Source organism: Glycine max, chromosome 18 (genome assembly GCF_000004515.6).
Source record: "Glycine max cultivar Williams 82 chromosome 18, Glycine_max_v4.0, whole genome shotgun sequence".
Taxonomy (NCBI): Eukaryota; Viridiplantae; Streptophyta; class Magnoliopsida; order Fabales; family Fabaceae; genus Glycine; species Glycine max.
The window spans coordinates 56445579-56517667 of NC_038254.2; the positions used below are offsets into that span (position 1 = coordinate 56445579).

The 72089-nt window shown below is 31.3% G+C and overlaps 9 protein-coding genes, 1 long non-coding RNA gene, 1 other non-coding gene and 1 pseudogene across 12 annotated transcripts in view; 6 read left to right on the forward strand and 6 right to left on the reverse strand.

Annotated features, from left to right (window-relative positions):
- Positions 1-7625: 7625 nt before the first annotated feature.
- On the reverse strand, positions 7626-8225 carry LOC100804662 (uncharacterized). Its single transcript, XM_006602935.4, has one exon. It carries the CDS (start codon positions 8045-8047, stop codon positions 7913-7915), a length of 135 nt encoding a protein of 44 aa, XP_006602998.3. The 5' UTR covers positions 8048-8225; the 3' UTR covers positions 7626-7912.
- A 5311-nt stretch (positions 8226-13536) lies between these two features.
- AOC6 (allene oxide cyclase 4, chloroplastic-like) lies at positions 13537-15115 on the forward strand. Its single transcript, NM_001253104.2, is given in 3 exon segments — positions 13537-13815; positions 13940-14061; positions 14508-15115. Coding segments are annotated over 3 exon segments (768 nt in total). The 5' UTR covers positions 13537-13571; the 3' UTR covers positions 14910-15115.
- A 4214-nt stretch (positions 15116-19329) lies between these two features.
- Positions 19330-20219, forward strand: LOC121174051 (uncharacterized). Its single transcript, XR_005889760.1, has 2 exons — positions 19330-19676; positions 19801-20219. It is a non-coding gene; the product is annotated as an uncharacterized lncRNA (long non-coding RNA).
- On the forward strand, positions 19389-19564 carry MIR4415A (microRNA MIR4415a). Its single transcript, NR_048763.1, has one exon. It is a non-coding gene; the product is annotated as a microRNA MIR4415a (primary transcript).
- Positions 20220-26285: 6066 nt separating the features above from the next.
- LOC100786993 (uncharacterized) lies at positions 26286-31173 on the forward strand. Its single transcript, XM_003551751.5, has 5 exons — positions 26286-26912; positions 27003-27047; positions 27166-27447; positions 27550-27716; positions 30565-31173. The coding sequence occupies exons 1-5, from the start codon at positions 26690-26692 to the stop codon at positions 30760-30762; spliced, it is 915 nt and encodes a 304-aa protein (XP_003551799.1). The 5' UTR covers positions 26286-26689; the 3' UTR covers positions 30763-31173.
- Positions 31174-32376: 1203 nt separating this feature from the next.
- On the forward strand, positions 32377-34128 carry LOC100500695 (uncharacterized). Its single transcript, NM_001251182.2, is given in 3 exon segments — positions 32377-32520; positions 32974-33050; positions 33658-34128. Coding segments are annotated over 3 exon segments (324 nt in total). The 5' UTR covers positions 32377-32419; the 3' UTR covers positions 33804-34128.
- Positions 34129-36019: 1891 nt separating this feature from the next.
- Positions 36020-37998, reverse strand: LOC100806260 (60S ribosomal protein L30). Its single transcript, XM_003552594.5, has 5 exons — positions 37863-37998; positions 37621-37726; positions 37134-37235; positions 36299-36367; positions 36020-36211 (listed from the first exon to the last, which is right to left on the reverse strand). Exons 1-5 carry the CDS (start codon positions 37881-37883, stop codon positions 36171-36173), a joined length of 339 nt encoding a protein of 112 aa, XP_003552642.1. The 5' UTR covers positions 37884-37998; the 3' UTR covers positions 36020-36170.
- Positions 37999-39153: 1155 nt separating this feature from the next.
- Positions 39154-42114, forward strand: LOC100806790 (N-alpha-acetyltransferase MAK3). The gene is made up of 4 exons (XM_003552595.5): positions 39154-39432; positions 39533-39653; positions 39910-39965; positions 41708-42114. The coding sequence occupies exons 1-4, from the start codon at positions 39244-39246 to the stop codon at positions 41933-41935; spliced, it is 594 nt and encodes a 197-aa protein (XP_003552643.1). The 5' UTR covers positions 39154-39243; the 3' UTR covers positions 41936-42114.
- Positions 42115-44325: 2211 nt separating this feature from the next.
- On the reverse strand, positions 44326-48028 carry LOC100500531 (AP2-EREBP transcription factor). Its single transcript, NM_001352772.1, has 2 exons — positions 47714-48028; positions 44326-44938 (listed from the first exon to the last, which is right to left on the reverse strand). The coding sequence occupies exons 1-2, from the start codon at positions 47859-47861 to the stop codon at positions 44358-44360; spliced, it is 729 nt and encodes a 242-aa protein (NP_001339701.1). The 5' UTR covers positions 47862-48028; the 3' UTR covers positions 44326-44357.
- A 6713-nt stretch (positions 48029-54741) lies between these two features.
- On the reverse strand, positions 54742-56952 carry LOC121173981 (protein MEI2-like 4; annotated as a pseudogene).
- Positions 56953-60919: 3967 nt separating this feature from the next.
- Positions 60920-66953, reverse strand: LOC102663522 (probable disease resistance protein At5g47250). 2 transcript variants are annotated; one of them, XM_014770739.3, is made up of 5 exons: positions 66548-66953; positions 66201-66442; positions 64834-65622; positions 64427-64504; positions 60920-63714 (listed from the first exon to the last, which is right to left on the reverse strand). In XM_014770739.3, exons 2-5 carry the CDS (start codon positions 66430-66432, stop codon positions 61049-61051), a joined length of 3765 nt encoding a protein of 1254 aa, XP_014626225.1. In that variant the 5' UTR covers positions 66433-66442; positions 66548-66953; the 3' UTR covers positions 60920-61048. The 2 variants fall into 2 exon arrangements, with proteins under 2 accessions (XP_014626225.1, XP_006603001.1); XM_006602938.4 differs by having other exon boundaries at positions 64834-65619; positions 66548-66910.
- Positions 66954-71472: 4519 nt separating this feature from the next.
- LOC121174048 (probable disease resistance protein At4g27220) overlaps positions 71473-72089 on the reverse strand; it is a 7036-nt gene continuing 6419 nt past the window's right edge. The window contains exon 4 of the mRNA XM_041012212.1: positions 71473-72089. This exon is cut by the window's right edge and continues 2186 nt beyond it. Coding sequence (XP_040868146.1) covers positions 71613-72089 — 477 coding nt within the window. The 3' untranslated portion in view covers positions 71473-71612.

The window sequence follows — 72089 nt, forward strand, 5'->3', positions numbered from 1 at the left end:
TTTTATTATAGAAAATTATTCATCAACACTCAATATGCTCATAAACATCCACTGAGAAAGAGCATTTTTTTCGTATTGATGTATACGGTTTTTCCATTCCTGCAATTCTACTATAAATAATATGATTTGACATAAAGCAAGATGTGTGTTTGTTAGGTATTTAATATAGACAATATTGCAGTAGTGCTTGTGAAAAGACAAGCCAAAATTATCACAATATCAAAATGATTAATAAGGATATGTATTTGCTTTAAATTGTTTACAATTATTAATTGTTGATTTATTGAATATGAACTAATTATTTTTAAAATAAAGTAAAATTATTTTTTCAAAAAAAAAGTGATCTTAAAATTATTTTTTATATTACTTATATCATGACAAAATTTGTGCTTAAAAATGTGTTTTTCTATTCTAGTGATGTTCATCTTCATGGGGAAAGTACCACTTATTAAAAATAATGTTTATTAGTGCTGTGAAAAGTACTATTTAATGTTAATAATGCTCATTATTGCTGCAAAAAGTTGCTCTTCTATGTCAATATTATTATTGCTACTGAAAAAAAGTATTTTTCTATGTCGACGTATTTGCTATTGCTAGAAAAGGTACTAATGAATGCCAATAAGTTCATTGTTGCCATGAAAAATTATCTTTTTACACCAATAATGTTGTTGTCGTTGGAAAAAAATATTGCTTGATACTAACAACACATTTGTAGTAACATTTATCACGCACTGCCCAGACTCTGTTATATATGCTGTTATGGTTTGATGGTATTTAAAGATCTTCTAATTATTATGATTTTGTCTTACTTTTCGTCACTAGCCAAACTGCAAATCTCTTTCATACAACTTTTGAGGTGAAGATATTGACTTTTGATGATGGAACGATGAGAGACAACATGGAAGCGAACCATGTATAAAGGTCACTGCCATCTGGTAAGCAATGATGATGATTATCTTTCTTCTTCTTCTTTTTTACTTAACTAAAAATACTTTATTCCATACTCATTTTTAGTTCAATTTTTATTAAAAGTATAAGTAAACCCTTATATGAATAAGAATTCATTTTAAAAAAAAGGATGATACATGTATTAAATAAGAAATATAAAATTATTTTAAACACTTGGACGAGCTAATATTTCTCTTTGAAACAATTAATACGGTTTAATTTAAAAACGGCACACATACAAGAAAAGTTAAGCTATATGATAATTTGATAGTTTACTAGTGATTAACTGTCGCTGTATTCGGTTTCTGCTTAATAAAATGTTACATAAGTTAAAATCAGTGTGATCAAATTGTATTTTCGATTTTTAATTATATTATAATTATTGGGAAATACCAAAGTCTTGGATCGACTATTTCAATCTTTGGAGTGCAGCTTATATATCTGTTAGGCAACTTCTCTTAATGTCAATTGATTTTAAGATGAAATCTAACATGATATCAGAGCAGGCTCTGATCGGAGACCTCGTCTTTGCTTCCCCAACAAGTGCTAGGTGTGAAGGGGGAGTATTGGGATCCGGCTTCCTCAAGTGTGAGCATCGACTGAGCTTAATAAAACGGAGGTTGATGATCAATCTACTAAATTAACGTCCCTACACCTTGATATGCACTTGTGAGACCCAAAACAAGTTGAACGACGAGACAGCTCTTCGACAGACATTTTCTATTTCAAGAGTGATGGAGATATGGTTCCTTATATTGGAAACCGCAAGAGACGAATGTAAAGAACTCTTATTGTCTGTCATGACGGTGAGAAGAAGAAGAAATAAGAGATGGAGGGAAGGTAAGGTAAGGGAAGTGATTTGAGAGAGATAAAGTAAGAGAATATATTTGAGAGAGACAGCGAGCTAAAAGGCTCACAGGGGTTTGAAAAGTTCAGCCCATGTCACGTATTGAACATTTTCCATCTCAAGAATGATTGAGACATGATTCTTGATGTTGGAGACATCAAGAACAGTGTGAAAGATAGAGTTTGAGTGAGACATGGTGATGGAGAAGAAAAAGAAAGGGGCTGAAGGTGCTAGGGCCTGTGTGCAAAAGTCAAAGGAAGGCGTTAGGGCTCTCACATTATCCATTCTAAGATGGTATCAGAACAAGTTCTGATCACGCTTTCGCTAGCCCTCGCTTGTGATGACAAGCACCCACCATTTGTTGTTCAAGCATCAAGTCCAAGAAGTGCTTGGCGTGAGGGGGTGTGTTGGAAATAATTCAAGTTCCACATCGGCTAACAATATAACCTTATAAGTGAGAGATAACTCTCACCCCTTGAACTAGTTTTTGAAGTTGAGTTAGACTTAAACTCACCTTCTAAGATGGTATCAAGCCCAATAAGTGTTGGGCGTGAAAGAGGTGTATTGAGAAATATCTAAGTCTCACATAGGCTGCCTCAACCCTTGGAGTGCAGCTTATATATCTGTTGGATAACTTCACTTAATGTCAATTGATTTTAAGATGAAATCTAACAATAATATTATAATATAGATTAATTAGTTAATTAAGACATTGTTTGGCTAGTGACCAAAAGTAAGACAAAAATCATAATAATTAGAAGATCTTTAAATACCATCAAACCATAACAGCATATATAACTGAGTCTGCCCAGTGCGTGATAAATTAGAAGGAAAATTATTGATGGATACTTTGGTTAATCTACATATATAAGAAGAGATGAAAAGATACAAGAGAAAAAAAAAATTGGGGTGAGTAAGCATGTGGATTTGGGGTGCATGTGTGCATCATAAAGCTGTCACTTTGACCAATGAAACTTTTTGCCACCAGTTAACTGAATCATGAGGTCCCTCTGTTCATTGCGCCCTAAATCAGTTCAAGATTTTTCTTTCTCTTTTACAGATATAGTATTTTTAATTTTAATTTTTATTTTTAATATGAATAATTAATTATAATTAAAAATATATAATTTATTAAATTGTAGATGTACATATACTAGTAATTATTTTTTTAAAAAATATTTTTTCTTCAAAGAGTATATAAAATAAAGCAAAGAGTGAGAGAAATTTAATACTGTTTGAAATCTGACCATCTCTGATACTACACACTGTCTTACACCGATATTTTAACAACAAATTCAATAAATGTCAGTATAGTATTAGGTGTATTGAATTTTTTTTGGAAAGAAAGTGTATGCAGTGTTAGGTGTGTAATGGTCCTTTTGGGAAAGGGAGAGTACACGAGTTGTTTATTTCAAAGAATAAATTAGATGCATGCAAACTCTACTTTTTAGTTATAACTAATAAAATATATGTAATTCCGTCAATTATTTTTTAAAATTATTTTTAAATTAATTAAAAATTTTAATAATTTAAGAAAAAATATTTAAGAATTTGAATAACATAATTCATTTAGGAAATCTTTTAAATGATTGACCAATTCAAATAATATATATATATATTTAATGCATATAGGAATTTTAGAAAAATAATTAATCTATTTATAAGAGGATGACTGCAAGAGAATTGTGTTTGAACTTTGATGCTATATCTATATGAATTCTTTGCTCCCCCTCTAGAGTCTTGTCGCATTACATGCTTAATAAAGTTGGAAGAATGCTGATAAAAAAGAAGTTGGAAGAACGGGAGTTTTTTTTATTATAGAAAATTATTCATCAACACTCAATTTGCTCATAAACATCTACTGAGAAAGAGAGCATTTTTTACGTATTGATGTATGCGGTTTTTCCATTCCTGCAATTCTAATATAAATAATATGATTTGACATAAAACAAGATATGTGTTTGTTAGGTATTTAAAAACATAAATATTTATATATCATCGTTTATTTTGGCATAGAGCCGGAGACTATAGACAAGATTGGAGTGCTTGTGAAAAGACAAGCCAAAATTATCACAATATCAAAATGATTAATAAGGATACGTATTTGTTTTAAATTGTTTACAATAATTAATTTTTGATTTATTGATTATGAATTAATTATTTTTAAAAATGAAGTAAAATTATTATTATTTTTTTAAAAGTGATCTTAAAATTATTTTTTATAAACAAAATAGAAATACGTTAAAAGTATATGTAAATATCTTTTATGAATTATATATATATTGACAATTAAATTATTAGTAAAGATAGATATTTCACAGTGACATTTGATTGTCATTAGAATAAGGTTTTCTTTTGTTAACAAGGTCAATTTTATAGGGAAAAAATATACTTATATCATGACAAAATTTGTGCTACAAAAAGTGTTTTTCTATTATATAGCAGAAAGTACCTCATTAACAATAATGTTTATTATCAACAATAATGTTTATTATGGCTGTAAAAAATACTATTTAATGCTAATAATGTTCATTGTTGCTACAAAAAGTTGCTTTTCTATGGCAATGTTGTTGTTGCCACTGAAAAAAGTATTTTTCTTTGTCGACCTATTTGTTTTTGCTAGAAAAAGTACTAATGAATGCCAATAACGTTCATTGTTGTTGCCAAAAATTATTTTTTTTTTATACCAATAATGTTGTTGTGGTTGGGAAAAATATTACTTGATGCTAACAACATTTATATTCACATTTACGTGACCTCAAACATAAAGTTTTTCGGGTAACCATTTTATAAATATTTTAAAAATAAAAAAATAGTTATTTTCGTAAAATGATCTATTTTCAAATACACATTCGGATAAAAAAATAATTCTCAAATACACATTAACATTATTAAGCTCTAACTATCTAATGTATAAAAAAAAGACACGATGATAAAAAAAACTCTCACGTTAAATTTATTTTTTCTATTTTTTTATTGTGACAATGGTAAAAAGTATATTCATTAATATTGTTGATAATTAATTTTTATTGGAGAACTAATGATCTTTAGTTCTCTCAACTTAATACCACTTACACTATACATTAATTTCTCAGGTTATGAAAATTCATTTAAAAATTGATTTTTTACGATAAATATTTTTGATATATATAAATTTCATAATCAAAATCTTAAATCACAGATTTAAAAAATATGATTATTTTTCAACTATACAATTCATAACCAAAAAAGTCACATTGCATATGTTGCATTTATTTATTTTATTTGGACAGGAATTGATGGACATGCAACATATATACATAATCTGACTAGACTTAGAGAACAAGTATATTCATACAGAAACATCTATTCAGAAAAGAGACACCAAGTCCGCACAACGGTGCACAAAAAGAATGAACCTCAAATGCTGAAGATATTCTGTCATTACCCTTTCGGCCACTAACAGCAAATATATAAAATGTCTGAAATCTGAAGAGCTAACCATGTTGGTAAATACTCCATTAGATCCAAACATTCGATGGAAGTCTATAGTATACTACGTAGAAATTCTATGAATCAGTCACTTCATATAGTTTATTCGCTATGAGTCTAAAAGAATAGAAAAAGAAGTTTTAAATTTCTTATATAATCGAGCTAGCTTAATTAGTTAAATGGAAAGTTTTCAAAGTGGCATAAAGAAAGAATACAATATCGACCTAGGAGCTCACTGATTCCATGTTTTGCACATTCAACAAGAATTTTGAGGGTGAAAGATATTTTTAATATATATTAAAAAAATTGATACTACAACTCTCGATAGTATAATTATTTTTAATAAAACTAAATCTATTAATATAGGCATTAAAAATTTATATCAATAAATAATATATCATATTAATAATTATTTTATTATATAAAAAAAGAATATTTTGTATCTGTAGTCAAGAACTCCTACCGAAGCAAAATTGGTCTCAGGGAAAGCCAATTAATGGAAAAAAAGACGAAGGAAAAACGCTGCCACTAAACTGCGAGTTCAGCTCAATATCTATCAAGCATATATATGAAATTACGTGCATTGTTTTTTACATTAGTTAAATGTATAATTGATGTAAAAAATATCACATTTTATATCGATTATATATATATTGATGTAAATATAATTGATATAAAAAACATCACATTTATATCATAACTAATGTAAATATTCAGAACTCACATATAAGTCAAGAAATGACACATTTTAATTTTGTGAGCACAAAAAATATATTAAAAATTTTGCAGAAATCTTGGACTTCAATTTTTTAAGCCTAAATTAAATATAGACTTTTTGGTCCAGCTCATTATAACTCGGGACCTGTATTGGGATGGATACCTAGTTTTGCCACCTATTCTTGTGAGTAGGTGGTCTTCTTTTCTAATTCTAATGGGAGTAGAAAAATATGATAGATCTTATACAAACCCATCACTATAAATGAAAGTAAAAACAGCAATAATGGATCATCTGTGTGTATATATAGGCGAGTAACATAACCCTTTAAACACACCATAACACAGTAATACTTTGATAAATTGATTGCTTAGGCTCCCAAAGTTTGAACTACGTAGTTAACGACTATTTTTTTTTTCTCATGCCACAGACACAAACGTTCTCTATGTTTGAATAGTGTCAAATAGGAATATTAATATTAGAGCTTAGTTCATATCCGTTTCTTTTTCTAAATTTTCACACACACATATATAGCAGCTGGTCCTTAGGAATAATTCATACTATACATTTCTTAAGTTCTCACAATTGTCTCAATTATTGTTGTCAAGGGATCCAAAAGAGATTAACAATAGAGCCTACAAGTAAATGATGCAGCGGTAAGGAAGACAAAATTTGCACTGGTAAAAAGTGTGGAAATAACAGTTAGTGTGTCTGGAATAGCATCTTTTTTGCCATGTTAATGCAGAAGTTAGTATTGTTACGCATAGAATGTACATTTTGTTTACTGTTTGGTCGTGTTCAAACACTTACAGTAACAACATCTAGTGTGTGTTTGAATATTACCAAAATCGCGATGAATTCAACAAAATCATATAGAATACATGAATTTTTTGAAGCATCTATAAGTAATTTCAAAGACACCGTATTTTTAAAATCGAATTTGCTTGATTCACCTAACCGTCAGTCCAAACATACCATTAGAAGAACCTACCGAAACAAAACTATTCAGAAGGAATTTGAAAGAAAAAAAAAATGCAATGAGAAAGTCTTATGAAATAGTGACTCAGAGGAGACAAATCAAGAAGTGGATAAAACGGTAAAAAAAAACAAATCATGCCTAAAGCAACCATGAGAAAAATGGAAATAAGGGTCATATCATCGGGCGCACCCACATGTGATGCACAAACTCTTCTTCACAATGCAATATAATGTAACTTTGAGTTGACAAGACCTCAACAAATAGAGCCTACGTAAAAGACACAACACACTCATGAGCTTATAAGCACCCATTTGTGTCCTTCTTTTGTAGGTATATAAATATAGGTCTTATGCATCCTCGCTTTTCATTTTTAACTTTTTACCTTGACCTTTAAAGGCAACATTCTCCTCCATCTAATCGAGAAAACCTTCAATTATTTAGTGTTCTTTTTTTAATCACTACAAGATGAAAACCTTGAAACTTACTAAAAACTGTAGAAACACCTTATTGTCATTAGCTTATTCTCAATGGTTTTTGTAGCGTACCAAATCATACAAAATAAACAAAATATGCCAATTAGAATTAATTTTTTCAAACTAATTAAAGATCAGTTCTAGCTTGATTCAGAATCAAAAGAAACAAATCGATCTATACCAAGTGCAGAATAGAAACTGAAAATTTTGATTCAATACTTTCACCAATTAGCTTTTTGCACGTAGAGAACATACATTTTTTAGGCATGATATGAAGGAAAATTGTCTCTAACGTTACTTGCTCTGCTATTTACCTAGTGAATAATAATAATAAAGAGCTAACAAAACATTTATCCTTTTTTCTGCGTGCTTGAACTTTGATCCTTGGCTATGGCTTTGAGGACTCTAGAGTGTGCTGATCCACGATATGATGAGCCGCAAAGAAGAACGTTAAACAATGCTTGTTGTTGAGAATGATTCTAGTCATGCCAACAGAGAAGCATGACTACACATCTTCTGATTATGTATAGTCTTCCTTTTTGCTCTTTGAGGTACCCTCCAAGCCTTCTGCATAAAAGTTTCTTCTTTGAACCTCTCATGGAATCTTTGCTCATCTTTGAGTCTATGCTCCTTCCTTTCTTTGTTAACAACTTACACTTTGTAGTGTACAGAGACAGTGTGTGTGTTGAAACTTGAAACCCTTGAAGCAATGATACAAATGGGGCTCCAAAGGGCTTCTTATAGAGCGAAATGTGTGGTCCAAGGTTCCTAAAGAAAATGTCTATAGGACCCCCCAATTCAGATTTCATGCTCCCATTCTCTCTCTCTCTCTCTCTCTGCACCAACATTTATGTGGCATCAACCACCAAGATAAGTGGTCGGCCATTGAATTAAGCAAAATTAACAAATAATAGTAATGTTTAGGTGATGCTAAGTAAAAAGCCAATGTTATCTTAGATTTTTGAGCTTTCCATTCCATGGTTTCGCGATAATAATAAGAACCTCATAATTAGGCCTAGAAACAATATTGAAGTTTCCTTGTCATGTCGTTTTGACTATATTCTCCAATTATTTGTGACACCTATATCCGTGTGAAATTTCCCTCTTCAAAATTTAATCAATGAATCATTTGAAAGAACTTCTAACTTATTTGAATACATTCTAACTTATAATTAAGTTTATAATGATTTGTGACCTTTATTATTTCTATGTTTGAGCTTATAGTTTTTTTTTTTTAACACGGGTAAAATATGTTGCATGTACACATGATTTTAAAAAAATAGTGTTATACAACATTAATATTATGGATTAAAGTATTTTGAGTCACCGCAATACAATTATAACTGTAATTGTGATCATATTTTTATGCAATTATTTATAATAAATAGGTTTTTTTTACTTATCCTAATTAATGTACCCTATAGTAATGGTCTAGAGCTAATTTAATTTGGTATTTACCCATGTTCCTGTTCGTTCAAAACTAACAGATGTGCCTCCTTCTTCAGTTCTTCTATATATCTTACACTAGATCGTCCGAAAACTGTAATGGCAGGCTAATAGTCAAAGTTAGGCATGTGATTTCAAATTTGGGATATAAAGACAAGGGTGTGTCAGAGAAGGTTATCTTGAAGGACATTAGAGTATAAATGTAAAATGGCTGTGGCTCCACGAGTTATGGCCTAATGTGCTTAATCGTGTGGCAATGAGCAAGATTCTCTCACTGTCTCTGTAAGTTAGTCCACAAATGTAGTAAAAAATCAAAGATATTTAATGACTCCTTTATTTTTATTTATATTTTTATCCACTACCGTGTACTACACTTTTTTCTTTCTTTCTTCCGTGCCTTAGCCTATAAGTTTGAAGCCGAAAAATGTATGTAATAAAAGCTAGAAAATTAATACTGCTAGCTGAATCTGAAATTAATCCGAGAGACTTCTTCAAACCCGAGCAATTGTTACATTTTTAGGGTTTCGTCTTAATTTAACAACAATCATAATCCCACATGTTGTGTCTTGTGCTTCACCCATATCACTTAGAATTGCAGCTGCCGCTTATCTATTTTATTTTATTTCTTTTCTCTTTGGAAACATAAAGAAAAGTTTGGTCGTGCTCCATTAGGCCCTTAAGCCGTGGCATCATCGGAACACTATATTTTCCTTCAACTCATGAACTTCTCTTACCTGATGACATGCAAGATGCAAAATGTCAAATTTAATGATCTTTTCTTCCTCTTTATATACGATAAAAAATAAGTTCATGTTTAAAACAGCTTATCCTTTTAGGGGGAAAAGAGTAAAGAAATTTAAAGGCATAATAAGATAGTTTATCCTTATGAAAACTTGGATCTTTTATATTTATTTATCCTCGGTCACGTTAAAAAAAGTCAAGGATACAAAATCATTGAAAAATAGAAGAAACCAAAGAAAAAGAAGATGTTGAAAATTGTAATGTAAGGTTGGTATGTATTCACGAGCATGGACGTGATTTTAAAATGTGATTTTCATGCTGAAGAATTGATCCATATACTGTGTTAGCTCTACCCCAAGGTGTGGGAAGAAGGGTCTAACCATAAGGGACATGGGAACTTTAAATATGTCTAGAAGGCCTTTGTCTGAAGCATGTTCCTTTCGGGCTTTCGTCTAAGAATATCTTAATGGACCAAAACGCAAAGCTGTAACGCACTAAGAAGACATGCCAACACGTGAAATGCTCGTGAGTGGGCATGGTTACTGCCTTTGATACTGTAGACAAAACCTTGATTTTTTGCTTGGCGTTCACAAATTTGTAACTCTCTTGTCCACTTCATGTTTCTATAAAATCCTAATTGTCCATTAACATTCCGAAATTCTTTTCTAGGTAAAATAATAAAAACAAATGAATAGCTGATCTTGTAAATTTCTTGGTTTAATCAAAGATTATGCACATATAACCATATATCTCATTGGTAAGGTTCAGTGTACTTGGTTTCCTTGATTACATACAAGACAATGTACAAAAAGAATGCTAGCTAGCAATTTGATTTAAATATGGCTTTGGAGAGCTTACTGAATTATCTGTTATTACGGTGAATCCTTCTCATACCTTTGATTAAGATTAAGAATCTTAATAGCATTTAGCCATTCAACACAACAACATATGGAACTCGGAGTTAGGTTTTTTTACTTTTTTATATATAACATCTCATTTGATTTCTTTATTTTTTTTAATTTCAATATACATTGTATTGTGTCATATCATATCATATTCATTTTCTATGAAATATTTGCAAAAAAATGCTTTTAAATTTGACTTAAGAGAGCATTCTTATAAAAATGGGATAATTACATGTTTTCTTTTGAAATTAATAATAATTACACTTATACCATTTCCTTGACTACAAAAATAGAATTTCCTTACTTATTTTAGTATTTTAAGGATATTGTGTGTATAATCTTTAAATTCAAATAAGAAATGTATCTATAATTTTTTTGATTCTGATGTATCTATGATTTTTTAAACAAATAACATGATAGTTTGAGAAAATTATATAAATAAGAGAAAATAGATGTAACTTTTCGACTAGAAAGATATAAATTTAATTAGTATTAATATCTAGAGAGGTTACTGCAAGTAGCCTATAAAAACTTTTATATTCATTAAAAATTTAAAATTCGCCAATCCAAGTGATATCATTGGTTGCAATTCTACGTTCACCGATATGACATTTCTATTGATGTTTCTACTTTCTACAACTGTCTAGGTTCAAATTCGTAGTTTATTTATACCGAGTGTCATATATAACATGGGAAATTATCTACATTAATAATAAAATTAATGAATTCGTAAATTCATTTTAGAGTATGTAGAATATTAACGCAGTTACCTTATGACCCAAAGATGGTCTCAATTAGCTGACAAGAAAAAAGCCCAAAGGGAAAGAGAGATACTGTTAGACCAAGTTTTTGTAGTGGATATTGGGTCAATCTATTTGAACTTCCCTTTCGGGCATTGCTAGTGCACCAGCCAAATTGCTGTACACCCAGTAATTTCACAATTTTTCCATTTTACTCTTTTATAAATACGGATAAACCCATCCGTTTGAGGCCCAATCCATAAGTTTTTTTTTTTGTTTTTATTCAAAAATATGTTTTATAAATTAATTTAAAATTAATGGTCCAAATAGAAGTCAAACCTATAACTTTTAAGTTATTTACACAATACTTAATTAATTGAGCTAATAGCTCAATTATGTTATGAAATAAATAATATTGTTATATATAACACTAAAAATTTCTAATGTATATTTAATATACATGTAAATTTAAATAATAATTTTTGTGACAATTAATTTTGATATAACTAATATGAATTATTTAATCTATATATTTTTTATAAATAAAAAAATATTTACTATTAAAAAAATTAATTTACTAATTTAAAAAAAAAACACTCACGAATCACATAATCTGTATGAGTTTAACTCATACGGATTACGTAATTCGTATGATTCATACGGATCACGTAATCAATATGACTCATATGAATTACATAATCCATATGAAGTTTATGGATTAGATAATCCGTATGAGGCTTATGGATTAGCTTATTCATATTCCTTTTACAGAAGGATAAAACGGGAAAATCGTAAAATTATTGGGTGTACCAGTAATTTTGCTGGGTTCACGTAGCAATGCCCTACCCTTTTTAGTTTAATTGGAACTTGGCGCTATTTGATTAGGTCCAGCACGAGATGCCCATTTTTTCGTTCTCATGTATCTTCCTTAACTAGTGGATAGAGCATACCAATTTTGTGAAGTAACAAGTAGATCCTATATATGCCAGTGATGGACTCGTTCTAAGTAGCTAATGGGTACTCATTCATATTTGATTCTTGGGTTGCATAGTCCTCGTTCGTTTACATTTCAGTTGTATTTGCAAGAAACACGGCTACAATTACAAGTTATTGGTCCATTCTTAAAAGAATATAGAAAAAAAAAAAACTTTGATGATCTACAATTGTAAAGTGAAGTCTCACAACATTGAGTAAAAGTAAAAAAGTTAAACATCATATAAATGAGAAGACCCATAAACTTGAGTTTTAAAATTTTGAGTTAAAGTATGATATCAAGTTTTTTTATGTGGTTGCGGATGACTCATACTTGTCAACGAGTTAGCAATCTAAAGTCAGTTAATATCTTAAGGAAACACTTAAATATAACTTATATTAATGAATAGGAAAGTAAATTCGAATAAGCTTACTTTCATTGTTTGTTGTACTCAACGACGATAGAAACGTAAGTAACAAAGGCATATTGGCACGAAGAAAACTTTTTTCTTTTTTTAATAAGTTGCACCAAGAAACTTTGACACAGTGGAAGTCTATCTAAAACTATTGTAATAAAAAATACACACGAAAAAATGAATAAAAATACAAATAAGAAAAATAAGTAGAAGTCTAGAAGAATGAGAAGAGTAATAATCCTCCAACATTCTTCTCAGGTCAAGTCCTTAATTCAAGTGGGATTTTCCCTGTACAACGCCACTCACGCTAGACATAACCATCTTCCTCAAAAAGTACTGTTTTATTCCTTCATGCCCATTCTTCAAAATGTGCTCCACACTAGTTGATGCAAAGCTGACGCATGCAGCATGCATTGTCCAATTCTAAATTGCAATAGAACAGAACATGATTAAAACAGAGAATAAAAATCTGGACAAAAGTAAAAGAAACAAAATAAAATAAAATACTAGTATATTGTAGAACACAAGCTCATAGGCCTACATAAAAAGGTTCTGTTCATGAACACATTAACTAATTAATTTTAGTACCTTAAATTATAATTTCCCCTTCCAAAACCAAGTGTCACTCTGATTTCCAACAAAAGAAAATGAGGCACTATTCTTGAGACCGTCCACTATCCCTCTAGCCATTATTGAACATTTGACCTTCTCAAACGTGTGTCTTTCCCATTGTCACATTTCTCACCATGTGATTCACACCTCTCTTCCACCGTCCACTCGTTAACCCAGTAATCTCCATTTGTCTTTCCCATATGATATATATATCACCTTTGCCTTCAACACATCCCACATAACATAACCTCTTGTTTTGTCATCTAAGAAAACCTAGTGAGAGTAAGCACACATTGATCAGCAACAATGGCAGCCTACTCAAGCCATGCTTTGAAAACCATCCCTTTTTCTTCCTTTGTGAAGCCTGTCAGTACCAAACCAACATCATTCTTCACACCTTCACCTACCAAACCTTTCTTACCCTTCACCTCACCAAACCACTCTCTCACCAAAAATCTCAAGCTGAACTCCACTTTGCCACACTTTTGCTTGTCTTCAGTTCCCAAGAAATCTTTCACTTGTAGAAGCCAGGCTGAGCCTGTTGACTCAGGTAGACATACCCAATTTTCAATTTTTTTTTTGCTTCACTTTTTTCTTTTGGCTGAATGAAAGTGGGTTTGGCTTGATCTTGCGTTGACCCTTTTGTTTTATTTTTTTGCTTCATTAATTTGTAGAAAAAGTCCAAGAACTGAGTGTGTATGAGATCAACGAGCGTGACCGTGGAAGCCCCGTTTATCTTCGATTGAGCTATAAAAGTGTCAATTCCCTTGGTGATTTAGTCCCCTTTAGCAACAAGGTAACTTTCTTCCGTTCTTGGACAAAATTTAGATATAATTTCATAAGTATTTCTAGTATTGATCTCCAATGAATATTGGAAATTTAACTAGATAATCTATATTGAACTTTAACGCAAAGTTTCATTATGCAAATTAATAAAGTGTAACTTCAATTCTAATTAGATAACAACAATAAAATCCTCAGAAAAACTGTACATATGTTTTATCCTTCAATGTTTTGCTGCATTTGAACGCATTTACTTTTGTTATGGTAATTTTATTTTAAAATTATAATATTCTGAATTTTACGTTTATGTTGAATTATTTGTTGTTTTGTATTATGTTCAAACCTTAACTTTATTAGCTGTAAAGGGTACATATTTGCTGTTGTTAAATTGTTATGATTCGAATGATGTAGTTGCAAATGTTCAATTTTGCATGTAATTGTTGGTTTGATACTATGCAGTTGTACACTGGAGATTTGCAAAAGCGCATTGGGATAACATCTGGTATCTGTATTTTGATCCAAAACAAAGCTGAAAAGAAAGGGGACAGGTATGAAGCAATCTTCAGCTTCTACTTTGGAGACTATGGTCACATAGCAGTGCAGGGACCTTACCTGACCTATGAGGACACATATTTGGCTGTGACTGGTGGGTCTGGCATATTTGAGGGTGTTAAAGGTCAAGTGAAGCTGCGTCAGATTGTGTATCCTTTCAAGATTTTGTACACATTTTATCTAAAGGGTATCAAGGATTTGCCTCAGGAGCTTCTTGTCAAGACTGTTGAGCCAATTCCATCTGTTGAACCTTCCCCTGCTGCTAAGGCCCTTGAGCCCAATGCTACCATTGCTGGCTTCACCGACTAATTCATCAACTTTTTTTGTATTTGCTTTGGCCTTTGTAGTAGTATGATTTAAGTTACTGAATAATAATAACAAGTGGGGACTATGATGGGTTTTGTAGTGGTGGAGTTTCTATTTAACGAAAAGCTTGACATTATTCAGTTAGTGGTGTTTAAGCAAATATAATGAATAAGGAAAGGAAGTATAATTATGTTTGCCATCATTTCATTATATTTTCGAATTGTGGTTGTGTTTGTATAATTATATAATAATATCATTTGTTGTATATTTTATAAACACGTGCCTTTTAAGCCGACGCCTATGGTTGGTTTTTTTATGGATATCATCATATTAACTTTTCATTTTTAAGTTTGATTAGTTGTACGATGTGGCATACTTTTTAATTATTAAAAAAGTTAGTTATTTTATGAGATTGATGTAGAGAGCAAATATTTTAATCCCAGGGTTGTTATTTTTGTGAGTGAGAAGACATATATCATCTTATATATAAATTAATATTTTTAATATTATTAACTGTTTACATCATGGTTTAATTAGCACAAATAATTAAAATAAAAATTTGAATATATAACAACTCAAACAAATAAAAAAATTATTAGGAATTCAAAATAAAATTTGATATCAGACAAACCTTGAATATGTCAGTTTATTTTTTTAATTTGTCCTATTAAAAAAATGGGTTCGTTGTTCTGACCATTGTGGAGTTCGCTATTGAATCTCAATTTGGGAGAAAATTACAAATTTACTCTTTGAAATTGTAATGGTTAGTTAAAAAAAAAATTAAAAGCAAAATATTATTAAAATAGAGTACCAGATGTACCCTATCACAGAAATACAAAAACGATGACAGTAGCAAATTTCTGCCACAATCCCCACCCTGTAACACAACAAGCTAACATAAAAACAAATGTAATAGACCAAATACAAATAGAGAAGCATAAATGCCTTCCTAGCATGTATCCAATATTCCATCGCAAACCTTTATTTTTATTAGACTTGAAAACTTAAGCCACAACAAGTGCATATATCAGATTGTCCTATATGCTTCATCATTGCTCAAGAGCTGATTTGCTTCATATATATTCCATAAACCAGCATACGTAAATTGATAAATACCTTCAGCCATGAAAGCAGAGAATTGTCGTTTTCTGCTATATGTTGATAAAATCACAAATCATACCTTCTTGGGAACCACCTTAAAAAGCCTCATCATCTGTTGTTCCAAACAACACTCCACGTCCCCTCCCCCAAACAGGCAATTGGATTCAGCATCCAATCTGACCGTGCATAACCCATCCTGAAATTAAAAAAGTAATAAAATGTCCCAGAAATTAAATATAATTAATCTATTTAATCTCTTATCTTTGTTTTGGAGGCCCTTTAACTCTATTACATTTGAATTTAGTGTAACCATTATTAGTTTATGTTTTTTAGAACAAAGAAAACAAAAAGCAACAAACAAACAGGATTAATACGAATTTGATTCTTGTATGCTGTAATTTTATAATGTACCATGTCTTAAATGCTTTTTTTTATACAGCAAATCATAGCTTGCAATATTGTAAGTGCCTTGCTTACAAAGTACTTGTTGTCAAACTTCTAACGAAACTGGATGTTTTTACTCGTTTAATGGTACCCGGAGGTAACCAAAAGAGCTAACCTGTTCATGTATTTTGGAAGGTTTTGATTATATATTATTTGTTTACTTCAACAAGCAATTAAATGTCAAATTTGTAACAGTTAACACTAAGAACAAGTTTATAGGTGTTCTTGCTAAGTTTTGGGTTTGTCTGTTTAGGGACGTTTCATTAGTTTGTCTTAGAGTATCAAACTAGAAACTCTATTTTTGACTTATCATTTCATTGGCTAGTAGTCCTTTTTTTTTAATGAATGAGTTTGACTATGTCAGTTTCTTGCTTGAGGCAATGATCCTTTGTACTATGTGTTCAAGCTCTCGCTGCTCAGTTTGTTTTATGTTATTCACGTTGCTTATGCTGTGGGGAGCATGTATATATTACCAGGGTTAGATATATACAATGCCTTGCTTTCTTCATAGTTACTATGGAGAGAAATTAAAAATGGTTGCTATATGCCATGACATGAGTTATGAATGATTAAGAGAATAGTTCCCATTGGTTGAACTAAGACTGGAAGGGATATCTTATATTTGAAAGGGATTTGAGAAAGTCTCTTCTTTTCCATGACTTTATTCTTTCAAACAGGATTATTTGTTTGTGCTTCTTAAACAGTCAGTCTAAAGCATTATCTTCCTGCTGGGTTGAATCTTAGTGCTGATTTCTAAATATTTGACATATTCGGCATAATAAAAATATGTGTGCTCTATGTACTTATTTTGGACAATTTAGTTTGTAAAGAATACTTTAAAATTCTCCTATACATCTTTCTACTAATCTTTTTACTTGTCGAATAAAATTTTGAATGTTTCTACATGCTGTGGCACTAAAATTATGTAGTCTTATATAATTTTGTCTGCCATTGACAACTGGAATAGTTATGTAGGGCACTAAAATAGGATGATTAATAGTGGTCCTAACAGGTAGAAAAATAATGAAGTATAAGTTGGATATTTTAATTAGGGTTTTAGGTATCCAGGAAGAAAAGGAGGAAACTAGGATTAGTAGTGGCCAGCGGCTTGAAATGTCTGAGAATTCTTGTATTAGGCTTTTGTCAATAAAACATAGCAGTATGTATCATTATTCTTCTCTCATCTTTCTCTACCCTCTTTGGTTCTGGGTACCGGTTCCAACAAGGATGCAATGTTACTTGTCCACAAATGATTTGTATTAACTCCTTGTCTTCTCGATTGCTTTGTTCTATTAGATAAGTAGGGCCTTATACATTTTTTTATGCATTAAGTCTTTGGGGAAATGCTTAGTTAATACTACTAATTTGTAATGATTGTCTGCAATTTTGTATTTCTGGATGTTTTGGATGCATATTGCATGATCAGATATGATTTTCAAGATTTTGCATGATCAAACAAGATTTTCAACGAGTTCATGTTCTTGTTTGATTATCTTCAAAAGGAATGTGAAAGGGCTAGCCTATTTAGTGTTTGAAGATTTTGATTTTATTATCTGTGTACATTAATAAACCATCCAATTTCTAATCTCCAAAAGACAGCACAGTAAAATAATTGGGCATAACAAATGTTTCTCTTATCTTAGGTCAGCCATCTTGTATGGGTTTTAGGTAGTAGTATAATTTAAATAACAAATAAAGTAGCACAGTATATAATAATTTGTTATTACTGAAAGTAATGAATATCAAACACATATTGCACGTAATGATAAGACAGATAAGTGTGCAACTCTTCCAAAAATGCAGTTCATTTTGCGTAATCCTGATCAAGGAATATATACGTGACTAAACAATTGGCAAGGAATGATGTCAAATACTTTTCTTAAATTTAGACGATGGGGGTTCAAAGATTCCCAAAGCAGCTTAATTGAGCAAAGTAAAAACTACCCAGTTTGCAGCCATGGTGTATGAAGATTCTTGTTGAGGGTGAGGGGTATTCTATGGTATGGTTAAAAATCGTCACAGATTATAAATTCATAATTCAACATTAAGGATACTTTGTGATGTTCAAAAGTTATCACAAATTAGTATGATTGTTGGTTGCAACTAACAGAGTCAATGATAGAGGTTTATCATGACACATTTTCAAAAATGAAAAACCAAAAGTCAGCTTTTTCAAGAGGGACTAAAAACGAGTCACGATACATTTAAAGAATGGATTGCTTTTTGATTATTTCCACCATCCCACCTAATAAATCATTAAGATCTGTTTTTAAGAAAATTTTAAGTATTTGCAGGTTTCCTTCCCGTCACTTCTTGATTAATGGTTAGGTCTGTATTCCATCATAAAATCTTTCTCATATCTAAACGTTAATATTTTTTAAAAATATTGATTTGTATTTTCGTGAATTAATATTCTCAGTTTTTATTGATTCATAACTACTAATTTGTTTATGTTATAAATTGATTCATATATAATTTAGAGAGACTAAAAATATGTTTAACCATTTTTAAAAAAGACAAACCTTAATCAATATAGGTAGCATTAAAAAATTTATTAAGAAAAGGAGTATTCTGACGATAACCTATTATTTTGATTAGAATAATTTATACATTATTATTCTAATTATTTTAGCCCCTTCAAATTAATTTTTGAAGCTCAGCAGCGACTGATTAGTAGAACAATTGATTTGATGTAGTACAGGATTCCAGTACATGAAGCCAGTACAACCTCAACGGGTTGTGTGGGTGTTGTTTTTTGTTAAGCAAAACGGTACTACCAATCAACGCAGCTTGGTGTACTACATCGAGTGCATTTTCCACAATAGTCAAATATCAATCAATGTATAATAAATAATAATATATTGCATGTAACAGATCTACCAATCCCAGCCAATATAATGGTTGCATCTCATTGAGGCAAGTCATGAATCCCCTAGTTGGCTGCAGCAAGTTGTGATGAGAATCAATGGCAAGCAGTGACACCAAGAAAAAAAAATCCCATTATAAACATTTTTTCCCCTCAATCTTCTTCTCATAGTATATCATTAGGCTAACTGGTGTTGAAGGATATAAATCCACAACTGCCATTGATTCTCATCACAACATGGTCCAGTCTACCCGGGAACCCACATTGGTACTGTTTTGATACATCCTCTTTCCTTAAGCCTAAGAACAAAACTCAAATGAAGTGAATTAAACAATGCAGAGGACTTGGGGTTGAAACAGGTTTGTTTTTTTTGTTTTTATGGATAAATGTTAATTGTTAATTTTTGTTAAGTGGGATTCAAACTCTCCATCTATTATTCACCCTTTAACACCAAGTCAAACTTGTATCTCCATATTGAACTAGGTACTGCTTTCATTCTCCTTTGTATATCAGAAGTTGCTGCCTGGCTTGGCTCAAACAAAAAAAGAAGAGCAAACTCGGCACCAAAGAATAACTTTTGCAGTTCATACATTTGGTTGACTTACAAGTATTTGGTGTAATTCTCATTTTTGTTGTTGTTGTGTTGTGTTAGGAAGGTCAGAGAAATTGCATTGCAGGAATCACTGAAAGAGCAAGTTAGAAATGTTTGCTGGTGTTATGTGAGGGTGAATGTCCTTTGATATGAAAGCCGTGTGAGAGAGTGATTGTTTTTACTTACTAATTCAAAAGCATAAATGTGAAATTTTTTACAATACTGTTTCATGCTCTGCTTCTCCCCTGTTTTCATCTGCTTTGTTTTTCAAGAGAAAGGAATATATCTAGATTCCAGTGTCCCACAGTTAGCCATAGCTCATATCATATGGCATGTTTTTGTTTGTATTAATGGCTAGAGTTACATTTCTTTATCTTCATGAACGGTTTTAATGGGGGCAGGGCATATATTAGTAGTGTAACTGCTCATATATTATATGACATGAAATCCCTCTACCAAAATATGCTCTCTCCATGCAACAAGTTTATGTTTTTTCACTCTCACCCACCCCCTTTTGTAATCCCTCTCAGCTGGTTTTCTTCTAGGGCATTTGGGAATTTATATGTCATAATTTTCAGACAAAGTTACCAAGCATGGATCCCCATGAACAGCTGAACACAAAATCAAAGGATACAACTTTTCGGTCAATGTATTTAGAAATAACTACCATGCGTTTAAAATCTTAGGAAACTAACTAATTTACTTGAATACATTTGATTAGACACATACAATTCATGGTCAGAGAGCGGTTCAAGTTATAACCATCTCCAAGTAATGCCAAATTTTAAACAATTAAAACAGCCACTCCAAGGTTCCTTTTTTATTTTTAATTTCATGTGTAAAACTAATTTGTAAAAGTCAGTATTTATTAAATAATTTGTTAAAAGATAGATATTTAAATAATTATAAAATAAGAAAAAAAATTATCCACCCCTAAAGATTTTTGGTTGTCCCTGTACTTTCATTTTTGAGTTGAACTCATGTTAAAAATTCATGAATAAGTTAAAATCACGTCAGCCAAATCTTATAAGTGTATATTTGGGTGAATGTTTGTAAAATTGATTTTAAATTAAATTATATTTGTAAAAAATAATTTTGAAATGAAGTGAATGATTTTATTTTAAAAATAAATCACTAATAAAATTTAATATAATTTTTTATTTAACTCAAAATCAATTCTTTCACACAAAACTAAACATGTAAATATTAACTTTAAACGTATAAATTTCTATTTTGATTTAATTTTATTAAATATCCAAACATGGCACTAAAAATACCAAAATCACATAAAGTAATCGATAATAACTGAGGCATAAAAAGTTTGCGTAGAAGATTAAAAGATGAGACCCACAAAAAGTATAGTTGGGCTTGTTATTAGATCTTAGATTTCTTGTAAACTAGATGCAAAACAAAACCGGTCCATGATTTCTTTTTGCCTCCTGTAATGTATTTTTTTCTCTCCCCCCCCACCCCACTTTTTTGGATTGTGTTTTTCTAAAAATATCATTGGCAAAAATTAATTGCCATGGAGTATTTCGACAAAATCGTGTCAAGATTCTTATAAAAATTGTGTAAAATATTAAATATAAAAGTAAGTTACTCTTTTTTTATAATAAAAAATCAGATTAAATTTATTTTCCCTCAAATGACACATAATTCTCTAGGAACATATGTAAATCATTTACCATCTCAGATCTAACCTGTGTGGCATTGCACTCACCTCTTTTGAAGTTATTTTGGAGATATGTATATGGCTACTAGGGATATGTACAGGTAACAACGGGTTCTTGGACGTGAACATCAAGTTATCAATGATATAATTTGACGTCATTTCAGAAAGATATCATGACAAAAAAAAACACAATCAGGCGATTATTTTGTCTCCGACTCATTGTAATGCTTCAAACACGGTTCAAAGTTCAGTTTTTAATTGGATTTGTTATATAAGTTGATTTATTTGTTAATTTATTAATTGCTGAATCTCGAAGTGGCCTCATCCACTTTGCCACACTTGTTGGTGAAACATCGAATTGATCAGAATTTTTAGGGTTCTTTTATTTGAGATATACAACTACAATACAACTTAATTCGATGGGTATAGTTAAATATATAGATAATCCTACTAATGCTATATATTGTCATTATATGTGAAATTGACATGATGATGGGTATGGTTAAATATTTGTAGAGCTCATCAGCTTTTACAAAAGCTTAAGACCGCATGAATAAGTTCTATCACAGCCTGCAAGAATAGGCCTTCATGATTTCAAATATATGAATATGTTGGCTTTTCGTTAACTTGTTTGACTCCGCGGCAATCTTGACAAACTGTATTATTCTCCTTGTTGCAACATAGTGTCTTTGAAATTGTAATTTTCCTCGCTCTAGTCACTATACTACTATTTTGATTTTTGAGAGATGTTGAGACAAGGCATCTCTACTTTCTTCTTGGGCAAAGACTGAGTATATCTTTTATAAGAAACAATTCTCTTTTAAATAGAAAAGATCACCATAGATAATAAAATTTTCTCATGTAACTACTCGTGCAGGACTCAACAAAGTCAATATCACTTATTAAAGTGGAACAATTACATCAATTGATCCACGATATTTACATGTTAACGAACGTTAATTCTCACCTGTTAAATTTTATTGACATGACTTGACGGTTGGGATGAATCTATGCACTTTCTGGCTGTATGAAATCTTTGACCGAGGCAGAAGCGGAAAACTTGTGAAAGAATTTGTGGAATAGAAAAAGGGAAAAAGGCAAGTAGATTCTCCTCATTCTAGTCGTTTTCTGTATAGATTTTGATTGTGGTCAATTAGGAGAAGACAGTTGAAGTATTAAGGGTATGCTTATCAGAAAGGATGGAGAGGAGTGGAAATGGAAAGAAAATTGTGGGAGAGAAATGAATTATCAATGAACCCTCATCTTTATATACCCACTTTCATGTCTCAAGGCATTTTTATCATCATATTAGACATGTATTACTACATTTTCCTCAGTTCTAAAGTGCAAAATACTAAAGTCAGACTAATTAATATAGAGGTGAAGATTAAGTGTGGGTTTGATTTGACTTTGGAGAATTAATTCTAGGTGTGAAATTGGTTTTAAATTTATTTTTAAATGTTTGATATCATGTTATAGAAAATTTTAAAATTTATTCTGAATTTAGAATTAACTTTTGAACATATTTTACATTGAATCAGAAAATTTGTACTTAATTTTACTTTTGACTTATTCTATAATAAAAATATCCAACATAAATTACGTCATTTTCAAATTAATTTTAATCAAATCAATTTAAAAAAAAAATTCAAAATTATCTATATACACACTAAACCAATTGTCTTGAATGGCCTAACCTGATGTGCAATTAAATGTTAATTGTTTCCCAAAAGAGTCCTTGGAAATTTGCAGTGGCTATGAAAATGTTGTTCAGTTGCATTAAGATGAGACAATGACACATTTCACTGGGAAGTAGTCAGTGGGGACAAAATATATCTCCCAGAACTAGAATAGAAAAGTAGAAAAACTTTATAAAATAAATGAAGTAAATGGGGCCCAGAGCTGAGGGGGGTAACAGAGCCTCTCTCTTTCTTGATACCTACCTTGCATACACATCAGACAAAACTGACGGCTATGATGAGGTCCAGTGTGGGACCCTAGTCCTGGTTTCCATAATGTGAGGGCCCCAACCTCACTCATTGTCACAGGGACACGACAAGAATGTGTGACATGCACATGCTGAACCAGGACACAAAGACATTCTCACTCACACAACACCATTCCCTCCAACACTGCATGCGCTGACAACCACTCTTTTCATCTCCACATCCAGCCTACACTGCAAACAACCCAACAGTGCAAACTCATGATATTATTTATGATGCTAAGCAGTATACCTCATTCTCAACTTTGGAAAACCATATCCTCAACTCAAACTCTGATATGCATTCACCCCCATTGGGCTTTCACTAGGTTACTACTAGTTCAAATTTTTTAGAAGTCCACTAATTCATTCACTTCATGGTTTTAAATTACATATGTAATGACAAAGTATTTTAAGAATCCAAGCATCAACTTCCTACAAACTACAAAAATAAGTATTTATTAAAAAATTATACAATATTATATAGCTATATGTTAAGTACTGACAGATGCAAAAATTAACTAACCTACATCTTTATCCTTCCTAGGTAGTTGTTATTAAAATTTAAAGAATGTACCCCAAATTTATCTCTTCAAAATTCCAAGAAAAGAAACTTTTGTTAGAGTAAAGCATTAATTCAATTATGCATTCTTCTGTCTTTGATTTAGAAGCTTAATTCCCGCATACTTTCCTTCTTGTTTTTTCCTATGCGTTTTTATTTATTTAGTGAAAAAGCATATAATTTATCTGATTGCATTTGCAATGGAGGAGTTTCCTGAATTGGGTTGGGTATCAGGATAAAAACTTGTATTTTATCAAACAGAAATCAGTGATTTGTTGAGCCTGGTGCATTATCAGTGCCAGCCTCTCTCAATCGAATTGCCATAATTACAATAAATGTTGGCCTGCTAAATGTATGGTCATTCTCTTTTCTTGATCTTGGGTACAATGTATTATCATTTTTTTATTTATATATGTACCGGACGAATTGTTATTTTCTTTTGTACCTCAGGGTAACATAATTAAGGAGTTGTCGTAACGAGTTTAACCTTTCTTGTTTATATCCTCGACAAAAAGAAAAAAAGTTTAAATCCTCATCTAACCTAATCATTCTTGTTATTAACCTCTTCCTCGTGTGTGATTGTAACCAAATATATTGACTATGAGCAAATAATCAATTTCAAGCATCCAACCCTATTAGGAGAGGAAATTATTATAATGAATTGAAAATTCATTCCAAATTACACCTACTTTGACCATTTAAATTAAATATAATACGAGATCATTAAAGGTGGATCCGATAATGACTAATGGAGGTTCTGACCACTCCCCTAATTCAACCTATTGGTATATGAAAACTTTTTTCTAAATCACATTTGGCTGCTTAAATAGAAGAACTAATTAATTATATTTCTTCTTTCAATTATATCATAGGAACGAATAATGGAGTAATAATTAATAATTAGTAATTAATCTCATGCTCAAAAAGTAGAAAAGGAAGCTTGTAAACAGAAGGGTTTATTGCAGTGCGCTACACAACCTTATATCCTCTGGCCTGATATACAATATTAGCTATATTAAAGAACTTTTTAAGTCGATGCAATTAAGTTCACACATCAATTCGGTGTTGTCTTAATTGAGGAACTTTGCACATTTGTGAGCAAGACATAATTTGGTGATGCAGCACTTAATTACCAACTTATATGAAAATGATATGCGGTTATGCAAAATCCACATCAACAAAGTGAAGGCCACGTCAATGTCCATTTGAAATGGGATTTTCTTTTTAACTATCCGTCCATGCAAAAAATGAGATTTAACTTATTCGAAGTTTAATCGGAAAGTAAATAAAATTTTCCCAAAAATTATTTTGGCCAAGAATTATAAACTTAAATATTAACTAAATAATTTAATCTTAATTTCAATTAATTAATTACTTGTGCTCAATCACTTGATATGAAAATTAATTTGAAAAGCTAAAAGGATAACTTTTCTGGCAATCAAAATTAGAAGTTGCAACTTGCAATATAAGTTTAGGCTTAAAATTGTTTAATTAAAAAATATTGCCTGTCTCGTGACTTTACACATACTTTTATTGGTTTATTTAGCTTTCTTTGGTTTTAACTTTTATCTAGTTTTAAATATTTTTAAGTTCAATTTGCCCTTTGAACCTGGCTTCTTAAAAGGATGGATTAGGTGTTAACTTTTTATGAGTCTCATCATGATAGTTAGAGTATTGTTTTGTTCTTTCCTTTCTTTGGTCAAAATAATCCTTCCTTCATGAGTTTAGATTATGGTATGCCAAGTAGGTGCTGCTGTGACAATCCCCTACATAAAATATGAGGAGCTATCATCACTCAAAGGTGATGTTGATGCAAGGACACAGGACAAATGCATTATTTCGTGTTGTTTTCTGCAATGTGAATAAAATGAAAATTCACCATGAAATGTCTTACAAATGAGAAATCCATTCCTTTTTATAACCTTTTAAAATTGTCTCCATGTGGAATTGTGTGCTGGATGGATTGTGATATCCACGACATTTTGGCCTTAATTACAGCATCCTAATTTTATGGAACTAGAAAGGAAATTAAAGATGGACAAATTTCAATTTGTCTTTCTTCAGCAAATAATCACATAAAAAAATAGGGACTAATAGTTAGTGTCCCATGATTCACTTGAGGATTTAAACTCACCTACTGGTCTAGGATATTAGGGGTCAAAAGAATAATACAAGTTACTGAGAGAGTCCAATGAATTTAATGCAGAGGCCAAAAAAAAGAAATAACATACTACCAAATATAGAATGATAATATTTGAGGCTATGTCGTTGCACCATAGAGATTCAAAAAGTGAAAGAGCAAAACTCAGGGAGACAAACACTCCTCACAGAACTACTTAGGCATGCCTAGTCTTGAAATTGATACCAAACCAAAGGCACATTCCACCTACCTATACCTTACCTAGACAAAAAGCTTCAACTTCAGAACACTCTTTTTTTGTCATGTCTGAACCTGCAGCACCCACTTTCAAACCTGTGCTAGTTTGAGTTGGAGTGAGAGTGACTTGAACCAACATTTACAACAACATTCCACTCTGCTGAATTATTTTCTAACTAGAATTCATGGCCTCAACAGCTGAGCCACTTCCTTATAGCTCAAGAAGAAGAGATGAGTCAGAGTTCAATTTGAGAGAATGGGCAGTGAAAGCTCGAATCAGCCGCGAGGGAACCAACTCCAGAAGGTACTCAGGATCTTACATGAGAAGCTTTAGAGAAGACACAAGATCATTTAGATCAAACATAACCATTTCTAGCACTGCTTCTTCACCCGGATACCTCTTAAAAGGTACATTTTTTTCTCTCACTCCAATTCAAAGGAGTTCATTGTTTTAAGTCTTAACTTCTTTTTCACCTCAAATTCTCTCATTTGTTGCAGATGAAATAGACCCTTCAACATATTCTTTCACTACTGCTCTTAAAGGTACAACTACAAGTGAATAATGAAGCACATTGCATTGATAATTAGCATGGTTTGTGATTTTTTTTGTGTGTGCTTAAATTTTTTGAATCAATTAAATGATGGTGGGGGTCAATTGCAGCATTGCAAGCAAGGTCAAGCTATTACAGTTGGGAATGCTTATCTCCAGATGGTTTTGCTTTAAATTCAAAGTGGAATGAAGCAGAAAGGTATATATGCAACCCTCTCTCAGGGGAGGTACCATTGGAGTGTTTATCTGCAAAAACTCTTAGTGGAAGATCTTTTAGAAACTCAATAAACAGAATTGCCATGTCTGCTCCTCTAGTTTATTCCTCAAAGCACATTCCAACAAAGCCAGCAACTTTCACACAAGAAGAAGTGGCTCTTCAATTTCCCAATCCAGGTTCACACACTTAATTAGCAAGCCATGTTCTTTATTTCCTTTTTGCTTGCAAGGACACAGTTCAAGTTACTTCCCAATTCTACATTGTATCTCTCTATGCAGAAAAGAAGAAAGAGGGAATGACAAGAGATGTTGGTACTCAAAGTACACCTCCTTATATTAGTTCAACCAGTCCCAGCCCTGCTTCAACTCCATCCATCACAGAGAGATCAAAACCTCTAGTTTCTGACTCGCCTAACTCAAATGCAAAAACAAAATCCGAGGAAGAGGTATGTGCCACAAATTTTTCACCGTATATTCCTTTGATGAGTATATCAGAAATTCAGAATCTTATTATATACGTTCTAATTAAGACCTCAAACACTTTAGATTCAATTCATATTTCCCTTTTCTTTGGTCCTCAATTATGAATGCCATTAAGTGAAGAGAAAACACTAGGACACAAAAAATTGCCCGTTTTTTAGAATATCGTGATTGTTTTGTGCCTCTTTTATTGTACTTAATTGGTTGTTTTTCCCTTGTTTGACAAAATAGAAATTGTAAAACTTGAGTAAACTGTGCATACACTGTAATATAATCCAAAATCACATAATAATTATAATGTGTAATAAATTTGTTGATTTTTATAATAATTACTTTAAAATTTATACAACCATGTATTAATATCCACATGCATAAATATCTACGTATCTAAAGAAGTATCTAAAAAATGAGATACAAAAGTCAGTTGATTTCAATTTTTTCAAAATTATTCAAATAGAAAGGAAAGGAAAGAGAACAATATAGTGCGGTTTCCAAGATTAAAGAATCAAATCTGTTGTCTAGATTATAACCTTCAAATGTGGGGCAGTGATAGTTATATTGTCCTACCGTATTTCATGTTTTAAGTGTATCTCTTGTTTTTGGTCCCTACTTACTTTCCCCCCCTAGGAGGCTGCTCTCTATTACTCATACAGTTGCACTTGTCTGTGATTTTGGGAATCAATTTTCCACTCATGAAAGTGTTATCTCAGATGCAAGTGTCAAAATTTTCATAACTCCTCAATCAAACCTTGTTCTCCTTTCTTGAATGATTTAAACATATATGGCAGCAATGTGGTTCTTTTTGAACATATATAGCTCTTCCCTCTGTCTCATACGAAGGCACTGAAGATTCTGGAATCCCAAGTACACTATTTTATCTTCTTGGGTACTTAAACAAAATGTCTACTCACTGTCATGCTACGTACCAATCCTTCATTAGGATTACATACAAAGGAATAGAGTAAAGAATGTAGACTAAATAATAAAATCATAGAATAGTCGCATTAAGGAAATATTGCACGGGAAACGGTAACTGCTGATACGTATTTCAATTAAGGATAATGCAATGGTTCCCGTAACTGTTGTACTAAGTATGCTACAATATTTTAATAGTTTTTGCAGATGTCACACACATGAACATGATATAGTCAACAAAGTTGTTAGAGATTGAATTATTATTTCATACGTAAGCTAGTGATCATAAATAATGATCTTTTGTCTTTTACATATTCAAATGGAACATATCCTGCTTCAGTTTAAATTTATGTAAATTTTGCAATCCATAAGTTGGTCTACCTCTCTCTGTGTCAGAAGAAACTGTCGGTTCGTAAATTCCAAACAAAATTGTCATATTAGGTAGTTACACTGCGCAGGTGCATTAAATCAAAAATATTTTCTATACCAAAAAATAAAAATAAAAAATATTTTCATTTTACATTATTCTAATTTAACCTTCAAAACATTGATATTAATTAAGATAGGATTAGTTCTAAATGTAAGCATAATTGTTTCAATATAGATGTTTTGTTCTTACAATTAAATCAAATTGTTGATTTATTACCGACGGTGGATTTGGTTTGATTTAGAAATATTATTCATCTGGTTTGGCTAATTGGTTTACTATATACTGTGTTTGCACCGATTCAATTCCATTCTTAATGTATATGCAAATACTAACATATAAAATTGAGAAACATAATAATTGCCACTGTGCTTACCGGGACTTTAATTAATAGTTTCACATTAGGGTGTGGGGAAACCTGATAAGATTAAGGAATTGATCCAGTTGTTATGATTTTTTTTTTGTAATTTTTTAGTAAACCTTCCCAGACATGGAAATTTATGAAGTTTTCAAAATAGAAGGGATATATATATATATATATATATATATATATATATATATATATATATATATATATATATATATAATAAAGACAAATTAAATTCAAAAAGGGATGAGAGAATAATTGAAAAGAAATGAATCGAATTCTCTTTTAGATGAAAAGTCGTACTCAAATGACCCACTCATTCTAAATTGTTTTTTTCTTTCATTTTATTTTCTTTGTTTTAAGATTAAAATGAAGGAATTTTTTTTAAAAAACATTACTTTGAGAATATTAATTTTGAAAATAAAAATGGATTACTTGAAACTAGGTGTTTTCCTTCGAGACGTATCGTCAATCAAAACTTGGTTTGATTATAAATCAGTTTTACTAATTTGTTTGGCCTTAATTAAAAGTGGCAGTGTAACATTATCTTCGATTTTTGTGTTTTGTTAAAATAATAGCTACTTAAGAAAAGCTATATTCCAGATTAAAATAAATAAATTCCTTCGATTAAAATAAGAAATCAATTCAATAAATTTTTTTTACAGCTATAATTAAAATTTAAAAAATGTCATAAAATTAAAATTCAATTGATTTGTGTATGCTTAAATGATCTGCACTTGATCTTAGGAAAAGGTTCATAAAAGTATATATATGCTTAAATATGGACGAATCTGCATTGTACTACAACACCCGTAGCCAGTATCTAAGATTGGCTTACATACATATGTAACATATAGATAATACCAATTTACTGAGCAGATTACCAAATGTAACAAACTGGAATCAACCTTTGGGTTTGTAACTTTCATGTCAAAAAATTCATGAACGAATATTTTCCCACAAAAGATGACACATGATTGAACTCATGTTGATTAATGTTTCCTAAATTAGCAACATTCCGAACTGATTAATGGGGTTGAGAAGCACATGTACATCATATATACAAAGCATGACATTGATGTGAGAGTGGCAAATGCATGTGCAGGTGGAAGAGAAAGATAAGGAAACATGGGAGACAAAAGAAACAGAAAGAGAAAAGAAGGTGTGGAGGAAGCAAGAGGAGCAACTTTGCAAACTAAGTGGGTGCTTTTCGTGGATGAGAAAAAAAAAGGCAGAGAGAGAGAAAGAAAGACAAAGAAGGAATAACATCTTTCTCACTCACTTCAAAGGTAGCAAAAGATAAAGAGAGGCTGAAAAAATGATAAAGGGTGTACGTGCATGCTGGTTGAGATTCTCTTTGACACACACACACACATGCAATTTTAACAGTGCTTTACTGAAAATAGAATAGTTAAGAGCCATGGCAAATTACAAATTGCAATTATGAAGGGGATAGACTATGGTGTGTGTGTCGCTCTCTCTCTCTCGTGGTCCATTTTTTTGTGTTTTATGTAAAATGGTATATAAGTGATGGCATGTTGTGTTCTTGTGGTGAAATTTGGCTGACAGCTTGGGCTTCACGTGCATGCCTTGTTTCTGCATTTTGAATCCGTAGGTTCTTATCCCTTTTGGTCTTACAGGTCAATTGGATATTTACTAGTTTGTTGATGCAAACTTCATCAATGATAATATGAATAATATAATTAAAATACTATATGCAGATATATAGGTCTTGAAGAAATCAATATGAAAATAGAGCTTTTCCATATTTAGTGTTCGACAACGTTTTAAATAGAATTATTTCCGAAGTTTGAACAAGAACGGATCCACCTGATGGACATTCACTGCATAAAAAAATATATTAGTGAAAAATTAATTTACATGTAATTTTTTAATTTCGTAACTAATTTTTTGTGATGCTTGAATTAATGATGAAAAACCAATTTTCATAGCTATACGTAAGTTTTTTTTTTTTGCAGTGATTGGGGGGAATTACCCCCCCCCCCCCCCCCCCAATATTTTAATTTATACTAATTTAATGTATAACTAACAAAATTTCCCAATTATAGTTTAAAAACCTAATTGATAATACGAAAATTATTCCTACAAATTTATTTAATTTTTTATCCATAAGAAATAAAAATATGTATTAAAAAATTTATACACAATTTAGTTATTAACTAATGAGATTAGACTCCTTAATACGAATTTATGTATATGATTATTGTTCTCATGATATAAAATTTCTATATATTTGTATTCAAAGGATGGTACATGTGAGAGAAAGAATATAGCTCTTGAAGAAATAAATATGAAATTATATTAAATATAAGTATGAACAATATGTGTGCCATATAAGCCACATGTTACTTGAGATTCTAACTTTTTTTATTGATTTAATATGTAAAATTTATCTATATAAAAATTATAAAATTCAATTAATATTAAGATTAAAAAAATAAAAAAAAAGTGAAAATTTTATAAAATAAGTCTCATGAATAATAAAAAAACTAAAAATAAAATTAATTTTTTTAATAATAATATTTATTTTTCACGTAATTTTTATGATTTTTAATTTAAACATAAGTTAATTGGTTCTTATAATTTTCATATAGGTGATATAATAGGTGGAATGAAATTAATTAAGGTATGAGGTGTGATAGGTGGGAGGAATACGTTTCCATGTGCATTATGAAGAGAAATGAATTATGATTATGATAAGTGATATTAAAAAATAATTGCGTTGACGTATAATATAATATATAAAGTTGTAGAAATTACTTGCTGTAAAAAGTAAAATAATTACGCGAGTATTTTATAAGAATAGAAGAAGAATTTGAATTTGTTTGTATAAAACGACGTCGGTTTCTTGGTCCATGATATATCTTGTTGTTCCCTTCCCAGTTCCTAGCCCTTCGCCGCCGCAGCATCCGAATTCCTTTGATCGTTGGTGTGGAGCGATGGAACACGGCTCATACACTGATCAGAGTAAATCAACATTTAGTCTCGTAGATGAGGATCATACTTTTGCAAACGCTGTTAGATTCACCTTAAATCAAGAGTAAGTCCTTTAACTCTCTAGGAATATGATTCTTCCATAATAAGTATATATGATAGGAAATGATTTTTCATTTTTGAGAAACTAAATGTTGCAGTCTCTGTGCTTGAAACAATTTAGGTTAGGTAATTAGGTTAGCTTTTCCCATAATTGCCATAAGAAACACTGCTCCAAACAGTGTTATCAATTCCGCCTTATAAACATGCCATTGCAGGCTTCCCTTCACAAATTGCCTAGGGAGGTTGGCAAAAACCCACTATTCAACAACACTGGCTCCAAAGTAGGAATCCATGCTCACCAGAACATAATTGAGTTCAGCTTTATCTTTTTTATTGACAGATCCCCCTCCCTCTTGATATTGATTTCGTTTCCTTATGTTGTGCATGATTAATTAATCCATTTTTGCATTTATGTTAAATGGAGTTTGATGGATTTTGTATTGATGTTGTCTTGCAGCCCAAGAGTGTCATTTTGTGGCTACAGCATTCCTCATCCTTCAGATAATCGTGTTAATATCAGAGTCCAGACAACAGGTAAGTAACTATGCAGCATCGTGGTGGATATAATGTGATTGTGACTTTGATTTGCAAATTTGTTTCCACAATCTAGTCTCATGAATCTATTTTTGTATTAAAATCACAAGAGTAGTGTATACTTAGCTACGAAATTCGTGTTTTGTTAGACAATCTCGAATATTTTCTTCACTTACTATTTGTTACTTTTGGTCGATATGAAGTTGTTAATAGGAGCCAAACTTTTGTAAGCCAACTATTCTATCACAGCATTGTGGTACTAAAAACTTTTCTTATCATTGCATGGCATTCTCTGTTGAACTAAGAAGTTTTCTTATCAGAGTTCAGATATAAACACATTATAAGGTTTAGAGTTTAGACAGTGCATCTATAAATAATTAAGCAGTCAAACACATTATACAAAATTATTTTTCTTCTATAATAAAAAAACATAGTAGGATGTACTGATGTAGATCATCCACAAATAAGTTTTACATCATGTATAGCATGACTATTAATTAATGCCCATATGGGTATTTGCATTACGTTTCTTGTATTTTTATGCTCTAAATTTGTCTATTTGCATTAGTATTTTGCTGTTGAATGTGCGATTTCTCTGCATCTGTAGGCGATCCATCACGCGAGGTGTTAAAAGATGCATGTCAAGATCTGATGCTTATGTGCCAGCATGTTAGGAGCACTTTTGATAAGGCAGTCAGTGATTTTAAAATCAGCAAGGCTAGGAAGAATAATGAGGATATGGATGTCGAGTAAATATTTTGCCTGCGTAGCAGCTATACACTGAAATATGATGAGCAGGAAAAGGCAGGTGCCAAACTAGTGTTCATTATCAGTTTTTAAATTTACTTTTAGAAATGAAACTTCATTCCTGAAAACTCTAGTAGCTGGTTTGGTCTTCCGTTACGTCTGATAATACTTGCACCCATTTTTGCTCATGGGACATGGAACCAAACAGACACTAAAATTTCATTCAGTCTTGGTTTGAATTTACGATGCATTTGTTAAGTTTCACTTTCACAACCTCATACATACAATAGATCATGTAGTAAATTCAAGATTATAGCATGCTCTCATAGTGTAATACAAAGAGAATCAAATAACAGAATTTGTGTACTTAATTGAGTCATTACGATCTTGATGACATGTGGATGAATGGCTTAATTGATCGCTAAAATGAGAACAAGTTATACTCTCGGTTATGACTAATTCTATCAAAGCTCTATAGAAAACTATAGAAAAATAACCAACCTATAGACACCAACAATTATTGATGAGGAGATTCCGAGATTATATATAAACTGTTTAACTCTTTTCTTTATTCATTCATTCATACTATTCAAAGAAGAAAACATAATTGTCTGTAAAATACGCTCAAAGTTTCTACCCCTCGAATAACTCTTTTTAGCCTTTCTAACAAGAGCAATCTTGAATTACAGTGAAAAAGTGTATCCTCTAACTAGTTAAACAGCGGACACAAAATTATTGTGAAACTACATTCCATGGGACCTTCTTTTGTACATATAAAAATATAAATATCACACGTAAGACATTCAAGGAGAGAATGTATAACTAACGGTTTTGAATGGTGTTGTGGTTGAGTTTGTGCTGTCAAATAATGTATAGTTAATTTTAATTTATATTTGTAACATTGTTTTCCAGCTTCTTTGAATGACTTTCTTATTAAGTATCATGTCATTCACCAATTCTTATAGACGTTGCAAACATAAATCTTAGTCAACCCCTAAATATGCTCAACTTAGTTTCAAACTCAAGTGTCTAGTCTACCCATCAATGCTATATTAGTTTGATTTGGTTTTCATGTTTCCGATTTCCCTCCACAATGCACTGCCTAAGCTAACCCTAATTTTACCACCATAGTCACTTCACATTCTTCAAGCACAATGTTAATCTCATCAGCCAAACAACCCTTCCTCGTAACCACTATTTTCTTGTTATTGGGCCCAGGCCCAATTCTCGCTCGCAACGCCCACGTCATCAATTCCCGATCACCCAACCTCCACCCGGAATCCCTAACGTGGGACCCACACGAGCAGCACTTCCTCCTCGGATCCCTCCACAAGCGCATCATCGTCGCCGTCTCCGACGCTGGCATCGCTGAAACCTTCATCTCCGATCAGTCGATATCCCGCACAACCGCTTCCTCGCCGTCGTCCACTCCAGCTATTCGCTCCCGCCGCCACCTCTTCCTCTCCTCCCTCCCCTCCGACTATTTGTGCTGCCGTTTTATGGCTTCAACGTTCTAATGAATCTATTCACAAAAGTAGTTTTCATACAATTAATTTTGTTTTATCTAACTAATTGTGGTTTTATTTTCTTTATAAGAAAATGAAAACTGTTGCTGACGATGTCGGGGTGGGTAGCACTACTGTTAGGACACTGCCAGGTAACACTTTCTAAATACCCCAATGTTATCTGTTTTCTAAATAGTAAAAATACACAAGTTCCTTTTGTTCTAGAAAGAGAAAGAAATTAAGTGAATAACTGGCTGTTAAAACAGAATATAAGTCATTATAATCACAATTTAGTATAAAAGTATCCGAGAATTAAAAAAAAAAGCATCACAGCAGCTTCAGCAAAATAACAATAAAACATCCCTTCTTTTTGCCAGAATAACATTTTTCTTATGTAGCATGGTGTTGTCCCTTATTTTTTTTCAATGCATAGAAAACTAAATTGTGCCAATATTACATAATTTGCGTTTAATATACCCACATAAATTGTGTTTAAAAAACTAAATGATTTTTGTTTCAGTTGTTTTGATATACATAATGGACGCGTCTTATGACAAATTCCACCCATTTAGAGTTTCTTAATTATGGGGTTTACCACGCAAATTCAATGTCAAGATCCATTTGCAAGCGAACGTCGATAACCCAGGCATTACCAGCACGCGCGATCATAATATAATTATATCATCTCTAGAAATTGGCACAATAAAACATGAAAACTTTGAAAAGTCAAAATTACTTGATGCTCAGCTAGCTAGAACACACAAAAACCTTGCACCTTACACCAAAGTCTACAACTCAACAAGATATTCTTTCAAAGTCCGAATCAACTAAAACCAGAAAATAACAAGCAAGTAACTTCAACACTACTTTACTGTTCACCAGGCAGTGTCTTAATGATATCCGAATCACCTGTAAACATCAAATATAAAACAGTATTAGAAAAACAAAAAAAAAACTACTTTCAAATATTGAAATAGGAAAGGAGGCATCAGATACCAGGATCAATAATGCTAAGGCAGCACACTCTGTAATATTTGCCGCAGGCAGTGCCCAAATCCACATTGTCTATAAACAACAAAATATCGTTAATGAGACAAAAATATACAGAAACCTTAAAAGTGTTAAATGACAATATCTACCAGGCATCATAGCATCCAACAATTATCATCAATAGTTAAAATTACAATCCAGTTGTTTGTGCTATAATTTATACAAGCAAAACATCCAAAAATGTATATGGTCAGCAACCTATATCATATGTGTATTATCAAAATAGCTATAGCTAAAAACTTCCATCGGCTGCTATAAATGCAGATCATATAAATTTCATCAACGAAGATAATTAATCACCAGATGCTTCAAAAACAAGTCCAATAAAACCACAATTAAGGTTTTAATGCAGGACATTCAAACATATGGCCGACCCTAGCTCTCTCAGTGACTCCAAAATTTATATAGACAACTCCTTTAGATGTAACCAAACATTGACTTGAATTGACAGAATAGCTCAGCATAAAAAAGTAGCTCACGTATAGCCAACACACATAAGCATGATAAAAACCACAACAGGTTAACACAAAACAGATAAGCAAGTATCTTTAACACAATATCCCAAGTTAAATCCAACAAGATTAAATCGACCTAGATATTATTTGGTCTGCAGACCCACATCCCACCCCATATAGATCAAAATAGTTCAGCACGGCATGATACTTAAACTATCAAATCAAAAACAGAAGATTTTTCAACCTCTCATCTAATGCAAATTAACATTAAAATTAGTATAAAAAAACATGGGGATGGGAAGAAAAGCATCGGATTAAGAACTTACTCCCATTGTAATGATGAACTCCAACCTTTGCCAACATGGCATAGTATTCAATCTCTGACTTTCTCAAAGGGGGGCAGTTGTTAGCAATGATAATCAATTTCCCTGCAGAGAATTCAACAATATCAATAAATCATCATTACAAACAACTACCAAAGTATTAACAAAGGCAAACATCCACATTAATTTAAAACAAATTACATCATCCTTAGAGATCAAATTAGTCAGTAAATTAGGCAAGCGGCTGCAAGGAACTTTAACATTATCAAATGCATTTGTAACTATAATACAAGCAACATGCTTTTTTAACACATTTTCTGTTGTTGAGGGAAATTTCTCGTGTTGATCTTATTTAATATCCAGGGTCCATTACCCGTATGAAATGCAATGCACCATTTTTCATCAGTTCTGGATCTGAGACAAGCGTATAAAAACAATGCCCCCCACCCCCCAAAACAAGAGAGAATGACAAAGTGTAGAAAAGAGATACCTTTGGAGCTCCTAAGAGATTTGAGAACGGTCTTATAACCAAGGGTGTATTTGCCGCTCTTCATGACAAGAGCAAGCCTGTTGTTGATGCTCTCATGGGTCTTCTTCTGCATTTGTTCAAATAGAAAAACAGAACAGAAACACATTAAAATCGAATTGGAATTGAAAACCCCAAATCTGAAACCAAGTGAAACATGAACAAATCAACAATGCTAGTTGCAGAAAGAGGAAGAGAGAGCTTACGGTTTTCTTGGCGGCAACCATTGTTGCGAAGAGGAAGAGACGACGACAAGACTGCCACTAGGGTTTAGTTTTCTTTGTCTTTGTTTCGTTAGATATAGTGAGTGCACTTAGTTTCCCACGTTGGGCTGGGCCCTTTTGTTCCTCCGGGCCTTAGGATCAGTTTTCATAATTTCATATTATTATTCTATATCCTAAAAAAGTAATATTTATTCTTTGACATGATGAATTATGTTTTGCTTTTATTAAATAATAATTGTTATTTATTTTTCAAAGGTAAAAAATTAACATAAAATTATAGTTTAAATTATTTATTTTTTGCGTTTGTAGAAATTATTTGAAGTCAAATAGGATTATTATTTAAAACAAAACTAAACTCTTCTTATAAGTATTTAACGTAGTTGTATATGTAAGACTCAAATTTAATATTACTTGTTAAGCTTGAAAAACCCTTGTGTTAGTTGAATTTTAACACATAGATATGATTTTGACAATTTATATTATTTAAATAATCATACTTTTATGTATTATAAAGATAAACATATGATTCATCAAATGAAAAAAACTTAAAAATGATAAAATAGATATTTTTCTATTATGCAATTAAGACATTAAATATAGTTTTTTAAGTATCATAACATTAATTTTAAATTTGGCCAACATATGCAATTATAAAAAAAAAATCAGTATTTATTAAATGTTTTATACCATAGACCAAAAAAGTGTTTGACCAACTAACACAAATGGTAGTGGCTAGAGTTCCTTAACCAAGTGGTGCAAGTTTGAATCCTGATCGATCATTGAGTATGGAATAAATCATATTGGAAGAAAAATACTCACCTTGAGTGCACTTGTTGTCACCAATGAAGATTTAATCACTGTATTTATCTAATGAAACTACTTTGTACCAAAACCATGATTGGCAAAAAAAAAGTGTTTGACCATACATTTTTTTTTTCTTTATATTGATTGTACAAATGTAATAAAACTATAAAAAAAGGATTCCTAAAAGTACAATCTATCACTCATTTTATTTATGAAAATTAAAAATATGTGACTTAAGTGATAATGTTAACCTACTTTTAAAAAATTAAAGTGGCAATAAATAATTAAGTTTAGATATTAAAGTGATAGTATAGTGAGTTATTTTAAATTTGTTACTTCTAGGAGAATAAGTGATAAGTGACAACAACTCATACAGTCATACTTTTGAAGACCACCAATTGCGGTATTCATTCACCCATACTAATAAAAAAGATGTACAAATAGCAATCGTCTCCTTTTTTTCCATCGAAACAGTGTGTTGAAGTAAGGCCCAAATAGAATTACCCAAGGAACTAGCATCGCTTTCCTTGGTGCTGCGCAAGAGAAGAGAGAGGGAGTAATGGACAGAGACGAAGCAGAAACCATGGAGAATGTGGAATTCGATGCTTCTGAGATTGAGTACGTTAGTTACGGTGGCGAGCATCACCTCCCTCTCGTAATGAACCTGGTGGACCAAGAACTCAGCGAACCTTATTCCATCTTCACGTACCGTTACTTCGTCTATCTCTGGCCTCAGCTTTCATTCCTGGTTCCTTATCTCTTCACTTTTTCATCTAATTCTCGTTTTCCCTACTTATATTTCATTAAAGATTTGTGATTTTTTTTTATAATTTCCCTATTGGTTTTAGGCGTTCCACAAGGGTAAATGCGTGGGCACCGTGGTATGTAAGATGGGGGAACACCGTAACACTTTCAGAGGCTACATTGCCATGCTGGTTGTCATCAAGCCCTACAGAGGAAGAGGCATTGGTAATTCCCATATTTTTTTAAAAAGAAGTATCTAAACTTTTAATGTGCGTGTATTTGGTTTTACTTATTTTTGTCAACTTCCTGGAAGGGCTTTTGAGAATAAAAGCTTCTCAATCATGCACCAAATTTTAACGAATTTATGTGTTAATTTCCTGTTTTGTGATGTTATTATTAGATATTCTAACAAAGGGTTGGTGCTATGCTGCCAAATGCTAAAAATGTCTGGGATTTGGCTTTTCCTTAATTTTTTCTGCAGCTACGGAGCTTGTTACTAGGTCTATCAAGGTGATGATGGAATCAGGTTGCGAAGAGGTATGTATGCGTCTTTATGTAACCATGTGTGGTTGTATTGCAGTGTTATGTAGTTTAAGAATGTGGGAAGGAGTGAAGGTCAAGAGAAATAGACAGAGAAAGCTTTGAGTTTCCTTGTTGGTTGGTATGAAAAACTGACAACTGGATATGTGAATTTCACCGTGCTTCATCTTAAACAATAAAAGTTCAGTGGACCGGGATTTGGGAATCATTGTTATGTATTTATCATATGACTAATGTGCTTTTATATGATCATTGCATCTTAGTTAAAATGCTTTAGGTGTACTGAACTACTGATCCAATAATTACTACCTGGTTGATGGGATGAAAATGGTAAACTCCCTAATATGATTGACACATTTATTCCTTTACCTGCGGAGCAGAGAATTAGTTTTTCCAATTTCATTGTCTATCACTCCTTTTTCTTCATTTCCTTTTCATTTGTTTTACCTTTAACTTTACTCTTGTGAATATAAAACGTAAATTCTGGATAATATTCAGCTTAAAGGAATGGAGCACGGATCCTTACGGTGTATATCAATCTCTGATGAACTAGAGAACAGAGCCCCAAAATGCCATATAGGATAGTGCACTCTCCTCCTAAGGCCAAAGGCCACCTTCACTACCCACAATGCTCATCCCCTCACATTCCAGCCCCTCCCTTATTGATTCCCTCATCATTACTCCTATGATTCTCCAATTTTCTCCTCCCAATTTCCTTTTGCCAGCTGTGTTTTCTGTTGAGCATTTCCCTCTTCCAACCGACTTCTCCACTCCTTCTCTTCCTTCTTTCATCAAATTCCATCCTGGCCCCCTTTTTCTCATCTTCTTTGGCACACCTAAAGGCCCATTTTTTCATTTCTTCCCTTTCCTTGTGTATACGCAGGTCAATGGCTCACAATCTTACTGTCAGCCTGGTTTTATGTCATTTATCTATCAGTTGCATTATGATATATTATTGCAAATAGAGAAAATGTAAAAACTGATAGGAAATTGAAATTGGTACCAAGAGTTTATGTGTGATTATTGTTTAACTTTGCTGACTTGGATGTTGTTTTACATGAGAAAACAAGGTATGGGCACTGTGATATAGAGCAGTACATGCCCATAATTTGAATGTAGATTAGAATATCAAAATCCTTTTCCTCCTTGCAGTTTTCTCCATGCAGGCATGCACCTCTTTAAATACTAGTATATGGCTTAAAGACAAGACTAAAATTATTTGCTGATTTAACATGTGTAAATATTTAGTTGAGAAGGAAGATTCAAAGTACAGGTTTACTAAATTCTACCTATATGCAAATGGAAAGATGTTTGTTTTAACTTCTGTTTCTAAAGTTGAATCAGATATAGGAGTGAGAACAGGCCCATGTTATGAAACTATGCCCTGCATTTTCTGATTCTACAATCTTCATTAATTAAACCTGGATTATGATAGTGTCTGTGCCTCTTTTTTGTTTGCCTCCAAAACTTCAGTTTTGTTCTTGTTTTCTGCTCTCTTCTATTTTGTTTGGTAAAGCACTCTTGGAGTGGCATATTTTTCCTTATTGAGTGCTAACAGCTAGCTAGGAGATTAATTCATTTTGAAGTAACTAATCAATCCTACTGCCATGGTGCCATGAAAGATTTTGATTCATTTCATTTAGTGAAAAGACTAGTATAAATTTGTGCACGTAGCTTAAGCCTAAATTGTTTAGAATTTGGCTTTAGAGACCAAACTTAATGGTTATTCATTTGTATAGGTTACATTAGAAGCGGAAGTGACAAATAAAGGAGCACTGGCACTGTATGGTCGCCTTGGCTTTATTAGGGCCAAGCGGCTCTTTCACTACTATTTGAATGGAGTTGATGCTTTCCGTCTGAAACTTTTATTTCCCCGCTCAGAGTTGCACCCATCTCTGCCTATGATGGCAGATAAATACGAGAGCCACATGCAAAGTGATCATGGTGATGCACCATTTAAAGAATGATTTGGTTCTGTATTTTGAGGAAACACCTTGGGCATATTGCTGTTGTATTAATCACGCATATCAATTATTGTACAATTTTTTGCAGAATAACTCCTTTATGTGAAATGACTATCTATATAGAAAAAACATCAAGTGCTTTAGGATCAATGTTAAGCTTTTTTTGGGGATGAAAAGTCAAATGACTTGTATCAATACGAGAAGGTCGTGTTCAAATTTTGAATACAACATGTTCAATATATTTTGAGAGAAATAAGCATAAATTTTGAACCTTGTATACTATGTACGTAACGTAAGAGAGGATTTATTTCCTGATGTCTTAATTAAGTTTGCTGCAATCTTCAAGACTTGTGGATCCAAGTAATGAGTTAATTATGTTCTCAGTGGCCATTTTATTTCTACTCCACTTGCTGAATGCGTATTTGCTAGAATTTTCTGTTTATTCCCAACTTTGGAGAAGCAAGTCATCCTTTTTAATTTAAGTTCACCAGTTCCTTGTTACGCACTAAAATATTTTATGGGTAGTTTTAGGATATTAAATTGCACTCTTTCTCTCGAGACTTTGAAGTAATGCGAATCATAAACAACTCTAGAACTTGAACTCTAGAGTACAAACCATAATTTTTAAAATGTTTAATTGCTATCATTTGTTTTTAAACGGAAAAAGTGATTCATAACGACTTTAAACTTGTTAATTTTGGCTCTTTTCTCATGGTATAGGTTGATTGAGTCGTGACATAACACAACCAAACTTACTGATTTCTTTGGTTAAATAATCTAGTGCGTATTGAATAAATATTTATTATGTAAGTATTTGTGTAGAGTTATTTCTATAATTAAATAGAAATTATAATAATAAAAATATAGGGAAGTAAGATGGGAAATACTGTATAATTTTAACGCCTTAATCTAACTTGTTTGAGGGCCAAGCCTAAAGCCTACTTATGCTGTCTAACATGTTTAAGGCTTTATGGCAATAATACCACACAATAAATGGCTACCCTTAAACAACCATCATTTATGACTACCACCAAAAATCATACTACAAAAGTGGTATGTCAGATGCACTTGATTGGGAGTGAGCAATAAACGAATTGGGGTAAATTTATCTCTTTTCTTATTTGGTCTGAAATTTTGATTGATTATTTATGTGAAATAGAACTAATCCGATCAAGATTCAAAATATATGAGACAAAATCAGTCAATCCGACATTTTAACATAATATACCAATATTAATATCAAGTATAGTTAAATCATAGAATAAAAAAAATATAAAACTTAAATTAGATATATTTTAATATCATTCTAAATACAATATCATATTATACAAAATATTATTTATTGAATTAATACATAATTATAAATAAAAAAGAATATTTCTAAAAGATGCCGGGTGCACTAAATCGAGTTGGGATGGATTTAATAAGCATAATCCAAACTTGGCCTGAAAAACATATCGAGTTTAATTTTAAAATTCAAACTCATCCAAATGAATTTCGGGCCAGATTAAATCTGTGGACATGTTGAGTCTTTCTCATTCTATAGATTAGTTATTAATATAATTGATAAATATTTGACACTTTATAACATAACAACTAAAAAAACATCTCACGCGAATAATAAATAAAGATTAAAAAGTTGTTGGTAGGTGGCACGTAGGAACTCCAAATACGTAAAGCCATGTATACTATGGAACTTTCTATATGAAGCATGCGTCATGCGACATGATTTGCTTTGCGAAAAACGGGTGTAACAATGGACGAAAATTTTATCCTTTCAAATTTCTATTTCAATGTCCTCTCCTGTACTTGTTCTCATCGTAAACACTAATTGATTAAGGAGGCATGCAAAAGGAACAGGTCAAAAGATACTTCAATCAATTCTCACTACTTTTTTTCTTTTCCACCTCTCGCTCCTTTAATTTAGATGTTTAAAAATTAAAAAATAAATACAAAGTAAAGAATCTAATGAAAATGATAATAATTCAATAACTTTTAATTAAGCATCATCAAACAACTCAAAAGCATACAAATTAATTTAATAATTAAAAACATGACACGATGTACTTTCCAACAAAAAGTTTATCCATATCCATAATTAAATTGGAAATTAAATGTAGGATCCATGTCTTGTGCACGCTTAAAGAAACATACATTGATCCCTGACTCAATATTCTACAACAAAATTGACAGATGCATATACTAACTAGCTATTCAAGCTTTAAAATTGCTTTGCCCCTAAATTGCCGCCACCGTTACATACCTCAAAAATCTTACTCTTTTGAGAAAAGGAAAATTGTGGACGACTAATTAATGCCCATGCATGTTGTCAATATTGCAGTTACAACACTGTGATTACAAATTAATTAAGACTTGAAAAACTTTAATGTTACGGTTGGAAATCACAGAGATTAATAGTATCATGCTAGTGGTTTGAGTGATCATGTCCTTGTTGATCATATTGTTGTTGCTGGTTGTAGAAGTAGGATGAGGTTGAAGAAAAAGTGCTAGAGAATTGAGAATTGAAAGGTTGTTGCTGTTGCTGTTGTTGTTGTTGATTGAAAAGATGGGATGTGAAATAAGGTAACTGTGCATCATCACTTGAAAGAATCTGTGCATATTGATACAGATTTGGGAAAACTTGGTGGCCATGTTGATCATGAGTGGACAACGAAGGAGGAGCAACAGCATCAACAGAAGAAACAGACCCAGTAGCACTACTAGTGGTGGAAGTTGCATGGATGGGAAAAACGTTTCTGTTTGATGAACGTTGTTGGTGTTGTTGCATAAAGGGAACATCTTGATGAACTCTTTCAGGGAAATTGAGCTTAGCTTTTGTGCCTTTGAACTTGAGTGCTGCTTTGTCATATGCAAGTGCTGCATCCTCTGCTGTTTCAAAGGTTCCTAGCCACACTCTGGCTGCTTTTTTTGGGTCACGGATTTCTGCTGCCCATTTCCCCCATGGTCTCTGCCTCACTCCTCTGTAGTGTGGCTTCTTTGCCACCTCTACACCAACACATGCAAATCAATAAGAGATTGGTTCTTTCAATTTAATATGCTTTTCTACATATATATATATATATATATATATATATATATATATAAGTCTATTTCTATGTGTAAATTTTACAGTACTTGTCTAAATGTAGAATTATTTATTTTTTATTTGCAGGGATAAAAAATAAGTACTCAGATTTACAATAATTCGTACATTCTACTTAATTAAGTTAGACTATCTTAATAATCTAAATATAGATTGAAAGCCATTGTTGGTCATCATGGTATAACATCTTAAAAATAAGTACAATAACAAAATATATGATATATGAGATAGTATTAGTGTCTAAAAATGTATTAACTCCTTATGTCATGGTAAGAAGAACAGCTAGTTTATTAAGATTACCTTAGTAGTGGGAAGGTTTGAATAGTTTAAATGGTATTTGAATTCAAATCCTATCGGTCTGTAGTCAAATTTTTTAGTTATGATTTATTTCTACAAGACTGACTCTGAGAACAGAACATGCAATTATAAATGTGGGGTATATGTATGTAATCCAGAAAATGGATACATTTCAAAACACGAGTGGTTATAATAATGTAATTGACTATAGAGAACTGAAAGTGCTACTGTCCAAACTAAAATAAAGGAGATCATATCGAATGCAAAATGTAAAAACCGATTTAGCAAAGTTTAGGTAGGTGCAGATTTTTTGTCCCAAAAAAAGGTAGGTACAGATTTTATGTTTTCCTAGTGCGTAAAACCATGGTCGTCAAACTTGGAGTTAACTGATACACTCTTACAATTTCATGATTTTGCGTAAATAAAATGAGTTTGACAACCTTACATTTACTTATATATATCCTCGCTATGCTACTGATCTACATAATTAACAGAAAAAAAAGTATACACGTTTATGTTTATATATATATATATATATATGGTCACCGCATGAGAAATTAAACTCTAGACTAATATATTATAAATAATAATTCCCAAATTCACACCCCATGCATTATGCATACAAAGTACAAAAATGATCATAGGACATTAATTGGACTGCATTTACCACTGTAAAAAGAGAGTAATAACGAGAATGTGAGGGAGTAAATAATGCAATGGGAGTAACAGATAAATAAATTAGGGATAGCATGCATGTAAATATAAAAAAAAATAAAAATATGGTGTATTATGTAGAAAAATATATGTGAGTATGCAGCTGGGGAATAGGAAAAGTACTTATATTATATTTTATTCTGTTACGTGAAGAAAGTCTCATGTTTTAGCTCCCCTTGATGTTTACTTTTCATTCGGCATTGGTCAAAAGATGAGAAATGCATAAATAAGAAGAAAGAAGAAATGTCACGACTCACCACAACTTGAATATAAAGACAGACGCATGCATTGAATTTCTTTATTTACCTAGTTGTCCTCATGCGACTTATACTAATATTGGCATTCTTTGGTTTTGATTTTTTCTAAACAAGATATGTGATGAGACAAAAAAAAATTATATTTTATTTCAGTGAAAAGTGACTAGCTTGACTTAATTACAATATTTTTGAAACATTTCTTTTCTAAAAATAGCTTATTTTTCTATTTCCTGAAAGTGATAAAGCAACGTATAAATTATTTCGTATGAGATAATTTTTGTGCATCATTTACGCGGTACTATGTGGATCGTCCAAAAGCTAGATAACGTGATATTTATATACAGACGCAGGGATCAAAATAAAGGCAAATTAAATATGTGTTATATGTTCTTTCTTACTTGAAACTATGTGTCTTATATCTTATTAATTCCTTTTTATTTAAATGAGTTAAGATTTTTAAGGTTAATTGTTTGATATATGAGAATCTCAATGTTATTTATAGGAAATTTTGGACTTCAATTATTAACTTTGAAATGTTAAAAAATGAGATGGAGATTTTAATTGATAAAATCTCAAAAGTATTTTTTTGCAGAAATAAAATCTCAAAGTCGATAGGTTTTGTTAATTTAAAATTATATATTCTTAAAAGATTAAAATTAATAATGTATATTTACAATTAGCTGCTAATAATACTGGCTAGCAGTCATATATATATAAATACTCATTCCTAATTATTCAATACTATAAAAAAATTATTTACATTAAAATATAATATTTTTCAAAATACACGAGAGAAAAACAGTGTAATTTTTGGGGATAAAAAAGAGTAGTTTGAGTACCTTTGAAAAAACAAGTATTTTACCTTTTATTTATTGACAATAAAGATCATAGATCGTTGTTTGTGGCTTGGAGTCTAGGACATTTTCATAAATTTATGAGTGTATTACTTGTTTGATTTTAACAAGGAAGGATAGATCATAATACAACAAGAATGTATCGCAAACTCAGAAAAACAATGGATTATGTTTTTACTTTTAATTTTTTATCGAAAACAAATTGATTCTATGATGACATCACGCATATCCACCATTTCCATTAATTGGAATTTAAAGATACAGAAATTAAAGTGTTTTTTTAGAAAACTAAACAATGAGGATTCTCACTATATATAACATATAAATTTTATCAATTTTTGGAAATTAAACATGCTAATTAATAACCAAGTAATTAGACACAAATGATTAATATTTCAAAGTTAAGATTAGATCATTGGATAACATCTGACTTTATTTACCTCTAACCAAATTCTGAATTAAGTAGGATTCTGTTCACGGATAAGCAGATGGTAAACACACAAAAAGAAGATAAAAAATGCTAATTAATTAAAATAAATTAAGATAGCTAACAAACCTTGATCTGGAGGAGGTTGAGATGGGTACGGTTGAGGTTGATCTTTGACCACGGAAGTTGAGAAAGGAAAGGAGGTTGATTGTGGCATGTATGGGTTCCGATTGGTAGTTCCCATAACTTGAGCAAGAGCAGAAACCATTTCAGACATGTCAGTTTCTGAAGACCAAGATGCATAATTATTATAAGCATCAAACTCTTCTACTGTGTCCTCTTTCTCCTCTGATGCTTGTGAAGATAGTGGAAGCTTGCCATGTAGCCTTCTTGGATCCACTTTTACGTTTGCTGCTCTATACTCTTTATGTTATGAAATGTGATCTTGTTGTGGTCATGTCAGTGCTGGTATATAACCCATTTATACCATGTAAATTTAAGGGCTGAGAAACCAAGCTAAAAATAAATGTTAAGCTGTTAGGAGGATTCTAAAGTAAGATTTTGAATTTAAATTTATCATCAAAGTGATTAGAAGAAAATATTTCATTTACAGCATCAGTCAAATTTTTTAACAAAAATTAATTATTAATAAATATTTTACACTAATAACACATAATTACTCAAACATATTAATTCACGTTTTCTTTTTTTTTCCTCTCTCAATTTTTTTTCTTCATAATTAACTATGATCGACTCATTTGAATTTTATTTAAAGTGGTTCCATATACACTCAGCATGTAGTAAAGTCTTCTTATTTTGTTAAAATACCTGTTTAATTTTTTATTCCTCTCTTAATGTTAACGGCATTAGGAATGAGTGCAAGTTTACCGTAGTTAGGAATTTATATATTTTTAAGTGAAAAAGAGGGAAAATTACAACTGGAATGTTCACTTTACGGTAGTATGTATATAATTCACACATTCCTTTACAGCTCTCACATCTCATCAATTGCTAGACGAAATCCATATCTCTGGCCATATTCTTCCACACCAATTGTCTTTGGAACAAGTGGCTTCATAACGTTTAAAGAATAATGACAGTGACACGATTATAAGTGACTAAAAGAAAGACACGTCTCTTTAATTATTATAGGTTATTTTTCTTTTTAATAAATTACAAATTTTTTCAACACCTTCATTGATGTGTGGGATTAGTCCTTGAGGGTGTTTTTTCTTAACTTTGAGAAATTTCAGCACCTTGTTAGAAAAACAAAATTTGAGAAATAATTCGTGTATTTGGGATAGCTGTGAAATTTTCTATTTTATAAATAAAATAAATAAAGTGTTTTCATTGACGTTTATTTTGGCCATATGCCTAGCTGATATATATGATCTTTACATACATATCCATTTATATATGCATGCTATAGACTTGACACACTCCCTTACATATATATATATATATATATATATATATATATATATATATATATATCCATACCAATTTTAATAAACTTTAAATAATTAGAAGTTTGTCAATGACGTTTGCTCACCATTCATAAACTTAGGTTGGTAAGGCAATCTTCACACACTGGCGTGGTTTCTCAATGGATATACAACCAGCTAGAATATAATACTGCATTGAATGTTGATAATTGTTTGTCTCCTAATATTGCAGCGTGACTTAATTATTTGCTTTCAACTTTCAAGAATCGATCATTTCAATTCACTTGTCTATATCCATTATAATTCCATTAATAAGTTTAATTTCGTTTCAATATTAATCCACAAAGTTGAGTCGTAGATGAAAGGCACGCATGCACCACCCTAAGTTTAAATTTGTACGCAGCAGGCATGCATATATAGTACCATTGTCCTCATTCGTCCCTGATTGAATTCACGCATGATCTTTGGTCCTTCCATCATCACATGCAATATAATCTTCTTTCAGCGTCATCCCATGATTGAATTCCTATCTTTATACATATGTACGATATTCATTCATTTCATTTTCATCAATCCTAAACACAATCTGAGCCATGTTTTGTGACAGCTGTTTCTTTCATTCAAATAGTAAGTGAAAAAAAAAACAGAAAAGAGAGATAAGTACAAGTGAGGAAATGTGGTTAATATATATAATAGATATTGTGGTTTTCTTAAAGAAGAAAAAGATGTGTTATCAATCCAACTATATATATATTAAAATTCATGAATAATTTTATGTATTATATTTTAAATATGTCTCTTTATACAAGAAATTTTTACTTACAACGTATGTAATACACAAATTTATCTACCTTGCAATAAATTAAATGTTTTTTAAGTAAAAATGAAAAGGGTCAACTAAACGCTAAATTATTTGGTTATAAAGACAAATATTTCATCAAACAACAAACAATCATGAAAAGTTAAATTATTAAAAAAAGATGTGCAAATAATTTTGTTTTATATTTTAACAAAAACCAGTGCTTTATATAATATTATAATATTAATGGCTTGATTTATGATTAATGAATTATGAAGATTATTATCTAATTATATATCATATCTTATGTGGTAAAATACAAAATATTATTTGATATAATCGTATATCATATCTCAGTTAGGCATTTCTGATGTCCGTTAATTTTATACATATAAATATATTTATTGCTGGGAAAAAACCTCAGTTGTATTATATATCAAGCCAAATCATATTTCTACCTATGACTTGTTAGATATTATATATTTTCTCCGAAGCAAAAAAAAAAAATCGAAACAAAAAAGACATTATATATTTACTAATAACCTCATGTGTGTGAGTTCAAATTTTGATCGAGTATGTAATTATAATAAACATTCAGGGGAAAAACCATTATAATTAATTCTATCACCTCAAACAACATTGCATCGTTGTGATTTCTACAGCTAACAAAATAATACGTCAGTTTACAAGAACAAGAGTTTAACTTATGATGAAATTTTGGCGTAGGTAGTTGTCATGTGTGTGTGTCAACATTAGCATTGTGTTAGTTCCAAATTTTAGGGTTGGAAATTGTGGTGAACGTTCTAGGACCTTTCTTGTTGGAATAAAATCTGGTTTGAATCTTATCACTTGACACAGGCTGACATATATGAAGTTGTTTTGCGTGTCATGTGGCTAGTATTTGGCTGCTTTATGGGGAGGCTTTGCCACCTACAGATACCTACTTGGCTAGCCTTGTCTAAGAGTCAACTGTGTCAGTACTTAAAGAAATTACTAACCTCTACAGAAAAATAAATAATAAACTATAAAAGATTTAGTGTGTTTTATTTACTGTTAAAGAATTAGTTTGAATTTAAAATTAATTATACATATTTTCGTATGTTTGATTTTAAGTCGTATAAAATTTTAAAATTGATTTTGAGTTAAATAATTTTAAGTAACTTTTACATTGGATTAAAAAATTTATATTAAATTTTATTTATAACTTGATTCTACAATGAAAATATTTAAAAATAAATTATATTACTTTTAAATCAATTTTAACAGAAATAAAATTTTATTTCAAATCAAATTTATCATTGTTCATGCACTTAAATATTCATAAAAATAAAATTTTCATTAAATTTGTAAATTTAACTTTAGCAAAGAAATATTATTCATATAACAAATTCTTGTACAAAAATACATACAACATTTTTCCCTCTATCTATCACCTGTATTTTATTTCATACCTCTCTCTATCCCTCTCTTATTTTTAGAAAAATATACAAAAATGTCATATAAATTTTCTCCTTAACATATGTATGTGGCGGGGGGTTTATACCCCAAATGAAAATGAAGTTAAACAAACATCATTTTTATTAGAAGTAAGCTAGAAAATCCAGTATGTTGTGGATTTATAACTGTATATGGTGCAATTCGTTTTCAACCTCATTTCATCCAAATCCAACTATGATGTTGCAATTCGTTTCTAATTCTAACACTAGCTTCGATCTAAACCGAACCAACATCGATATCCCTATAGCTTAATAATGGGTCACATCCTCAGTGAGCAATCAGCATCAACAACCAGTACGTGAACTTTTCACTCCTAATCGTATCCCATCCATATAATGATTGCTGATCTTACTTTAATACTTTAGTTGAGACACAACCTATATATATATATTTTGCTTTATGAGTAAATTAAAATAATGGAAGCAGATAGCGTAAGCGCGCACAAAAATTAGACGGTGATTACATGTTTTTCAGGTAACATTCAATGAACGAATTTGTGAAGGTCACATCAAACAAATAAGAAATCCAGGACTAAAGCAAAACAAGTTTGATGACAAAAAAGAAAAGATTTGAAGAAAAAAAAAAGGTGTCGGCGTGAGTGATAATTGATTGATATTGATCCAAGTTGCATATGTGAGCCGCAAAGCAAAGGGGGGAATTAAAGTTGCATGGGATACAGATATGTAGCGGATTGGAACCCTAGCAATATTTTTTAGGAAAAAAAGTTAGAGAAAAAAATAATAAAATAAAATATTTAATTTTTAAAAAAATAAAAATAAAATACATTAAAAAAAAGTGGAAATTGCCCATTCTAAACACATGAGAAGGCTAAAGAGTTTATATAGATATAGATGATGCAATGTGCGCATGCATTTGCATGTGAGCCTGACGACAGGATTTCTCCCCTTTATCTTCCAGTTTGCAGCTAGCTCGCATGCTATGGCCGTCCTTTCATGTGCCATTTCACACCTTAATTATACACTATATGTCAACATCACTCTTACATGCATGCTTCCAAGATCTCACACTACCACCAAAATTATAAAGAAAAATTGTTAGTGTTACACGATTTTTCTTTTTAACTATTGTGATTAGAGTAGGAGACATTTTTAGAAATATACATTCTATTACTCTGTTAAATATTCTCTTATTAATTAAATTTCATTGTCATGTGTAATTTTGATAAATTTTAACCAGTATAAAAGTATGTTTTAGAAAAAAATTATTAAAAAAAATATATTTTTATAACATTTCTTTTATTTGGAATTTTTTATTTTTTCATAGAACTTTGAGATTAATTAGGGATGATCACATATCTGAATCAATTCTATAACTTCCATGAATCCAAACAAATAAAATTCATATTAACTTGAATCATTGGTTTGATTTCGATTAAAAAAAATACATATCTAATTTTTTCAGCGAGTCTCAAATTTTAATTTTGAGAACCCAAACTAATATCCCCCACCTAATGACATAATATTTTATATATTATTCTTTGTAGATTAGGGCTTTAGCCGAGCCCATTTAATTTTTTTCATCCTTCACAGTCATGCTCATGCACTCGATTCACACTTTACAATCAATTTTTTTTAATTTATTTTAATAATAATTCCAATGACTTAATTTGAACCAATCTGATCTTAGTATGGTTTAGTTCGGATGAGAGACCAAATTAAGAAACCTTTTATCCAAAATTAATCGATACAGGTAATAAAATGTCACGAACTTAATTAATCAAACCGATCACCCATTCCCCCTGCTTGAAAATTCTCACCCTTTATCAAGGATGTATTTTGTAGTGTTAGTTACACAATTTTTTTTAACATATTTTGAATAATTTAGTATCAAATGAAGTTTTATGTTCGATTTAGAAATGAATAGTAGGTTTTAAGTTATTTTGTAAAATGAATAAAAACATATATATGTGTGTGACTGTTAGCATTTAGTCCTTATAAATTTCCAATTATCACAATGAATTAATTTACCTAAATTTTATTTAATAATTAACCAGAATACATTAAGAGTTTAATATAATCTTGATTTATAAATCAATAAAAGAAATTCATACAATATTAAATAAAAAAATATGCTCAGAAACAGTACTTATAATGTCAATTCTTTGTTTTTGATTTCTACTATATATTTTTTACTGATCAACATATATTGGTTAAAAAAAACTATCAACATATATAAATTAATGTCAAATTTCTTAATTATATTTTTAATAATTATTAGACGAAATTTAAGATAAAAGACTTGATTTTATTTATTATAAATTAAGTAAAATAAATATAATAATAAGAATTTAATTAACTTTTTGGAAGCTATTTTGTCTGTAGCGATACGCCAATATTTGTCAGTTCAAACCTAGTTTGGCCCATTAGTTCAAACCTAGTCTGACTGATACTCTTTATTCTCATTTTAGATATGTAAGCTAGGTAATGTCAAAAGAAGCTGCTGCTTTCTTTCTTCTTCCTTTTTCCCCCCTAGAAAGTATTAGATTCTGTTGCCAACAATTCCTCACTCGATAGACACCCAATTTTAGCAGTAGATAAGAAATTATATGAAGAGGAAATATTGGTAGATACCTCAATCCTATTTTTCTTATAGTGAGAGATCGAATGAGATTTAGAGAGATAAAAATACAAATATATTTATGTAAGATGATGTAATAAGAAGACAAAAAGAATGATATTCATATATATGATTTTTTTAATGAAGCATGTCATAGCCTCTAAATGTAGTTTTCCTTAGCTCTTTCTTTCTCAACCTAAAATAAAAAGGACTAAAACATATTTTTGTCTCTGATCATCTTATTTCTTTTAGTTTTAGTTTCATCGCTTTAATTCCTTAATTACAGTGTTTCTTTTAAACTATTCTTATATTAACTTTGTCAATTTGGTTATACATACAAATTGTGATAGATGTTATGTGAGACAGAGCGTTTATCATGTAAGCCGAAATTAACATAGCTAATAAAGAAAATCTGACAAAGGCTGACAAATTTGGTTTAACAAAAATACTGTAATTAGGACCAATGTAAAAAAAATTAAACTTAAAAAACCAAATTGAAACTAAAAAATAAAATTACAGACCAATAGTCAAAGAAAAAAATACAACATACTGTATATGCATTCACTTGAAAAGAATATTATAATTATATATCCATATCTTAAAAGGTATCTTAACTTCTCAAATTTTCTTAATTTCTTAATTTTAATAAATAAATTTAAGTTTATTAATTCATTTAGAAATAAGTTTGTTGATTCATAAAGTAAACTCTTAAGTAAGTTTTCAAGTCTTTAAACAACCAAACCAATTTTTATATAAAAAAGGACATATATAAATAAGAAGGTTAAACTTGAGAAATAAGTCAAATTAAAATGCCGTAAAGTTTAATCCCATTCAATCTATTTCTATGCCTTTGGGTTTTTTTTTTTCTCATATGTCACAAAAAAATAAATTCTAAGCCTATGGTAATTGGGGTTCACTAGTATCTTCGGGTCAAAGAGAGCAATGAACACTTTGTTCATTTCCTTTTTAATTTTGAAAGATTTTTCGACATGATTTTGATTTTAAGCAAGCGAAAAATAGCGTGTCAAAATCAGAAATTGGCAGTTTTGATAAATCAGATTTGACATGAAACCTTCTAGATTGAGTCTCCTCAAGTAGCATATAACTCGAGATGTAGTAGTGGTTTAGAAATCCAGTTATATCTTTACAAGGAAAAAGGTGAATACAAGAGTATGCTTGCACACCAAACATTAACAATGATGAACAACCAAAGACGGCTTTGGCACAGCACATAAACAGTTCATCAAAATTTTCATGAGTTTGGGATGAGATGGACTCCAAAATCAACAATTTACAAAAAAAAAAAAAAAGATGCCTGAAGAAAAAACAAGGAGAGGAAGAGGGGAACCAAAGGATAAAATTGATACAGACTAATAAGTTCCCCTCAAACCACTTTTACAAGCTTCTCCACTCTCCAATGTGAAACTCCTGTATGTGTAATTTTTTTATATAGTACTCTTGCATATGAAAATTTCTACAGCCCCTCTTGAAACATAAACTTCAACCATGTTTGGATTTGGCATCCAAAGCCAAAAGAACTAGAAAATTTCTCGTCTTAAGGTTAGTGTTGGTACTTATGTGCTCCAAGCATTAGCAGCTTTATTAATGTGACTAGATCATTTGGTTTCCAAAGGTTAGCACCCACTAAAATTAATGACATGGAAGAAGAGAGAAAGATGGCTTCCTTAGTCTGAGTCCAATGAATGACTATCTCCATCAGATGAGAGCTTACAGTTTGCAAAATTTGGCAGATTTCCTTGCAGGTTATCCTCCTGAGTATTGTTTCTCACTCTTCCAACTTTGTTGCGAATGTTAATGCCAACTGGGAAAGGAACCTGTGTTGCTAGCAAAGTTAGTACCCATTTTGTAGCTTCATCTCTTGGTAAAAAGAGAAGTGCAAATTTCAAATGGCTTGCCAAGATTCTATATTATGCTTGAAGCAGGCAAGAATACTAGCAGTGTAACTGATAAATGGATTTTAGAGGAAATTTACACCTGATCACTGGCATTAGGGCCATCGGCGTTGAAGAGGATATAGGCTTGCAGTGCTTATCCTCATTCATCAAGCTTGAATTTTGGAAGTGAGCAATGAGAGCTGCTTTCCCTTGTATGCGAGCATATGCTAGTGATGCCACTTTCTCACTGTTGAATTTCTCCCATTTCTTCCCATTGAACACCTGCCAGAAATGCATCATAAGTTAGTCTATTAGTACAGTGTGTATGCGTGTGTCTGTGAATGTTATGTGATTATAAGTTTAACAGCAATCATTTTCATTGTCATCATCATTTTGTATAGCATACCTGATAGAATAGTATAATCAAGCCAGGATTGATCATGTTGATGAATGCATATCCCACATTGCCATTGTTCTGCAATTAATGTTAATTCCATGTGAATAATTAAGCAAAAGAGAGAAAGGAATACTAAAGTAAAATTAAATTTCATTGTGGAAATGTTCAATAAAAGGAAGACATTTTCATGCAAGCAAAGATATTTTCCTACAGAAAAAAAATCAGATGAGAGAATTTTTAACAAAAAAATTATGCATTTTCTTAAACTTCCTTAATTGTTCAGGAAAATGACACTCCATTTCTTGAAGCAAATCATTTCCCCCTCCTTTACTGAGATGCAAAAAACTAAGTTTTTTCCTTCTACCGTGGCACAAAACAGAGAAAGTACAACAAAATTTTTCTAGAAAGTTATTCTCTATAAAACAAATGGACCATAAACTCCAAGTATTTAAAAAGAGAAAAGCATTTGCCCTGAAATCAATTGGCAGATAGACAAAATCATAAGTTCCTCTATGGCACTCATCAATTGCAGCTAACAGCATCTTGGATGTATACCTGCAAGATAACAAATCAGTCCAGGAAAATGAGAAGTTTAAGGAAAATTGATGTAAATGAGGTGTAGAACTGAAATAGAATTCTTCATTTTCAGCGAAAACTATTTACGATAAATGACAAAGGTTTCATATATGCTTAAAACCAATGAAAAGAATCACAAGTTCAATTTTGTACTTATATTCACAGCCATTCACCAATCCCATCCTAATTGCAACATTGACAAAGCAAGTAAATGATAGCAATACAAAAATTATAGATTTATGTTGTCTGCTAAACTGATCAGTAACCCCCGGCTGAAAGGGAAAAAATAATTAGGAAACAATTTGTCAAATCTCAAGCCCTACTAAAGTTTGTTTAACTATGATGTGAATATAACATAAAAGTACTTTCAAGTAAAGATATGTTTTACCACAATCGAATCATTTTCATATGACATCAGAATCTATGTTACTATTGTTGAGAAAAGGCGGGAAATAGAAGCTTGTCTACTGCCAAGTCTAACAAAAAAAATATAAGAAAACAATGAAGTTGACAAAAACAGCTTCAACCAAAATTTTACAAGGCTAAAACTAAAGAACTTCTTTGATCACATACCAAAATTGATTTTTCTAAAAGTGATTCTTCCAAAAGAAGTTTCCACAGAAAGCTAGTATCATAAATGAAGACATTTTAGAGCAAAGCCAAATGCAAACTAAGAGACTAAGAGTAAATTTGCTTAAGCTTCAAGTTCATACAAGAGTTCCAAGTTGTGGTGTGACTTTTTTCCATATCATCACTGGCTTAACGAATCATCTATCCTAGGCTAACAGGATTGGCTGAAAACTCCAAAATTTCTTTTAAAGTAAAAGCACAACCCAAAATGTACCATTTTTTTATACCAAATGAATATACAAATGTTTGCATCACCAAAAATGAAAAATTAAATACAAAAGGCTAATATTTAATTTAATATATACAATGCTACTTACTTGTTAGGAATGTTCTTTATCATTAGTGTTGTTCAGTTATCTTCTCCCTTCTTTATGCGGTCAATATCAAGTTCATACTGTTTCTTGTCATCCAAGTTTGATAAGCCTTCATGTCTGCAGCTTCTGGTATGTTGTTTGTGAGTCTCAATTGAATTAATCATATGGTTTCTTCTAGGAAACATTAGGTCCCCTTGGTTACGAAAATGAGCTCAAAAATACTGTTACTTCCAAAGCAACAAATCTTTACTTCTCATTTTATGCATTCAAACGCACAATTTAGCATTGAAATTTGCAAACATACCCTACCTCTGTTTTGAGTCTTCAGATCGGCTTAGCTCAACCTTTAGCCTCTTCCTGATAGTATCATCTCTACCTTAAAGAATGGAGAGCTGCCTCTGCAGCTCAAACATCATAATATTCAATCAACTTGTGATGTTGATCATGTGGGTTTTTACGTTCCAACTTTGCATGTTGTAATGTCATAAGTTATTAGTTTAAGGTATTGATAACAAATTAACCTAAAAGCTTATGGTGTCAGATGCAAGGGTAGAAATGGTTTTCAAATTTCAACACACCTTATCATGCAAAAGCCTTTCGGGCTTGAAGAAAAAAAAACACGAGCACTCAAACATGACAAGTCCAAGCTCTTCTAGTAATGATTGATTGGATAAATTGTTAAAATTGCCATAAGCTCTGCCAAGAGAAAGAGAAAACAGGAATAAATAGGTCTGAAACCGCCAACATTGTTTAAATTTCCAAAATACCCCTAATACCATGGTCAAAATCAAATATACATATATATATATAATATGAAACGATCATTAGAAGAACAAATATCTTCAGATGAATACAACGATGAAGAAAAACTCTTGTAATCCATTGTCTCAGAAGGCATGATGAATCCCAGAATACGCAGGTATATATCCCAAAAAACGAAAATCTCCTGACTTTTTATATCTGTTGAACACAGCATAGCATGACAGTCAACTTAAAATTTTACATTTTACCTCCTTCCAAGTTCCACACAGGATGAAAAATATAAAACTTTATAAACTTAAAAACTCACAATTACCATAGATTATGAAAAATTAATACCCATTAAACTAAGACAAATATCATGTACTACTAAAGTGAGAGATGTGATCACAACCAAATTCTGTGTGACACTTACCAATTTCTGGGTAATACCTTATTAGCTACTTTCCATAAACAGAAAATTTGTGGTTATTTATCAACGTGTAGAGCTGACCACATAGTCCAACATCATGTTAATAATTTCTTCTCAGTGCACGTTTCAACCCCACAATCCCAAATTGACACACGGCATTAATTGCAAATCCACCAACATTCTGAACGATCAAGAGGATTTCAAACAACTTGAACATCTTAAAAATAAAAAATAAAAAATCACTTGAAGTGTTGAATGTTCTAAAACCATAAAAGTAAAAAATCCAAACTTGAGAACAGATACGAATTCACGCGAACACAAAAACCCACGATTGAAGAGTGAAAAGGCAGAGGTGGCTTAAGACCCAATCAGTCCAAGCAGAAGCTTAAGTCACAAAAAAAAAAAATCCCAAAATTTGTTTTAGTACCGATATGCTTCAAAAAACATTTATTGTAAAATTATATTTGAAAATAAATTTTAATTAAAATATTATAAATAATAGTTAATTTTTTAATTCATACTAATAATTAGAACAACAACTCTTTATTAGTATCATAAATTTATTTAGAAAAAAGAAATTGTATGATTAGATAAAAGGCTTTTCATTTAAGCCTTTAAGTCCTTGAGTCTTGAGCCGTTGCTCCTGAAAAGGGGTGACATAAAGGAAGACACCGACCTTGTAGGAAATGGAAGAGGAGATGGAAGGGGTGAGAATGAGTTAAATAGTATGGAAAGAGGTGAGAGAAAACGAATAAAGTAGGGCATAAGGAAAGGTGGGAAATTGTAAAAAGGGAGTATCAATCATCTTTTTAATAGTAAAAAAATTTAGAAAATTTCATGTTATTCACACTTTTATTTTTTTATTTCCATTTAATTATGATGTTTTTATGTGTTAGAGAAATGTTATTTTTATTGTTAAAAAACAATTTATTATCGAAGATATAAATTTTATTTTTAAGAAACGTTGTTGATCACATGAATTTACTTAGATGAAAAAAAAGTACAATAAACAATAAAGAGTATTTTTACTAACAAAATCCTTAAAAAAATCCAATGAAGATGCTTTAAGTGTATTTAATTGAATTCTTTTATTATCTTTCTCTCCTATTATTATTTTTTCTTAGAACAAAGTGTAAAATAACAAGAATGTTAACCAATGTTATTTAATAAATAAGAAACAATATTTTTATCATATTTTAAGAAAAGACTACTTGTTAATTAATCCCCTTAAGCATATTCAATAAGATGATCTTGATTGCTACATGAATAAAATACACAACAGAGCCCAATGTTTATTATGTACGTCAGGTGCAAAAGTTAATAGACATAAAAAAAAACACATTTTTGTTGTGTACTATGCTTATATCCCTTATACAAAACAAATAAATTATAAGTTGTTCAATGAATATATGTTTTTTGTGTTTTAAGAATGACTAATCATATTATTTATTAGAGGTGTAAGTGGATGAATCCATGAACATGTCCAATTAAATTCAATTAGATTTTTATGAATTATATTGAATTATTAGATTGATTTTAATTTAATAAAATCAATTATGATGGGCGATAGGTTTGGAGTTTTAAATTTAACCAAAACCCAACTCAATTTATTGGAACACAATTTTATGTTTTATGATTATATTTGATTTAAGTATTTTAGTTTTATTTTGTATACTACTTTTAGAATTCTGGTTACCTCTAGTGTTTGGTGGATATTTACTCTAATCAAGATTTTTGTAACATATAATATTAAAGTTTACCTAGTTCTAGCAGTATATGATATCAAGTATCAATTCTTTGGGTTTGGAAATTTTCAGCTATATGTATCAGTCAGCACTTTATAGATCAGAGGCTTGCACCAAGATGCTCTCAGTCATGCAACGGAAATGTTAGCCTATAAATGGTAATGGTAAAATGAGTAAATTAACAGAGAGTGGAGACCAGAGAGGGAGTTGTTGGATACTTGCCAAACCTCCCTCCACCATATGAAATTGCAATGCCCGGAAATACATTCTTCCCCGAACCGATTATGAATGGTACCAATAAAAGCCAGTATACTATTTCAAAAAGCAAATTATGATTTTGTTTTTTCTTTGCAAGAATTACGAATACAAAGACTAAGCCACATAAAATAAGTACCATAATCTGAATCAACAGAATCAATCATACACGACTAATTCTGGGTTTTTCATAATTGGGACAATTGTTGATGTGCAATATATCCTCAGAGTTAATGAGTAAAATTCCTTTGCACACTGTCTTTAAGTCTGGTAACCAGTATAGTTGCAAGTTGGTTAAATTGGGAAGTGCAATGTTGTGGGAACTATCTCCTGCAAATATCTCCTTTATTGATTGGCAGTTCGATACCGATATAGACTTCAGGTTTTGAAGTTGTGGCACTAACCCTGGCGTCAGCAACTTCTCTATTTGATGGCATCCACTGATACTCAATTCCTTGAGATGAGAAAACACCCCCCTCCGAGATAAAGATTGTGTTAAACCAGCAACATCTTCCTTGCAGATGACACTTAAACTATCCAAATTATTAAGTGTCAAAGATTTGAGGTTTTGGATATTAGTGCATAAGGGACAAGATACACAGAATAAACTCTTCAATTTTGTGCAGTCCCGAATGGTAATGTGCTTTAAAGATAGAGAACCATTAGATGACAGAGGAGCACATAAGCATTCCCATTGATCATTGCCACTTACAAGTAATTCTGCAAGGTCTCTTGGCAGTAAATAGTGTAATCCATCGCAATCTCCAAAACATACCCTTCGATGCTTGAATTCACCATAAATAAGATTCTCAGAAAATCCAAGTGTGTAATCCTTAAATTTTCCAAAATAGATAAAATAGGTTTGAGGTCCATAACCAGTGTCCTGAATTTCTTGCACAGAACGGTTGTAGTAATCCTGATCGAGAAAGCTTACTGCAAAACATTCAAGCATAGTCATCCCTTTTACATCTTCTACTTTTATACCAGACCAACCGCGGAGATCCAGATATTGCATATTGCTCAAACCGGGCAGTACGCATAACGGTACTAATGATAAATTCAGCTTGCGGGAAAGACTAAGCCATTGCAACTTTTTTAGATTTTGCAAGCCTTCCGGTACCCTGAGGAGCGAATTACAACCGGAAATGTCCAATCTTGACAATGCTTGTAGATCTCCCAGTGGAGGTATATCTTTCAATTTTGAACATTGGCGGAGCACTAAAGAAGTAAGAGACCTCAACTTAGACAGCGACTTTGGCAAAGATGTTAATCTACGATTATATGATAAATCAAGTTGTGTTAGAGCGTTCATGTGTCTGAAAAAACACTTGGGAATATGACTGATGGAATTACGAGATAAGATGAAGGTGGACAAGCGTGGACAATTAGGTGATGTGCCCTCTGCTATTTCTTCTATCTCATTACCCGCCAAAGAAACTGCCTCCAGATCAGCTGTCCATTCCCGCATCTGAGGTATCTTTCTCAAATTTTCATGACATTTTATCATGTAAGTGTGATTCTCGTTCAAGATATTGCACGCCATCTTCCTCAACAGACCATTCATTCGTAAACTCCAATAACCTAACAACAAAGAATGGTTTATGAGTTTATCCACTATGACACGTGCCTCATCAAATATTTCCTCCAAACTCCCCTTTCCATTTAACAACCCACTCTCAACAATCATCATAGCCCATTTCCCTTCATCAGCATTAGGAAACAGTGCAGACTGTAAGAAACATTTTTGGATGTCCTTTTCAATTAAATTGTCATAGCTACGTTTTAGTACGCTTAAGACCTCTTCTCCCATTTCCAATCTGTCAAGTTTATTCAATGCATGTCTCCACCAATGGATCTCATTTTTCCCTTTCATGGTTCGAGCCATCACACTGATTCCAAGTGGTAAACCATCACATTTCATTACAACAGATCTTGCAATCTCTAGTACATGAGGGGGAAGTCTTGCAGGTGTTCCACGGTGTCCAAGTTTTAGCAAAAATAACTCCCAAGCTTCTTCTTCTTCTTCTTTTTCTTCTTCTTCTTCTTCTTCTTCTTCTTCTTCTTCTTCTTCAAAGGGGAATATTGTTATTATATTATATGGTTGGCAATCCATCTGTAGACACACATGTTTCAAACGAGTTGTGATAATCAATTTAATGCCATTCACTTTAAGAGGAATCCCCACCTTTTGCAGATCAATATATTCCCAAACATCATCCAAAATAAGCAGTGCTTTTTCTCTTTTCTCCAACTCTGACGTCAAAATTGTTGCTCTAGTCATCTCATCTCCGTAAAGCTTAACCTGTATTGTTTCTGCAATGTCATGTTGCAATTTGAAATTGGTGAAATCATGGGAAACAGTGACCCAGAAGACATCCTTGAAAGTCCCCTTTCTTTTAATCTCATTCTTGATATGAGTTGCCATGAATGTTTTTCCAACTCCCCCCATTCCATCTATGCCAATAATGAAGACTTCCTCATCCTCCAGAAGATCCCACATGTTCTCCACTTTTTTATCTCGCGACGCCCAACGCTTCTCTATCGATAAATAAAAAAACTCATCACCCAATTCAGAAGGCTTGGGGAATTCATTAGTCGACCCAGACTGATGCAGTGAGTTTTTCACATCAATGGCTCTTTTTTTCAGGTCCTTTAGTTTATCCAACCAATTGTCATCTTGTCTCTTGCGCTTCTTGCCCTGGAACTCCCGCCACTGTAAGCTTTTATCAAAGTAGTCTTCTTGCCTTGCTAGATCGGATAGCAACTTATTTATAGTCAAAGCATCATCGCCATTGCTACCTCCGTTCACAGCATGATCTTCTACATCACCTGTTTCATTGTTTTGGTTATGCTACATTCTTAACCTTTCTGTTGCTCCGTCACTATAGAATAACACAACTCTCTCGTTTGGTTGAATAATGAGTCTTTAGACAGTAAATTCTATTTTTGAATTGATTTACAATATATTAGGTCAAAATAATTTATTTACAAATATATTAAATTAAAAGAATTTCAAACTCACACATAACAAAAAGGAATTATTTTACCCAAATAAAGAATATATTTAAAAAGTGAAAGGAATTAATTTAACTGAAATAATTAATTTTTCATGTGTTTTAACTTTTTTCAATGAAGATGGAATCTAAGTAAAAAAAAATTGTGACCAATCATATATGGAAGTGCTTTATACCACCAATATATATTGGAATTAATAAATTTATTTTTTCATGTCACGCTAATGGTAAGAAATAAAAATTGAACTTAGTTTAATATTCAAAGGAATGTTAAGCACTAACAACTTTCTTTGTTTGAAATGATAAAAGTGATTATTGAGAATTAAAAACAAATATATATATATATATATATATATATATATATATATATATATATATATATATATATATATATATATATATATATATATTGTATCACCTAAATAAATAAATAAATAAGGACATCCGTGTAAAGAAGGAAAAGCACATAAAGGAATTGGTGAGGGTAAGATTTAAGAACATATTGGAATGACAACTAGAATGCGTACCTCCTGCTGAAGCTGACAATTTTGTATTGTTTTGAGAGTTAACTGAATCACCATCAATCATTTTGTTGCCTCCTTCAACTGTTTCAATGCAACAAGAGATATTAGACAAAACAAAATATAGTCACCATTTTCAAACTTCAAAAATCAAGAAAAAGTATGTCAAATAGTAACATTCTAATACTATTAATACTAACCTAATATCTTAAAGATGATAGGGTACTTATAAAATGCTAACAATAAAGGAAAGTTTCATAGGGCAAATCTTTCTCTCTCACGCACAAACTATAAAATTGAGAATTTTAAAATAAAAATCAAACTTCGTTATATCACCTAAGAAATAAAAAACACAAGTGTAAAGAGCAGGAAATGAACACAACGAATTAATTGGTAAGTAACCAGATTCATACCTATTAATAGTTTCTGTATATGAGATCGTTTCAGAGAAGCATCTAGTGGAGGGAACCAAGAACTGAAGTTGGTTATCAGGGAACGGTTAAAGTTGATTGGAGCTTTTTCCAGAAAACGTTCCACATAGTGGAGCAAAAAGATGCCACAATCGTATGCATTTTGTTGCTGAGGCAGCTCAAGTGGCACGAATGGAAGATCTAAAAATTTAGAAGAAGCATCATCCCTCACATTGTTGTGCCTCTCTTTCCATTCTTCACATAGATAACTTTGGAAAACATTGTGGAGATCTTGATGAATTCCTTTTCGGGAATCCATGTGCAAGATGCAAGCTTCTTTGGGAGATCCCTTAGTTTCTTCATCTCTGTAGCATGTCATGACTTCAGCAGGGTGACAAATGACAATCAAACTCCAATGAAGACTATAGTTTATGGGAATGAAGATATAATCCTTTTCAAAAAGGTTCACTTTTCTTGTCCAATTGCTTACACGCTGAAATGCTGCTTTACCATCACAAGCAATTGAACGATTATCTGTGCTTAAATCAACAAGCTTAGGAAAGAAAAAGCAATTGAAAAAGTGAAACCTCTTCTGTTTATCACTTGGGAGTTTATTATTTATCAAATACTTTATATAAAAGTCAATGATATTATCATTAAGGCATTTCTCAGGCTGTAAAAGCTCAATATCGCTCTTCCTGATGTAAATAGCATCAGGGTCCCCCTTTGGATAACAAATTGCCTTTTCCATGTCATTGCTTTTAAATGCAGCAGAATCATGCTCCACATCTTCTGAGGGATTGAAGTTGAAGTAGAAATCAAAGAAAATGTTAGACTTGATTTTTTTATTTTGTTACGAGGGAAGAAAGAAATAAAATATAAGTAACTACTGTCTAACACAAGTAACACTGCACCTAAAGAATCTTGATTGTGCACCTAGTTGGTAATATTAGTAACTGACTTTTTTTTATGCTAACTTATTTTGAAGGTCCCTATGAGGATCGTTTTTTTATAATTATGTGGTACTTCTACTATTATATGTATTGTGTTCTTCTGTTAAAGAATCGTTATATTATCCTTTTCAATCAAATGAAGTTATACATTAGATAAAAATATAAAAATATAAAAATTAAACACCAAGAAGATTCATAAATATAAATTTAAACTTTAAGGTTTAAGATTATCCAAACATAAAAAAAAATGCAGTCACCATTTGTAAACTTCAACAAAATCAAGAAAAAAATGTAAAATATTGAATATTTGAATTAAAAAAAAAACAGAAATTTATCTAAAGTTTAAGAAAGCATTATATAAAATTAAAGGTGGCAACTTTCATTGCTATCTCAAAAAATGTTAAGCATATTACTTACCTTGTAATTGATTCCGTGTAATTGAACCGGAAGCAGGATAGTGGGGGCATTTTCTAATATTTTTTCCTCCACCAATGATATGCTCTTTAATTCTTGTAGCACCTCCATGGAACTCCCCTTCACAATGGTTGCACTTCCACATGTCACCTATTTTTTCAACTTCATTCCAGTAATTACTTTTGGGCCGACCTCCCCTTTTTCTTTTTCTTTTACTGCTACTAGCCCCATTCATGATTTATTCCCTAAACACAACAATAATTTTAATATAGGCCTATCTTTAAACTAGATAAATATATATAATAAGTGAAAGAAAATCTCAGAATAATTAGAGAATAAAAAAGGATTACCGAATGATGGCTTCCCTGGTAGTTGTGGAAACACAAAGTTTTATGAATAAATTTGAGAACTACAAAGAAACAGAGAGAGATTAGATCTGGAAGCTCGGCGATAAGAACTTGGTCTTAACCTTATCTTTGGGGAATGGCTTGTGGTTGTTATACAGGCTGTCGCCGTACTGTAACACGTTGTTTACAACCTTATCTTTGGGGAATGGCTTGTGGTTGTTATACAGGCTGTCGCCGTACTGTAACACATTGTTTACAAATTACAAAGACTTTGGCTTTGCAAGATAAACACAATTTCAGAGTACGGAGGTGGGGTAGCTTAGTGTGGAATGAAGACCATTGAATTCAGTACTCGAACTTGCTCCCTCTCTTCCTCAACTTGGGGAATAGATGGTCAATTACATAAGATGCTCAAGGCTTAGTTATTATTATTTTTTAATCACGTTGTTTTTACTCATAAAATTCAAATAAAAAATTTTCCTAATCAGATTTGCCAAACAAAAATATTTATATCTATACTAAATTAAAGTGGAACTTGTTTGATGTTTTTATTTTTTATTTTTTAATCTTAATGTTCCTTTTAAACTACAATGACCGTTTATAAACCTACTGCAATAGCATATCCTCCAACGGAATAATTTATTAACCAGTGAAAACAAAGCCACAAGAATACATAACAAAGTCCAAAACAGAGGAAGGAAAAATTATGAACATATCTAAGCCGTATAAATTAAATATAAACAAATGAATGCAACTAACTAAGAATATTATACAAAAAAAATGTTATAAAATGCAATTCATGCATGAGTGGTATATTGAAAACTATTATAGAAGGCCACTTAATCCTCTGTACATTATGAATATAGTAGTCAATAATATTTCTTTTTAACGGGTCACTATCTGTGTGAAAGCAAGCTGACTTGGCTAATCAAGTTTTATCTTTTTAATTGATGGAATATTTCCTCCTCATGTCATCAAACATAATATTTGTGTAGTTGTTTTTACTTAAATATGGTGTAACCTTATATGAGGACAGATTGGGTGAGAACATAGTTTATTTAAAGGCTTTGGTAAATTATAGGGTATTCCTTATATATATATCAATGATTTTCTTTGTCGATAAAAAAATTCTTAAAAATATTGATTAAGAAACTTAAAATAAAAATATTTGTATCAAAAGAAAAAAAAAACTATATTATTTTTAGTGGAAGACAGAAAATTATGTCGTTCAGAATTTCCTTTAAAATTTTGAAAATTTTGGGGAGCAAAAAGCAAAAATTGGGGTACAAGTCAATAGCCACTCCTATGTTGTGTACAGATAAGGAAAAAACCACTCCCTGTTACCTGTTCCGTTAAGATTATTCTTCTCATTCACTTTGTAATTTGACTTGTGTAACAAGCAATATCCTGACCGAAATAATGTTAACATATCATTTAAATTTTACTGGATCAAACTTTTTATATCAAAAATAGTATGACGTAAATTAAGTCTAATTCGTACAGAATTTTTAGTATTTTTTTACATAAATTAAAATTAAAAATTAAAAATAATTAATTTAAATTTAATTATTATACAATTTTTTCAAATATACTTTTTTTTGTTTTTGTAAATTAGTAGTCCGTGTGGTAGTTTTACGTCTTCTCCTGTCTATTTTTTATTTTTAGTATTTACATACAAAAAGTTACACCTATGTGTAATATTGTTTTTTCAAAAGAAATTATTATTATTACTGGGAAAAGAGAGGCATTTCATCTCTTTCTAAAAAAATTAAATAATGAATAAAATAAAATAGAAAGTGACAGCATAAAAAAAATCTAACAATATAAAAGCAATGAGAAGTTACTGTAGATTCAAAATTTATAAGTTTAAGAAGTTATTTAAGAATAAATTATTCAATAAAAATGTCGCACTAAATTGAGATATTATTAATTAGGGGAAAAAGATAGTCCATGTCTTTTTTAATTTTTGAAAACTAAAAATAATATTGGGTAGTTTTTAGGATGTGAGTAAGGTGTGGGTTAGTTGAAGAGAATAGTTACAAGATTTTATTTCTCTGAAAAGGTAATTTTAGGAATAAAATGAAAAAAAGTGAACACACCAATATTTTATTTCCTTTGTTGATAATACAGATATATATAGATTATTATTATTCCTTTTTCTTAAAATATTTATTATTATTATTATTATTATTATATTTTTCTTTAATAAGAAAGTACAATATATGTTTTGGGAGACAGAATAATTGTTTGTGAAATATTAGAAAAATAAATTATATTAAAAATAAATAATTGTTTGTGAAATATTACAGTTTGCAAAATTTGGCAGACTTCCTTGCAGGTTATCCTCCTGAGTATTGTTTCTCACTCTTCCAACTTCGTTGCGAATGTTAATGCCAACTGGGAAAGGAACCTGTGTTGCTAGCAAAGTTAGTACCCATTTTGTAGCTTCATCTCTTGGTAAAAAGAGAAGTGCAAATTTCAAATGGCTTGCCAAGATTCTATATTATGCTTGAAGCAGGCAAGAATACTAGCAGTGTAACTGATAAATGGATTTTAGAGGAAATTTACACCTGATCACTGGCATTAGGGCCATCGGCGTTGAAGAGGATATAGGCTTGCAGTGCTTATCCTCATTCATCAAGCTTGAATTTTGGAAGTGAGCAATGAGAGCTGCTTTCCCTTGTATGCGAGCATATGCTAGTGATGCCACTTTCTCACTGTTGAATTTCTCCCATTTCTTCCCATTGAACACCTGCCAGAAATGCATCATAAGTTAGTCTATTAGTACAGTGTGTATGCGTGTGTGTGTGTGTGAATGTTATGTGATTATAAGTTTAACAGCAATCATTTAAGCCAGGATTGATCATGTTGATGAATGCATATCCCACATTGCCATTGTTCTGCAATTAATGTTAATTCCATAAAAGTCAAAAATCCAAACTTGAGAACAGATACGAATTCACGCGAACACAAAAACCCACGATTGAAGAGTGAAAAGGCAGAGGTGGCTTAAGACCCAATCAATCCAAGCAAAAGCTTAAGTCACAAAAAAAAAAATCCCAAAATTTGTTTTAGTACTGATATGCTTCAAAAAACATTTTATTGTAAAATTATATTTGAAAATAAATTTTAATTAAAATATTATAAATAATAGTTAATTTTTTAATTCATACTAATAATTAGAACAAAAACTCTTTATTAATATCATAAATTTACTTAGAAAAAAGAAATTGTATGATTAGATAAAAGGCTTTTCATTTAAGCCTTTAAGTCCTTGAGTCTTGAGCCGTTGCTCCTGAAAAGGGGTGACATAAAGGAAGACACCGACCTTGTGGGAAATGGAAGGGGTGAGAATGAGTTAAATAGTATGGAAAGAGGTGAGAGAAAACGAATGTGTTATGTGGCGTGCAAGATCCTCCATCCAAATCTTCTCACACCCTATTATCGTTCCCTGCATTGCACGTTACTAACTCCTCTCACCTTCACTTTTTCTTCTTTGTGAACTTCAACGGAATTTGGGAGGTCTCGCCGGAACTGTAAGTTTCCCGGTGAGCAGGGACGGAGAGATGGTTTTTTTTTTTTTTCGTTTATAACGGCGTCAATACGGGTTCAAAGAGCAGCTGATTAACCATTATCCACACTTGTTCATTTATCCATGAGTACGGGTTGAATTACACTTTGATTATGGATGGATTTTTTTTTACATCTTTAATAAAAAAAATTAAGTGGGTTTTTTAAGTTTTTATTTTTATTTTTATGGTGTCATATACATAATTTTGTTTTAATAGTAAAAATTTTTAGAAAATTTCATGTTATTCACACTTTTATTTATTTATTTTTCATTTAATTATGATGTTTTTATGTGTTAGAGAAATGTTATTTTTATTGTTAAAAAACAATTTATTATCGAAGATATAAATTTTATTTTTAAGAAACGTTGGTGGTCACATTAGATGAAAAAAAAGGTACAATAAACAATAATCAATCTTTTTCACTAACAAAATCCTTAAAAAAATCCAATGAAGAAGTGTATTTAATTGAATTCTTTTATTATCTTTCTCTCCTATTATTATTTTTTCTTAGAACAAAGTGTAAAATAACAAGAATGTTAACCAATGTTATTTAATAAATAAGAAACAATATAATATTTAATAGTATCGATCTATTTTTATCATATTTTAAGAAAAAACTACTTGTTAATTAACCCCCTTAAGCATATTCAATAAAATGATCTTGATTTCTACATGGATAAAATACACAACGGAGCCCAATTTTTATTATGTACGTCAGGTGCAAAAGTTAATAGACATAAAAAAACACATTTTTGTTGTGTACTATGCTTATATCCCTTATACAAAACAAATAAGTTATAATTTGTTCGATGAATATATGTTTTTTGTGTTTTAAGAATGACTAATCATATTATTTAATCCAGGTGTAAGTGGATGATCAATTCATGATCCTGTCCAGTTCAATTAAATTAGATTTTTATGGATTATATTGAATTATTAGATTGGTTTTAATTTAATAAAACCAATTATGCTTGGATTGAGTGATAGGTTTGGAGTTTAAAATTTAACCAAAACCCAACTCAATTGAATGTAACACAATTTAATGTTTTATGATTATAGTTGATTTAAGTATTTTAGTTTTATTTTGTATACTACTTTTAGAATTCTGGTTACCTCTAGTGTTTGGGAAATATTTACTCTAATCAAGATTTTTGTAACATATAATATTAAAGTTTACCTAGTTGTAGCCGTATATGATATCAAGTATCAATTCTTTGGGTTTGGAAATTTTCAGCTATATGTATCAGTCAGCACTCTATAGATCAGAGGCTTGCACCTAGATGCTCTCAGTCATGGAACGGAAATGTTAGCCTATAAATGGGTAATGGTAAAATGAGTAGTAAATTAACGAGAGAGTGGAGACCGGAGAGGGAGGTGTTGGATACTTGCCAAACCTTCCTCCACCATATGAAATTGCAATGCCCGGAAATACATTCTTCCCCGAACCGATTATGAATGGTACCAATAAAAGCCAGTATACTATTTCACAAAGCAAATTATGATTTTGTTTTTTCTTTACAAGAATTACGAATACAAAGACTAATTCTGGGTTTTTCATGATTGGGACAATAGTCGATTTCCAATATATCCTCAGAGTTAATGAGTAAAATTCCTTTGCATACCGTCTTTAATTCTGGTAACCAGCGTAGTAGCAATTTGGTTAACTTGGGAAGTGCAATGTTGTCGGAACTATCTCCTGCAAATATCTCCTTTATTGATTCGCAGTCCGATACCGATATAGACTCCAGGTTTTGAAGTTGTGGCACTAACCCTGGCGTCAGCAACTTCTCGATCTGATGGCATCCATCGATACTCAATTCCTTGAGATGAGAAAACACCCCCCTCCGAGATAAAGATTGTGTTAAACCAGCAACATCTTCCTTGCAGATGACACTTAAACGATCCAAATTATTAAGTTTCAAAGATTTGAGGTTTTGGATATTAGTGCATAAGGAACAAGATACACAGAATAA

Bases quoted from the DNA above. Each gene is read 5' to 3' on its own strand.
- LOC100804662 (XM_006602935.4), bottom strand. From the start codon at position 8,047: ATGAGCAAAGATTCCATGAGAGGTTCAAAGAAGAAACTTTTATGCAGA.
- LOC100786993 (XM_003551751.5), top strand. From the start codon at position 26,690: ATGGCCTCAACAGCTGAGCCACTTCCTTATAGCTCAAGAAGAAGAGAT. The intron at 27,048-27,165 runs GTACAACTACAA...GGTCAATTGCAG, and splicing joins TTTCACTACTGCTCTTAAAG to CATTGCAAGCAAGGTCAAGC. The intron at 27,448-27,549 runs GTTCACACACTT...CTCTCTATGCAG, and splicing joins TCTTCAATTTCCCAATCCAG to AAAAGAAGAAAGAGGGAATG.
- LOC100806260 (XM_003552594.5), bottom strand. From the start codon at position 37,883: ATGGTTGCCGCCAAGAAAACC. The intron at 37,727-37,862 runs GTAAGCTCTCTC...GAACAAATGCAG, and splicing joins TGGTTGCCGCCAAGAAAACC to AAGAAGACCCATGAGAGCAT. The intron at 36,368-37,133 runs GTAAGTTCTTAA...TGTTGTTTATAG, and splicing joins AGTTCATCATTACAATGGGA to ACAATGTGGATTTGGGCACT.
- LOC100806790 (XM_003552595.5), top strand. From the start codon at position 39,244: ATGGACAGAGACGAAGCAGAAACCATGGAGAATGTGGAATTCGATGCT. The intron at 39,654-39,909 runs GTAATTCCCATA...TTTTTTCTGCAG, and splicing joins CTACAGAGGAAGAGGCATTG to CTACGGAGCTTGTTACTAGG. The intron at 39,966-41,707 runs GTATGTATGCGT...TCATTTGTATAG, and splicing joins TGGAATCAGGTTGCGAAGAG to GTTACATTAGAAGCGGAAGT.
- LOC100500531 (NM_001352772.1), bottom strand. From the start codon at position 47,861: ATGTCTGAAATGGTTTCTGCTCTTGCTCAAGTTATGGGAACTACCAAT. The intron at 44,939-47,713 runs GTTTGTTAGCTA...GTGTTGGTGTAG, and splicing joins TCAACCTCCTCCAGATCAAG to AGGTGGCAAAGAAGCCACAC.
- LOC102663522 (XM_014770739.3), bottom strand. From the start codon at position 66,432: ATGAATGGGGCTAGTAGCAGTAAAAGAAAAAGAAAAAGGGGAGGTCGG. The intron at 65,623-66,200 runs GTAAGTAATATG...TCAATCCCTCAG, and splicing joins TACACGGAATCAATTACAAG to AAGATGTGGAGCATGATTCT. The intron at 63,715-64,426 runs GTACGCATTCTA...ACAATGAAACAG, and splicing joins ATTGTCAGCTTCAGCAGGAG to GTGATGTAGAAGATCATGCT.